We start from the raw sequence: 70,514 nt of genomic DNA on the forward strand, positions 1-70,514 counted from the left end.
ATTTCATCAGGATCAGCCAAGTATTGTGATGGGATTCTGTAGTTTCCTTTCTATCCCCTGAAGTCAGTTCTAGGGTCTGGTCCCTGCAGCTTCACCAACCACAAACACTGGAAAAACCAATGGATAAAAGCTCAGGTATGTTCACATCTGGATACATCTGTGGTCAGATTTCTCTCTCACCACCCTCCAGGCTGCCAAAGAGCCCGGCCTTTCCCTCCCTGCAGCCTCTCACCCTTCAGCTCCAAGTCCAGAGGATCCTGCAGGCCGTCGTGCTCCACGTGGCACGGATAGCGGCCCCTCTCTTTGGGGTCGATCTGGATGCTGAGCCAGTAGTGGTAGGTCCCATCCGCGTTGGGGGCAAGAAACCCACGGAAGGTGTCCTGCAGCCAGACCTCCCCGTCCCTCGTCCAGGAGGCATCGATCTCCCTGGGGTAGAAGCCGTGGACCCGGCAGACGTGTGTCTCCATCCCATCCTCCACCTCCGTCCTGCTGCTCATCGTCACCACTGGAGGCTCTGCGGAAACACCAGAATTGACTCTGAGCCCCTCCAGAGACTGAAAGGTGGGTGAGAAAATCAGGGGCAGGAAACTCTCCCCCTATTTCCCCCTCCACACCTGAAGCATCTCAAGGGGTTTTGGGAAATTCTCCGAATCTGGAAAACGCTCAACCACAAGAACTCCTGATTTTGAGTCCTTCCCAGGGACTCAGCCTGAAAAACCTCCGGCAGCAAATTGAGGGTCCAAGGAAATTCCTCTCTGTCTGCTTTGAACTCTGGCTGATCTTGGGCTGCTCCCTTCAGGGGAGGGAGAGTGGAGATGGTCTCTTAGGTTCCCTCTCAAAACAGCCACAACACAGAAGATTCTCTCTACTTTCTGCATCGTCTTCTGCTCCCCTGAATCTGAGGCTGCTCCAGGCCTCGTTCCAAGGGACACAACCCCAATTTTAAGGGGAAGAGAGATCAAAGGGAATCTCACACTGATCAATTTGGAAAAGAGATCTTGTCTCTGAAAAGGGGGGGGCAGGGAGAGAATGATGTCAATGGGAAGAGAGAGGGGATCCTCTTCCCCAAGCAGGGAGGGGCTGTTGGTGATAATCAGTGAGGGGGGGATTCCCCCCATTGATCCTAATCTCATGCAGCTGATCCTGGAGGGATCAAGGACCCCAGGGGGGAAGGGAGAGACCGAGGGGGGAGGGGTGTTCTAGATGGTAAATTAATTTTAAAATTGTAGGAAAAAATATAATGTGACCTCCCCTGTGGGGTGAGGGGTCCTTCCTAAAGTGGTGAGAGGGTTGCTTTGAGAAAGGCTGACTGAGAATTGTGGGAACCTGTTTGAGGCTTAAAAGAAAAACAGAAACTTTGTTCCCCACTGAACCCCCTGGAAACAAAAGAACCCCCCCATCCATGGCCCTTTTACCCCAGTTGGGACACGGATAATGTCTTCTTAATGGTAGAAGTGGAGCCCTCTAGTGGTGGGGATGGGAGGTGGACCATCAGGTGCAAGGCAGGGAGGGAGCCCCCTATGGGATGTGGGGAGAAGCAGAGTTAATGGGGGGGAATTAAGGCTGCCCACCACTCTTGACAACAGTTTGGCCAATGGGGGCTTCACTGAATGGCCCCAAATGGTTCCCTCCTTGTGGGCAGTGAAGAGGACACCCTCAAGGGCTTTTCCTGCCTGACCCACTCAGACACCTGCCAGGCAGAGGCTGCATTTCCTGGTCCACTGAATGGCTGCCTGGTAGTGAGAACCAATCAGGGCTTCCCGTGTCCTGGAGAGAGGCTGGAAGAGGGGGGAGGGAGATTCCCACGAGGGAGAAAACAGGCCATAGACCAGGGACTCAAAGGGGCTGAATGTGTCCAAGAGATCCGGCATTAAAGGAGGAAAGTCCAGTCTCCATTCAGATGCTCACCTGTCCTCAGCAGCGTCTCATTCCCATGCGACAGGTACTTCTTTATCCAGTCAAAACATTCCTTCTCCAGGTAGGCCTTCCAATACCGATTATATCCTGGATCAGCATCCCATTTCCTCTGGGTGATCTGGGCCAGGGGTTCTGGAGCCACCCAAGTGAGAGTCTCCTTGTCGAAGGTGATGAAGGTCCTCCCGTCATAGCCATACTGCATAAACCCTCCTTTGCTCACGTCTCTCCGGAGCTCACAGCCATACATCACCTGCCATGTGTGCAGGCCTAAAAGACAGACAGGAAGATGGTTTCCAGAGTCGTGAAGATAGACAGAGCTGCCCCCCTTCCTGCAGGGACTTTGACAGAGGCACTGACACCCCCATTTCCTCCCCAGAGTCCAAGGGAAAGAAAGCCCCCATCACTAACCTCCCTTCCCCCCTCCCTCCCCCTCCCTCCCTGCCTTCCCCTCCCCCCAGGACGGAGTCCCTGAACCTTCCCAGGAAAAGGGAATCTGGAAAAGGCAGCAGAGGATCCCAAGGGAGACGGAGAGAAGGAGGAGGGGAAAAGAAACAGAGGGACGGAGATCCTTCCATCTTTCTCTCTGCTGTTCCTCTGGGGGGAAAGGAAGGGATCCCAGAGAGGGAACAGGAGCCTGGATCTGCGGCTGCACAGAGGGACTGAGAATCTGTTGGTCTAAAAGAGGATCTGATTGATCTACACAAAAGCTTTCAGGGATCCCTGTGATAATAAATCTTGGTCCATGTTCACAAATAGCATCAAGTCACAAGAGCTGGTTCCCACTTTGGGCTAACCAGAAACAAACCATGGTTTAGGTAGGGGGAGGGAGGGGAGGAGGGAGGTTAGTGATGGGGGCTTTCTTTCCCTTGAATTCTGGGGAGGAAATGGGGGTGTCAGTGCCTCTGTCAAAGCCCCTTACTACCTCACCTCAATCCTACTTCAACTCAACCCATCCCAGTCCCCTTCCTGTACACAAATTCAACCTCAAATGTAAACTAATCAATGCAAGAAGTTTAATCAACAAGTTATCAGAATTCCTTCTTCTTCTTGACACCAACTCATTTGATATAATCTTTGTTTGTGAAACATGGCTGAATTGTTCCTATCCTGACTCCATCATCACACAAAATAACTACCTGGTTTTCCGGTCCGACCGCAAACCCCCGCAGAGGAGGTGGTGTAGCCATATTCTATAAAAGCTCACTCAATCTAAAAAACATTCAAGTTGCACATGATTTATTCCTTCCTGAAACCTTAATCTGCGATCTTTCTCTCAACACTACTCTCCACTTTTTACTGTGCTACAGAGCTCCAAACTACGACACTACCCATGCATCAAAACTAACCTCCCTACTTACATCGGCATCCTCCTGCCCCCATCCCTTTATCTTCCTAGGTGACCTCAACCTACCACACATCAACTGGACACTAAATGAATGCTCCACCGAACCTATACATACTGCCATTTACAACACCGTCACCAGCCTAGGACTGGAACAATTAGTCTCAAACAATACCAGACTCAACAACTGTCTCGACCTCATATTCTGTAATAGCAAAAGTGCTATTTATGGACTGCATATCATAGAACCCTTTTCCAACAGCGACCATAGTATGATCAACTTCAACCTCAACCTACGCCATCATAACACTCAACAGAACAACGCAGCACCCAAGTACAATTTCAGGAATGCCAACTACGAACTCATAGACGCCAACCTCTCATTTATTAATTGGCAATCCTTGTTCTCTAACTGCATCACAATTGATGACCTCTACAACACATTCTTACACCAAATTAATAAACTTATAGATCTACATGTTCCAATCACCTCTCCCAGAAGAAAACAAAAAAATAATGTGCCTGTCTCGATAAAGAAACTACAAACCAAAAAAAGATCCCTCTGGCGTAGAAACAAAAAAGGCCCAGTAACCAACTTCAAAAGCCGCTACTGAAGCGTATGCCAACAAATAAAAGCAGAATGTCTCAACTTTCACAGTGAACAAGAGGAAAACCTCCTACGCACCAAATCTAACCGTGCCTTCTACAACTTCGTCAACAACAAACTTTTTTTTTAAATAATTTTTATTGGTTTTATAAGTTTACATAAAACAAACATATAACAGTGCACAGTGCATGTGCCCGTCACCTAACAACACCCCCCCCATCACCCCCACCACCCCTACAGGAGGATTCAAATTTTTTTTACTTATATATCTATCTATTAATCCTTGGCTCTATCTTGAACAAATATTACTAAAAGAGTGATTGTAATTTATTTTTCATATTTACATCACAGATTCTACTTAACATATAGTCTTTTACCTTATTCCATCGCACCATCAGCTTCTCCAATTTATTCTCATCAAAATTATTTAATCTTATTTCCATAATTTCAAAATGTATGTGATCCACCATATACCAGTACCAATTTTGTACTGTCCATTTTGTAGAATCTTTCCATCCTAATGCTATCACCGCTTGAGCACTTTCCAATGCTGCGGTTTTAATTTCCTTAAATTCTCCTAGTTCCCTATATTTAATTAAAATTGCTATTTCTTTTGTAATAATCCAGTTAATGTTTAACATTTTATTAATTTCATTCTGGACTACATTCCAGAATTTCTGAATTTCTGCACACTCCCAGATCATATGCATAAAAATTCCTTTTTTTTGGCACCCGTGCCAACATTTGCCCTTCTCTTTCCCCTGGAAGTGTGCAATTTGTACAGGTGTATAATACCATTTATGTAAGATTTTTATTCTCATCTCTCTAACTCTCATATTTTTAATCTTGTATATATTTTCTATTGTTTCTTTCATTTCTCTTTCATCTATTTGTAAATCATCCTGCCAACATCTTGTTAAACTTTTTGATACTTCTTCTTCCATCTGCAATAGCATTCTGTATATATTGCCGGCTTGTGCTTTGCTCTCATTTATCTTTTCTCTTATTATTTTTTCTAGACTATTTTCTTCCCGTACGAAGGCTTCTTTATTCTCACTTTTATTTAAGTATGTACATATTGCATTAATCTGCAACCATTTCTGTTTACCAATCCACCATTCCAATCTAGTTCTACTAACTCTTCCATCTTTCTCATATAATTGTTCAATTCTCGTTATCCCTTTGCTATTTAATATTTTAATAATTCTACTTAGATTAACATCATCCCCTGTATTCAATACATGTAACGTTGATAGCCTGGATACCTTTATTCCACTTGTCCTCTGCCATTTAAGCCATGTTTCTAAACATGCTTTAAAAGGATCACTTAAGGTACTGGTTTCAATTCTACTCCAATTTTTAAATAATAGTTCTTTGTTATTTATATTATTAATTTCTTTTTCTAACTCTACCCATTTCTTTCCCCCCCATAACTGTAACTCCATTAACCTTTCCATTTGAAATGCATTTCTATATAATACTAGACATGGGCTGCCCCCCCCCCCTCTTTCTCTTGTGCAAACTGCCAATGCTTCCTTATTCTGGGTTTTTTATCTCCTTAAATCCAAAAATTTAGCCTATTATCCCATTCTCTTAATTTTGCCTCAGGGAAACTACCAGGTAGAACCTGAAACAAATACATCATTTTTGGTATTATCATCATCTTAAGGGCCCTAATCTTAGCCATTCTTCCTAACTTTTTACCCTTCCAATTTTTAATCTGCTTCTGGATTTTTTTCCATATTAGGTTATAATTAGCCGTTGCTATTTTTATTGGATTCTTGAATAACCAAATTCCCAAATATTTCATTTTTTTACAACCTAATTTCAGTCCTGAAGTTTTTTGAATCTCAATTTGTTCTTTAGGACCAGTATTTAAACATATTATCTCTGATTTGTCTATATTAACCTTAAGTCCAGATTGATCTTTAAATTCCTGAAGTAGTATCATTATTCTTTTCTTCATTTCAATTGGGGTTTCAGACATCACTATAGCATCATCTGCAAATAAGTTTAATTTCAATTCAAATTCCCCTATTTGATAACCTCTCCATTCCTTGTCCTTTCTAATTTTGTTTGCTAGGGTCTCAATTGCTAATGCAAATAACATTGGGGATAGTGGGCAACCCTGCTTAGTTCCGTTTTGAATTTTAACCATTTCTGTTCTATTGCCATTTACTCTGATTTGAGCCACATTATCCTTATATATTGCTTCTATAACTCTTCAAAATATATTTCCCATATTTAAGTCTTTACATAATTGAAATAGGTAGTCATGGTTAACTTTGTCAAAAGCCTTATAAACATCTAATTTTAAAATGCTTAATTTTCTTTTGGTACTGGTAGCATGGTGTAAAACATTGCCCCACTTCTTACTAGCACTGATGATGTTGCCTAGTTGGATAATGAAACGTCTGTGTGAAAAGAAAGCCATGAGGAGCCCTCCCAGAGGGGTTCCCAGAGGGCTGGTGGGGCAGGACGAGGCCCCCTCTGAATGGAAGATGCAGGGGGGGAGTGGGGACAGAGACTGAGTTTGGGGAAGCAATACAGGAACGAGCAGGTGAGTGAAAGCTCCAGATGCCCCAACAAGCTCTAGGAAGCTCCTGTGCAGAGACAGGATCCCAAGCAGGCATTGTGTGTTGCCTGGCAGCTGTGTCCTGTCTGGTGGCACCAGAGTGGGACAGGCCGAGATATCGCCCTGGTGTGGTTCTGCCGGAGTTTATCCGTGATTCTCTGCAGGGCCCATTTGCCCTCCTCCTGTTGGATCCTCCTTTCAGCTTCCGGCCACTGGACTGGCTGCTCTCACCACAGACCAAAGTCCCATGCAGCCAGTCTGCCCCCCACCCCAGCTCCCAAGGGGAAGAGCATCCGACACTTGGGACCCTCCGGGGCAGCATCCTGAGATGCCCAAAGGTCTTTCCCATCCCATGTGCACTAATCCTCCGATTTCTGGCGTCTTTCCATTTGTTTCCTGATGACTCAAACTAATGGAATGAAGGGAAGGGGCCTTAGAGGTCTTCTAGTCCAATCCTGTGGATCGAGGAGAAAAACCTTTCAGACAAATGGCTCAAAATTACTCGAAAGTAATGACTGGAAGAAAGAGTCCACTTTGGACGACACTCACATGAAACTGAGGAGCGCATGAGGATTATTACAACGTTTGTTGGCTCTTCTGGATTAATAAAAATAAACTGAATTGGTGGAGGATGGATTTTTAATCGAGCTTTAAGATGTTTGAGAAACAGTCAACTAGGAGTAAGGAGGAAAGTGTAGAGAAAGGATGAGGTTAGGTGCTCTGACTTCCCCCATCTGTAAAATGGGTACAATCATCACTCTTAAGTTATACTTAATAGTGACATGAGAAGTCTGAGAACATAGTGTCCTTCTAAGTGAGGCTTAGCAGTGCTGATTATGCCCATTTTACAGGTGAGACGTCAGAGAACATAACCTCATTCTAAGTGATGCTTAATATCTAGTATAATATTTATGCTTCCATCTAAAAAGAGAAAGCAATCAGAATTGTTCAGACTAATTAAGTTACTTACAATTGTAATTAATTTGCAATTAATTGATTTAATTAATTTGCGTGCACAGGTATTGCCTTGCAAAGGACAAAGGACAATTAGAAAAAAAATAGCAGCAGCGATTGGAAGGGAAAAAGCCGCAGAAAACACCCAGAGCGGATGCAAGACTCTTGGTCTCGAGCGCGGGGACTCGGCAACTCCTCCCACAGAAGGCACGTGATGCCCTGATGGGAACCAATGGGATCCGCCGACCGACAGTTGCCTTTTCTGAGAAATCAAGTGGTAAAAAAGAAGCGCCGTTCTCGCAGTGGCCACGGGAGGCGCTGCCGCACTACTAAAGCTTCCCACAGACAGGACGGGGGTGGAGCGAAGGTTGAGTGACGGTTTTGCTGCTGAAAGGGTCGTTTGAGGCAGATTTCTTTCCCTTGTTTAGAGGCCAAGTGTTAAGTGTCGGAGTTCCTCAGCCGGGAGCTGTGCTGGCAGGTTGGGCTGAGAGAGAGACGAACGGGATCAAAGTCTCCCGATATTTTCCATGCCTAAAGGAGCCCGCTGAAGGCCCCGGGACAAATGGCGGCCTCTCTCTCCCTCTGACGCCGCCCGCCTTCCTCCCTTCCCAGGCACTCGGCGCTTCCTTCGCAACAAGGGAAGAACCGACGTCTTGGCGGCCTTCACGTCTTTGCTCTCGGGTGGGACCAGACAGGAGTAACGGCTGACAGGACACAAGGGGGGGGGGGAGAACAGAGGGGCCAGAGAACGGGCGGGGGAGGGAGAGGGCGGAGGGGAGGGGGAGGAAGGAGAGGAGAACTATAGAGAAGGAGGGGAGAGCAAAGGAGGAGAGGGGGGAGGAGGGAATTGGGGAGAGAAAAGGAGGAGGTGAGGGGAAGGAAGAAGTGGAGAGTAGAACTAGGGAGGAGGAGGGGGAGAGGAAGAGTGGAGACAAAAGGAGAAGGGAAGAGGAGGAGGGAGAGTAGAGAGGAGGAGGGGAAATTATTACAGGACCATCTTCTGCCTCACACATCCCAGTGACTGATTAGATTGCACAAAGTCGGCCTTCTCCAGGTCCTGCCAGCCGAGCAATGTCCACTGGTGGGAATGCAGAGAAGGGCCTTCTCGGTGGCCGCTCTGATCCTCTGGAATCAACTCGCCCCAGAGATTTGCACTGCTCCCATCCTCCTGGCTTTTCAAAAGAGTTTAAAACCTTGGCTTTGCCCATTGAGCAGCAACACTGTGCTCCAGCCAGTAATATGAATGATAAATGGATGAATGTTTTTTTTTTAATATTGAGGTTTTAAACTCTGTATTTGGTTTTATTGTTGTACCTGCCTTGAGTCCTTCAGAAGAAGGTGGCTTATAAATCGAAATAAACAAATAAATGGAGGAGGGGATAGGGAGAGGAGATGAGAAGGGGAGAGGAAGAGGAAGACTAGAGATGAGGAGGAGAGGAGCAGAGAAGGGGAGGAGGGGAGAGAAGAGGAGAAGGAAAGGGGGAGGGGGAGGGGGAGGGAAGTGAGGAAAGAAAATGAGAGGAGTAAGAGGGGAGAAGGAAAATGGATGGAGAAGAGGAGAGATGCAGGGAGGGAAGAGGAGGAGGACTAGAGGAAGAGAGGGGGAGGAGGGGAGTGAAGAGGAAATGAGTGGGAGGAAGAGGAGTGGAGAGTGGAGGAGCAGAGAGAAAAGGAGGAGGAGAAGAGAAGGGGTTGAAGGGAGAAGGAAGAGGTATGGAGAAGAGAGAGATGGAGAGAGTGGGGAAGAGGAGAAGAGAAGGAGAGGGAGGGGAAAGGAAAGGAGGAGGTGGACTAGAGAGGAAGAAAGGAGGGGGAAGGAGGGGGAGAAGAGGGGGAAGGAGAGAGAGGAGAAAGAGGAGGAGGGAAGAGAAGGAAGAAGGGAAGTGGAGAGGAGGAGCAAAAGAGAAGAGGGGAGAGGAGGACCTGGAGGAGGGAAGAGCATAGCTATTGTCACAGAAAATAAAAAATTACAATGGGTTTTTAGGTCTCAATTTGGAAAAGGGAGCTAATCTGGTAGGGCAGAGTGACCAAAAGTGTGGCCCACACACACAGCCCATGGACTCATCCCTTATGGGTTCTAGAGAGACGGGGTGAGTTTTAGGAGGGGGGAGGGTTACAGGCCTTTGTAGAAGGAGAAGGGGGCTTGTCCAACTGCTTCCTGTTTTGGGAAGTTGGAAATAACAAAGGATTTTACCCTCCTTGTTGCTCAGAGACTCCAATTTCTCTGAGAATCTCCAGGGACATTTAAGAGATGTGGACTTCAGCTCCCAGAATTCCCAACTAACCATCCACTCTCCAGCAACTCAAACTCTCCATTAAATGGAGAGAGTGGAGGCAATATTGACGGCTGCGGAGGAAGAGAAGTTCTTTCTCTCTCTCTCTTTTGCATTACATTTATCTATAGATGCTGGGGATGCCACAATGGTCGTAGTGTGAAAAAACGGTCACAAATCACTTTTTTCAGTTCCATTGTAACTTTGAATGGTCGCTAAGTGAACTGTTGTAAGTCAAGGACTTCCTGTACAAGAAGAAACCGCTTCAAAACAAGAATGTGTGGCTGCCTTTGACACTTGTGCCTGCCAGTGCCTTCCTCTTGAATACAGGTAGTCCTTGATTTACACCCACCATTGAGCCCAAAATTTCCGCTGCTAAGCGAGACATTTGTTAAGAGAATTTTGCCCCATTTTACGACCTTTCTGGGCACCGCTGTTCAGTGAATCACTTCAACCATTAAATTAGTGGCATGGTCGTTAAGCGAATTTGGCTTCCCCATTGACTGCATGTCAGAAGGGCGCAAGAGGTGATCACGTGATCCCGGGATTCTACAACCGTCATAAATATGAACCAGTTGCCAAGCAAGTCTGAATTTGGTTGTGTGTCCATGCGGATGCTGCAACAGTCATAAGTGTGAAAAATGGTCATAAGTCATTTTTTCAGTGCGGTTGTAATATTAGTCATCAAAGAAAGGTTGTAAATCAAGGACTACCTGTAAACGTCACCTTTGCTTCGAGTACAGGTACACCTCTACTTACAACAGTTTTCTTACTGACTATTCAAAGTTGCAACAGCCCTAAAAAAAACGACATGAGCATTTTTCACCACTATGACTGTTGCTTTAATGACCATTGTTGCCGCATCCCCATGATCACGGTATCAAAATTCATAGGACTCGTATTTATGATGACTGCAGTGTCCTGGGATCTTGTGATCTGCTCTTGTGACCACCTGACAAGGAAAGTCCAGAGGAGCCGGGTGGCGCAGTGGTTAGAGTGCCGCACTACAGGCTACTTCAACTAACTGTTTCTGCTAACTGCTAGCTGTAGTTCAGCGGTTCAAATCTCACCACCGGCTCAAGGTTGACTCAGCCTTCCATCCTTTTCAGGTGGGTAAAATGAGGACCCAGATTGTTGGGGGCGAGAGGCTGATTCTGGAAACCGCTTAGAGTGGGCTGTAAAAGCACTGTGAAGCCGGTATATAAGTCTAAATGCTATTGCTATTCGCCTTACAACTGGGTTACTGACTTAACAACTGCAATGATTCATTTAACAACTCTGACAAAAAAAATTAGCCTTCTCCGGGTCCCGTCGACTAAGCAATGTCGTTTGACGGGACCCAGGAGAAGAGCCTTCTCTGTGGCAGCCCTGACCCTCTGGAACCAGCTCCCCCCAGATATCAGAGTTACCCCACCCTCCTTGCCTTTCGCAAGCTCCTTAAAACCCACCTCTGTTGTCAGGCATGGGGAATTGAAATTTCCCTTCCCCCTAGGCCTATACAATTTATGTATGTTATGTTTGTGTGTATGAGTGGTTCTTTAAAATGGGGTTTTTTAGATTATTTTTAATATTAGATTTGTTTACATTCTCTTTTTATATTGTTGTTAGCCGCCCCGAGTCTTCGGAGAGGGGCGGCATACAAATCTAATAAATGAATGAATGAATGAATACATAAATAAATAAATAAAGTTGTAAAATGGCACAACCTTGTTTAACAAGTATATCACTTAACAACATAAATGTTGGGCTCAATTGTGTTCATAATTCGAGGACTACCTGGTAATGAACCGTCTGCAGGAAAGCCACCAGGCTCAGAGAGCAACCAAGGACCCCACAGCTGTGACCCTGCTTAGCATCCAGAGGGCCCCAATAAAGGAGAATACGGGTCGTCCTGGAGAGTGTGTGTTTTTCAGAATTCACATTCCTCACTCTCACGTCCATTACACCCACACCTGGGTCCTATCTCCACATATGTGCCTTCCTCTCTCTCACACACACACACACACACACACCAGCCTCATCCGTACACACGGTCCATCCATCAACAAATGCACGGAGATAAATTTGTCATTCAAACAGGACTTTTAAGTCTTGCCCCAGAGCTTGGTGGTCAAAACCAAGTAGCCAGCTGTATTCCTCCCTTTGCAGATGCTCTCGTGTCTTAAAGTTGCTGCTCCTTCCTTTTCCTCCCACAGGAGGGGATGAGGCGGGACTTGAACTCACTCCTGGTTTCTAGCCTGGTACAGATATTCTTCGACTTGCAATCCGAATTAAGATTAACATTTGTTAAGTCCAATTTTTGTCCAGTGAGTTTTGCCCCGTTTTACAACTTTTCTTGCCATCATTGTTAAGTGAATCACTGAGATTGTTAAGTTAGTAACACAGTTGTTAAGTGAAGCTGGCTTCCCCATTGTCTATACTCGTCCAAAGGACACAGTAGGGGGTCACGTGATTCCGGGACATTGCAACCGTCATAAATCTAAACCAGTTGCTAAGCGTCCAAAGGTTGATCAGGTGACCACAGGAATGCTGCAATGGACATAAGTGTGAAAAATAGTCACGCTCATAAGCAGCGGTGGGCTACTAGCCGGAACGCTAAATTGGGATTGCGCAACCAGCGCAATATTGCTTCTGTACATGAGGAGGTAGCAGAATCGTGCACGGAGTCGCAGGTGCGCCCGTGTTTTGGCCTGCGCAGAAGCAAAAAAACCTGTGGCTCCGTGCGCGATTTTCCTACCTCCACAGGTGCAGAAGCAAAATCGTGCTGGCCCCACAAGCACCTACGAGCTGCAGCAGCGAGCCCAATTTAGCGTTCTGGCTAGTAACGGTCACTAAATGAACTGTTGTAAGTCAAGGACTCCCTGTACACTAAATTGAATGCATTTGTGGCTGACTGGTTTATCCTTGGTGCTCATGTTTCTTTTGTGCATTATATTTATCGTCTGTTGTTTTTGTATTGATATTTGTATTGTGTTGGCTGACCAGAGCCTCTTATTTTGTTTTCATTTATTTTATTAATTCTATTTCTAGGCTGCCCTCCTCTTGAGAGCTATCTGAGCTCATATATTCGAATTAAGAAATACATTTCTAAAACTTTTGAATCAGTAGAAAAGGCAAAAATAGACATTGAATTCTTTTAAAATTTTATTCATTTTATTAATATTTGGACATATGCTTTCAGGTTTACTTTTTAAGCTTTCAAAGATGGCTAGTCCAGAGGGAGGGGGAGGACAGACCTCCCCCTTTTCACTCCTCCTTCCCCCCAAAGCCTCCCCTGTAATATGGGGGACAGCTTTCCCATCAATTAGGGTTTCCCCCCCACTCTTGGGAATCAGATCCCCACATCATATGGGGCAGCTGAAGAGCCCAGACTGGATCTCTCAGAAGCAGGAGAAGCTGCTCTGGTTGGTCACTGAACTCCTGTCTCCCAAGGGCCCCTGGATGAGGCTCAGAGACCAGTCACTTGGCCAACAGCCTCAGGGGAAGGTGGATCTGAGGGGAAAGCAGCCTCTGTTGCTGCCACTACCAGGCTGAGACCAAGCAGCCATTTTACACAAAATCCCCTTCGTAATGGTAGAGAAACATCTGGACCCTGGAACAAAATGGCTGCCCCCTCCCCAAAGGAGCCCACAGGAAGTGCATCAGTTCCTGCTCCTCCCAGGTTTTGCCTTGGTTCCTCCCCTTCCTCCCACTCAAAATGAAATTGGAGTCGGGGTTTCTGATCAACAAGAAGAGTAAAATCCCTCCTAATTTCAACCTCCTCAGACATGCAACTCAAGTAAGAGGAAAAATCATTTATTTTTGGCAAACAATTTCGGAAAAATTACAATATATGCGGAGGTAGTAGCCTGACAGTGCAATTGATCTCATGTTCCATTATTCTAAACCATGAACATCCATAAATGGCAATCTATAAAAATATCAGTGTCAAATGCTACACTTGGTATATTGATATTTGATAATTATCAAATTAAAATTTATTTATTTTTTTGAAAATAATTTTTATTTACATATATATAAGACAACAACTACAGACGGTACATTTACATAAAGAAAAATAAAATAAAATACAAAAAAACCCAAGCAAGAGATATATTTAGTAGAGACTGTTGACAGCGTCCTCTCTTCGTTTTGTTCTTGAGTTTTCGGCGATGTTTAACCCAGCGATTTAAGTTATTTGTTTGTTGTAATTGGGTTTTTATGTATTTAAATTACTTCCTTGTCACGCAGCACTATAAAGGTGAGTTCTGTTATTTAGCCAAATATAAAATTCTTCCCATATTTGGTAGTATTTCGTTTTTTCTTTTCCTTTTAGCTCCATTGTTAATTTGTCTGGGCACAATCTAACATTTTTTTTATTAAATTCCGTTCATTTGGCATGTTTTCATTCTTCCAAAATTGTGCGATAGCTATTCTTGTTGAGGTTATTAAATGTTGTACTAGATAATAATGTTCCTTGTTCATCTGATTTTCAATAATGCCAAGCAAAAATATTTCAGGTTTCATTTCTAGTTCAATCTTGGTTATTTCCTTTATCCATTTCTGAAGTTTGTGCCAGATTTCTTTGACTTGTCTGCAGGTCCACCACATATGGAAGTATGAGCCTTGTTTCTCACTACACATCCAACAGTTAGGCTTGAGGTTAGTGTACATTTTTGCTAGTCTTTCGGGGGGCATATGCCACCTATAAAACATTTTTATTGCATTTTCTTTGTATGCGGTGGATTTTGTGATTTTGTAATTGGTGTGCCATATTTTTTCCCATTGGTCCAATTGTATTGTGTGACCTATATTCTTTGCCCAAGCGATCATATTCCCTTTAACTATTTCTTCTACGTTTTGGTGTTCTTGGAGTATTTTGTAAATGTTTGCAATTGATTTTTTGTGAGGGCCTAATAAGATTTTATCTAATGGAGTGTAATTTTTCTCTATTCCATATTTCTTTATATCTACCTGGAATCTAGATGATATTTGATAGTCGCACCACCAGTCCACTTTTATCCCTTCTTCATTCAACTGTGTTCGTGTTTTTAATTTTGAATCTTTATCTAATAATTGTGAGTATTTTAATAGTTTTTGTCAGTTTATAGTATTTGGGTAAATTATTGCTTCTATGCTTGAAAACCATAATGGTATTTTAAAGTAATGTTGCTTTCTTATTAAGTTCCAGTTGTCCATTAGTGATTTAATTTGATAATAAAAATAATTTATTAACTGTGCAACAATCAGTTAAAAATACATCAACTATTTTATTAATAAAACTTTCTAAAATACACACTTCAAGCAATAGTTTCACTGAAGATTACATAAAATAAATAAAACCAACAAGGAAAAAAGAAAAGTAACCTCCACCTTTATCTCCCAAAAGCATCATGCAAATTAACAACTTAAAAATTTCTCTTAAAATAGAACCAAGAAACTCTCCATCCTATTCCTCATCCCATTCTCTATAAATGCAGCTCTAAAACCTGATCTTCAACCTCCAATCTCTGTCCACTAATCAGCAAAAGCCCATTAAGGGGGTTACGCAATCTACGGCACCGACTATAAACTATTACGTACAAAATCCAATTTGAAATCTTTTGCTCCAACAATTAGTAACACATAATATAATCTTTTCTCCTCTGCTCTTCAATCATAAATTTAAAAGGTTACTGATTGAATGATGAAAGACCCCAAAATCTGCCCTGGTTCACCTAGGGTCACCTAAGAGTCCGGCCCAATTCAGAATAAGGCAGATCCATCTTCCTTCCTCTCTCTTTATGCTGGGAGTGTCCACTACGAAGAGGAAGGAGAAAGTATCCGAGGGTTAGTTGGATCCAGACAGTCACAGAGCCTGAGAGCTGCCAGAGGATCAGAGTTTGGGGGCAAGAAGACCCCTCCCCCGAGCCCCCTCCCCCAATTTCCCTCCATTCCAGTGTTTGAACAGGAGAGAGAAGAGGGACTTCCAAAGTATCTTCACCCTCACTTGGTCCTTGGACTCCAAAGCCCTCCCCTCCCTACCTTCCTCCCTCTCCCCCCTCATGCCCCCCCACTCCACTCACCTGCAAGGGGGGGGCTGCTAAATGGCCTGGTTGCTCCCTGGATTGGAGAGAAAGACACAGAATGAATCAATGTCTTTTCCTTTGAGGAGGACAAATCTCTCTTCACCATTAAACTTCTTCAGCTTCACAAACTTCTCAGAGGATGTAAAACTTTTTATTAATTAATTGAGCTTCCACCCCAAATATCTCATTAAGGTGACTCTACGCAGCTCACAGTAAAATTCAATAAACTGCCATGTAGAACATTTAAATCACTAAATAAAAACCAGATTCTCCCATCAGTTCATGATCCCTTTGGTCTGACAACAAGATCATGTCCCGTGTGTGATTGTGGTCTCGAATCAGACCCAGGACGATATGGGAGAGACCCACAGACACCAGGGAGGCCATGAACTCCTGGGCTGCTTCCGAGGCCAAACCCAGGGATGGCTGGTTGAAGTCTCCCAGGAGAATCATAATCCTGGGCAACTCCATGCCAACCCTGAGATGGTCCCCAGCAGCTGAGGCAGGGAGGTGGCCATGCATCAGAGAGGCTGGTTCAGTAGCAACAGGCCCAACTGGTCCTGTGAGCCCAAAGTCAGAAACAAAGAGTCACAACCAGAAACCTGGGAAGCAAAAGTATATAGAAACATAGAAACATAGCAACATAGAAGACTGACGGCAGAAAAAGACCTCATGGTCCATCTAGTCTGCCCTTATACTATTTTCTGTATTTTATCTTAGGATGGATATATGTTTATCCCAGGCATGTTTAAATTCAGTTACTGTGGATTTATCTACCACGTCTGCTGGAAGTTTGTTCCAAGGATCTACTACTCTTTCAGAAAAATAATATTTTCTCAGGTTGCTTTTGATCTTTCCCCCAACTAACTTCAGATTGTGTCCCCTTGTTCTTGTGTTCACTTTCCTATTAAAAACACTTCCCTCCTGGACCTTATTTAACCCTTTAATATATTTAAATGTTTCGATCATGTCCCCCCTTTTCCTTCTGTCCTCCAGACTTATACAGATTGAGTTCATTAAGTCTTTCCTGATACGTTTTATGCTTAAGGCCTTCCACCATTCTTGTAGCCCGTCTTTGGACCCGTTCAATTTTGTCAATATCTTTTTGTAGGTGAGGTCTCCAGAACTGAACACAGTATTCCAAATGTGGTCTCACCAGCATTCTATATAGCGGGATCATAATCTCCCTCTTCCTGCTTGTTATACCTCTAGCTATGCAGCCAAGCATCCTATTTGCTTTCCCTACCGCCTGAGTCATCGGCAAATAGGCAAACCTTCCCTATCAAACCTTCCCCTATGTCACTCACAAACATATTAAAAAGAATAGGACCCAGAACAGACCCTTGTGGCACACCGCTTGTAACCTGTCTCTGCTCAGAATACTCGCCATTAACAATAACTCTCTGATGTCTTCGCTTCAGCCAGCTGCAAATCCATTGAACTATCCAGGGATTAAGTCCAATCTTCACTAATTTATCTATCAGCTCTTTATGTGGAACAGTATCAAAGGCTTTGCTGAAGTCCAGGTAGGCAATATCCACGGCACCACCTTCATCCAACACCTTTGTGACATAGTCAAAGAAATCAATGAGATTAGTCTGACATGATTTGCCTTCAGTAAAGCCATGCTGATTTGGGTCCAATAAGTTATTGTTTTTTAGGTGCTGATTTATCCTCTTTTTGAGTAGAGTCTCCATCATTTTAACTACAACTGATGTCAAGCTAACTGGCCTGTAGTTACCAGCTCCTTCTCTACTGCCCTTCTTGTGAATAGGCACAACACTGGCCATTCTCCAATCCTCAGGAACATCTCCTGTTAACAGGGATTGGTTAAACAAATCAGTCAGGGGGGGTAGCAATGACAGATCTGAGTTCTTTAAGAACTCTGGGGTGGATGCCATCTGGACCCATTGCCTTATTTATCTTTAATCGTTCAAGTTCTTCTAAGACATCGGCTTCTAAGATCACTGGAGCTGAATCCGTACAGCTGGAAGCAATGCTATATCCCTCTAGTATTATTTTGTAAGGTGTCTTTTGAGAAAACTGAACAGAAGTAGCTATTGAAATGGTCAGCGATCTCCTTATTCCCATTAATGCATGTGTTATTCCCGGTACTAAGCTTCGTGATGCCGCAGATTTTCTTCTTCTTATCACTAATATATCTGAAGAAGGTTTTATCCCCCTTCTTTACAGATTTGGCAATTTCTTCCTCTTTTGAGGCTTTAGCAGCATATATTATCCCTGGTGTCTGTGGGTCTCTCCCATATCGTCCTGGGTCTGATTCGAGACCACAATCACACACGGGACATGATCTTGTTGTCAGACCAAAGGGATCATGAACTGATGGGGGAATCTGGTTTTTATATAGACAGAAGGGAAAGGGGGGACATGATCGAAACATTTAAATTTGTGAAAGGGTTAAATAAGGTCCAGGAGGGAAGTGTTTTTAATAGGAAAGTGAACACAAGAACAAGGGGAAAGATCAGAAGCAATGTGAGAAAAAAATATTTTACTGAAAGAGTAGTAGATGCTTGGAACAATCTTCCAGCAGACATGGTTGGTAAATCCACAGTAACTGAATTTACACATGCCTGGGATAAACATATATCCATCGTAAGATAAAATACAGGAAATAGTATAAAGGCAGGGTAGATGGACCATGAGGTCTTTTTCTGCTGTCAATCTATGTTTCAAAAGCCCGAGTGCCAAAAGAGATTCTCAGATGACCACTGCACCCCACTTCCTCTGCCCTGGACTCTCAGTTGTGGCCAAACATTAAACCCAGGTGAGGACATCTCTGAGAGAAGGACACCCACCCCCTCCAGAGTCAGCCAGGTCTCAGCTCTGCCACCAGAAGAATCTCTAACCACTAGGGATCGTGGCATTGCCAGTAGTTTCCCTATTTCCCCTCAAAGACTTGAAGGCTTTTTCCTCCAAAGGGGGCCAAGGCTCCACCATGCAGACTCCGGGCTGCCTCAATTCCCCTGCCTGAACCCAACAGGGAGAGTTTCCCTTTTTCTCTGCAGAATGAACCAGTACAAAGAGAGAGGATTTTGTGACACCCAGCTGGCTTTCACGCCTAAGGCAGGACTAGAACTCATGCCCTGATCTGGTGCCCTCACCACTAAGCCAAAGTGGCTCCAATTATTATTCCACCAGAAACAGACTCAGAGGGCCCCCAGGGAGGATGAATTGGGGGAGAGGCTTTAAAAAGTGGGGGCCTTTCCCTCTTTCCATCCCCCCACCCACCCAAAGTCTTGCAAAGAGACAGAATGGCTGAGGCAGCAGCAGGAGTCGCTCCCTCCCACTTACCCTGGTCTGAACTGCTGGATCCTTTGTCATTTGCTGGAAAAGAAGGAAAGAAAAAGAGGGTGAGAAAGTTGCTTTCTTGTCTTAGAGGTGGAGAAGCTCAGCTCTTTCTGACCCCAGCTCCCTCCCTCCCTTTCTCTCTACCTCCCTTTCTCCCTCCCTCCTTTTCCCTCTCCCTCCCTTTCTCCCTCCCTCCTTTTCCCTCTCCCTCCCTTTCTCCCTCCCTTTCTCTCTCTCACAGACAATCAAAGACTCACAAATACATGGAGAGAGTTTGGACCAAATTTCTTTGGCTAAAAGTCGACAAAAATAATTCTTAAAATTTGTATGTATATCACACTAAGCCAGAAGGCAGAGCTGACCTAAAAAGATACAGATGGATCCTTATTTTTGTAACCAGTCTTAGAGAGCCTTTGGGATGGGAGACCAAGAGGAGATCCAGCTGGCATCCCTGAAAACTCCTTTCCCCTCAATATGACCCCTTTTGAGGCCTAATTTTATGGAGCTTCTGACTCTCATTTGGCCAAGCCTTTCTCCCTACTTGGGAAACAGAGCATGTTCTCAGTCAGAGGGACCTTCCACCAGCTGGATCTTCTCACCTTCTTGAAGGTTCCTTCTCCCAGATGGTTCTCCTTGAGGACTCCACTTCCAAGAAGAGCCTGGCTGTAATGAAAAGGGGGCCCATCTTCCCCAGCCTGGTTCTTAGGAGGAAGAGGAAGACAGCCCATGCAAGCACACACATTCTCTCTCTCTCTCACACACACACACACACACTCAACTGATGGTTTCCCTGCTCTAAGTTGGAGTGTCAGGCCAAAAGTTATTATGTGAAGTCAGAGGTTGGCCTGACATATAGTTAGCAGTGATCGAGAAACGGGAGGGGTGAGTGAGAGAGAGAGTGTGAGAGAGAGAGATTATAGTACCACACATTCTTTTATGCAGAGTCCAAGATTACTGAATTAGGAAGGAAATAGGGGTCCCTGCACTGGATTGGTCCACATGGTTGCACTTGTGGGAGTGGGGATATGATATGAACTTTAACCTGGAATTCAACGAAACAGTGGAAGTGATGTGCCAGTGCCTGGAGGCTGTTGGGGTCTGGATGGGTGTCAACAAACTCAAACTCAACCCAGACAAGACGGAGTGGTTGTGGGTCCTGCCTCCCAAGGACAATTCTATCTGTCCATCCATTATCCTGGGGGGGGGGGACTACTGACCCCCTCAGAGAGGGTTCGCAACTTGGGCGTCCTCTTTGATCCACAGCTGACATTGGAACATCATCTTTCGGCTGTGGCGAGGGGGCCGTTTGCCCAGTTCGCCTGGTGCACCAGTTGCGGCCCTATTTGGACGGAGTCATTGCTCACAGTCACTCATGCCCTCATCACCTCAAGGTTCGATTACTGCACTGCTCTCTACATGGGGCTACCTTTGAAAAGTGTTCGGGAACTTCAGATCATGCAGAATGCAGCCGTGAGAGCCATCGTGAGGCTTCCAAGATTCGCCCACGTTTCTTCAACACTCCGTGGCTTGCATTGGCTGCTGATCAGTTTCCGGTCACAATTCAAAGTGTTGGTCATGACCTTTAAAGCCCTACATGGCAATTGACCAGATTACCTCCGGAACCACCTGCTACCGCACGAATCCCAGTGACCGATAAGGTCCCACAGAGTTGGCCTTCTCCGGGTCCCGTTGACTAAACAATGTCGTTTGGCAGGCCCCAGGGGAAGAGCCTTCTCTGTGGTGGCCCCCGGCCCTCTGGAACCAACTCCCGCCGGAGATTAGAACTGCCTCCACCCTCCCTGTCTTTCGTAAACTACTCAAGACTCATTTATACCGCCAGGCATGGGGGAGTTGAGATATTCCTTCCCCCTAGGCCATTACAAGTTATGCATGGTATGTTTGTGTGTATGTTTGGTTTTATAATAGGGGTTTTTAGTTGTTTCTTATTATTGGATTGTACGTGTTGTGTTTATTATTGTTGTTAGCCGCCCCAAAAGGGGCGGCATACAAATACAATAAATTATTATTAATTATTATTATAAGGGAATCTTAAGAGTTGGAATGATCAAGCTGAAATCCAGAAATGGCTTTGTTAATAAATCAACCCCTGCGTGAAAGCTCAGGTGTGGAATTTGATTTATTTCTCAGGTGCTATTTGGTTCCCTGACATTACATGTAAAGAGGACAAATCACTCACTTGATGCAGCTTTGTAGCCATCCTGATGTTTCTCTGCAAGGACAAAAATTAGTGAAAGCTCAAAAGGATCCACCAGAGATCATCCAAACTCCTCAGTAGGAGGAAGAACCCCAGGAGATATTTCACAGTCGCTTTGTACCATCAATAAAGACAGAAAGATCTTCAAAAATACAGATGTGTCTCCTGATTTGCCCAAAGAGAGACCTGCTGCCTCTGAGATGGATGGAGGGGAATTGGGGGAAGCAGCTGGGAGGGGAGGGAGGTTCCCATGGAAACCCTTCTCTGCAGCTCTTTGATCAAAGCCTTTGAGGGGGACAGAGGAACTGGGAGGCCTCTTCCCAACTCAGAAGAACCTCAGACTGCCTGAATCTCAGACTCAGCTGAACCGAGACTGGAGTCCCAGCAAGAGGCTGAGATCTCAGAGGCTCCCCAAGAGGGATGGGACAACAGGACAGAAGGAGGCCCAGAAGGACCTCCCCAAAGGGAAAGACTTGGGGGAATCTCCCCATCTTCCTTCCATCATCCCCCCCAAAAAAAGATACTTACTGATGAATACCACAATCCCAGCAATCACACCCACAACGACCAGAGCAGCCACAACACAGCCGATGATGAGCCCAAGGTTGGATTTTGAATCGGTGGGTTCTGAATTGGGAGAAAGAGCAATTAAATTTGATTATTTCCTGCATCATGGTGACAATCATCAATTTAAAAAATGTAATTTCAATTTGAGTTTTGTAACTTTGGAAATCCGGTGTACATTAGAAAAACATCTGAGCATATGCAGAGTTCTTTGAGAAACAGCTTTTTTCCTTGGGTTTTATGATGAGCCTCAGGAATTCACATATCATAAAATAATGTGCAAATTCTTTCTTAGAGAAGCAACACAGGGGTTTTTATGATTATTATTGTTGTTATTATTATTATTATTTATTAGATTTGTATGCCACCCCTCTCTGTAGACTCGGGGCGGCTCACAACAATAATAAAAACAGTGTACAATAACAAATTTAATATTTAAAAATATCTAAAAACCCATTATTTAAAAAACATACACACAAGCATACCATACATAAAACTATATTTGGACCACATTTGGAATACTGTGTTCAGTTCTGGAGACCTCACCTACAAAAAGATATTGACAAAATTGAATGGGTCCAAAGACGGGCTACAAGAATGATGGAAGGTCTTAAGCATAAAACGTATCAGGAAAGACTTAATGAACTCAATCTGTACATTCTGGAGGACAGAAGGAAAAGGGTTAAATAAGTTTCAGGAGGGAAGTGTTTTCAATAGGAAAGTGAACACAAGAACAAGGGGGCACAATCTGAACTTAGTTGGGGGGGAAGATCAAAAGCAAAATGAGAAAATATAATTTTACTGAAAGAGTAATAGATGCTTAGAATAAACTTCCATTAGACGTGCTAGATAAATCCACAGTAACTGAATTTAAACATGGAGGAACAACCGACCAGAGGGGAGGGGAAAGGAAAGCGAAAGTTCTGTCAGGAAATCCCCCTCTTGGGGGGAGGGACGGAACTGCGAGGCTGGAAAAGGCGGGAGGGGGATCCCTGTGGGCCTGGGGGGAGGGGAGACCCCGCACAGCCCCTCCCAAGCGGCCATCAGGTGGAGCTGCCAAAAACGTCAACACAGTCTTGGCCTCCATCAACCGAGGGAGAACATCAAGAGAACCCGGAAGTGATCATCCATGTTTATCCTGCACTAGTGAGCCTCCCCCCCTTGGGATGCTGGTCTAATTGTGGTCTCCTGGATTCAAAAAAAGATGCTGAGGTCCTGCAAAGACTGCAGAGAGGAGCAACATAGATGATAACAGGCCAAATGGTATGGTGAACCATTGAGAGAACTTAGGATGCCCAACCTATCCAACGGAAGAATTTGGGAGACATGTGAACTGTGTTCCAGCACTTGAGGGGCTTCCCCAGAGAAGAAGGGATGGACCTCTTCTCCAAAGCACAAGGCAGCAGGACACGAAGCAACGGGTGGAAGCTTATAAAAGAGAGATCCAACCTAGAAGGAGGAATTTTCTAACAGTGAGAACAATTATTAATTAATTAATTAATTAGATTTGTATGCCGCCCCTCTCCATAAACCCAGGGCGGCTCACAGCATACAATAAAACAATTCATGACAAATCTAATAGATTTTAAAAACATTTAAAAACCCCATTATTAAACCAGACATACCATACGTAAATTGTATAGGCCCGGGGAGGGGGGGGGAAATGCCTCAATTCCCCCATGCCTGATGGCAGAGGTGAGTTTTAAGGAGTTTACGCAAGGCAAGGAGGGTGGGGGCAGTTCTAATCTCCGGGGAGAGCTGGTTCCAGAGAGTCGGGGCCACCACAGAGAAGGCTCTTCCCCATGCCTCTGGATGATCTCACCCAACGGTTTCATGTAGATATTAAATAGCAGGGGGGAGAGGACCGACCCCTGAGGTACCCCACAAGGGAGTAACCTTGAAGTCGACCTCTGACCCCCCCCCCCCACTAGTGGAATAACTAACATCCAGGACTTGTGAGAGCTCCATCAAAAACAGACTGGAGACCTGTTAGACTGGGATGGTATTAGGTCTCCTGCCTGGATCTGAGGGTTGGACTAGATGACCTCTGAGGTCCTTTCCAGCCCTGTGAGTCTGTGTTTTACCTCAGACACCCCAAATGATTTTCGCTCTGGATAAAAATGATCAAAGGCTTTTTTTGGTGGCATTTTCAAAGCGAAGATATTTATTTCTATGGGAAAATGTCAGGGGTATCAAATACAGTACAGTACTGTATATACATTCCCTATTTCCTTTTATTTTCTGGTGTAATGAATCTTTAGGAAGCTTCAAGCTCTTCTCTTTTCCCGCCAGAAACTAAGAGGGCTGCTCTCTCCTTTGCCGGTTCTTCTGGAGACTCCTTGGACTTTTGCCTCATGCATCCCAGCAGCCGGTTAGGTCCCCCAGAGTCGGCCTTCTCCCGGTCCTGTCGGCCAGAGGAGAGGATAGCTTAATAGCTCAAGAATATAAAACATAGAACATAAAAGAATATAAATCTTTGAAAACCTTTCAAAAGGGGAGAGAGTTCCAGCAAGGCCCTAAGCAAAGGCAGCCACTCGTTAACTTATTCCTCACCTCATTAGCTAAAAACATTTCACTAAAATCTGTTCATCAGCAGGAGCTCATTAAAGATCATCAGAAATAACAACATAGTTGCTACAAGTTATATTACAGATCTATTACAAGGCAGTCTGGTCTAGTGGTTAAGGCACCAAGTTAGAAAGCAACTGTGAATTCAAGTTATGCATCAGCCCTGAAAGCCAGCTGGGTGACCTTGGGCCACTCATTTCCTCTCAACCGAGCTCACCTCACAGGGTTGTTGTTGTTGGGAATATAGGAGGAGGAAGGTAGGTGTTGGACATGTTCTTTTTATTTTTTAAATAATTTTTTCTGGAAATTTAGAAAGACTGTACAAAAACACAGAAAACCCCCCAAAAAACCAAAACATATAAACAAAAACATTAAAAAAACAATACAAAAATACAGCTGTACAGCACAAACATATGGAAGGTGGTTGCATAAAACAAGATTATCTTCTTATTTTATGTTTATGGTAATTCGAAATGAATACAAATATCTGTGCTTCTGTGTCCAACAACTATATCATCAGCTATTTTCATTAAATTTATTATTCACAATTTACCAACTGTTTCAGTTTGTTTGTTTGTTTGTTTGTATTATCTCTTCTGATTTCTAGTCGCTTGTAAAAAATTTCCCATATGTAAAAAAAAGTCTCTCTCTTGTTTGTTTCATAATTCATATGTAAGCCTGGTCATTTCAGCATGATCCATTAATTTATTGATTATTATGTTATCTGATGGGAGAGTTTTATCCTTCCAATTCTGTGCGTATGCTAATCTTGCAGCAGTTAGTATATGAATAATAAAGTAGTGATTTGGTTTAGTATAATATTCTCTAATAATCCCTAATAAATAAATCTCAGCTCTTAATTCTATGTCATAGTGTCATTTCCTTTAACCATGTCTTAATTTTCGTCCAATAATTTCGTGCCATTGGACATGACCACCATAGGTGGTAGTATGTTCCATATTCTTTTTTACATTTCCAGCATAGGGGATCTATGTTGGGGGTAGATTGTAGCGAATCTAATGGGAGCGAAATGCTATCGGTAAAATATCCTATTTAGATTTTCTTTATAGGGAATCGATAATGTTAGTTTATAATTTCCTTTCCGGGGGCGCTATGTTGAAGCAGAGCTGGAAATTGAGCCGCTGCTCTCTCAGCACAAGTTTTTCTGTTCTGAATTAGTAAGACCAAGTGCAAACCTTGGAGGAGTGAGCACTACGGGTGGGGTAAGGCTGTACCGGACAGATGGACTGCAATCACCTGTCGGTTTAGGCATTTAAAATCAGACAGAAAAGAGGCTAGCATTAGTTAGCCCGAAGACATCGAGGAGGAAAAGAAATAAGACCGGGAGATATCAGTGTTCCCCTGACAACGCCAACATCTCGGAGTCTTCTTGGAACCTGTTCAACAAGCTGAGAGATTTGAAAGATAGAGAAGCTCCAACAAGGATGTAAGCGGCGACACAGAGGGATTGAGCCACATTATAAAGCAATGAGGGTGAGTCAGCGAAAGAAGAGCGACGGGTAGACTTTGTGAGTCCTCGGAGAGAAGCGGCATACAAATCTAATATATTATTATTATTATTATTATTATTATTATTATTATTATTATTATTATTGGTGAGACAGAAAGACTGGAAAGAGTTAAAGTTTGAGAATGACTGCTGGGAATGTTTAGACTTCTAAGACACATCTAGATTTTAACACGTTTTTCGCTGATAAAATCACTCGGATCCGGGCGGACCTCGACTCTAATTGGATAACAGTCGACTGACAATGAGTCAGTCGAGGTGATTGGGGCCCGTACTTGTCCACCTGTCTGGGAAGAGTTTGATCTGGTGACACATGATGAAGTGGACAAGGCCATTGGAGTTGTGAGTTCCGCCACCTGCTTACTGGATCCGTGTCCCTCCTGGCTGGTTTTGGCCAGCAGGGAGGGGACACGGAGCTGGGACCAGGAGATTGTCAACGCTTCCTTGGGGAGGGGGTCCTTTCCAACACCCTATAAGAAGGTGCTTGTGCGCCCCCTCCTCAAGAAGCCTTCCCTGGACCCAGCCGTACTTAATAACTATCGTCCAGTCTCCAACCTTCCCTTTATGGGGAAGGTTGTTAAGAAGGTGGTGGCGCTCCAGCTCCAGCGGTCCTTGGAAGAAGCCGATTATCTAGGTCCCCAGCAGTCGGGTTTCAGGCCCGGTTACAGCACAGAAACTGCTTTGATCGCGTTGATGGATGATCTCTGGCAGGCCCGGGACAGGGGTTTGTCCTCTGTCCTGGTGCTTCTTGACCTCTCAGCGGCTTTCGATACCATCGACCATGGTATCCTTCTGCGCCGGCTGGAGGGGTTGGGAGTGGGAGGCACTGTTCTTACAGTGGTTCTCCTCTTACCTCTCCAGTCGGTCGCAGTCGGTGTTAGTGGGGGGTCAGAAGTCCTCTCCCCCCTGCTATTCAACATCTACATGAAACCGCTGGGTGAGATCATCCAAGGGCATGGGGTGAGGTATCATCAGTACGCTGATGATACCCAGCTTTACATCTCCACCCCATTTCCAATCAACGAAGCAGTGGAAGTGATGTGCCGGTGTCTGGGGGGAAAAAAAGAAAGAAAAAAATTCAAAATGTTTCTACTGGTTCTGCGTACCTGAACGTACCTGTAGGAGCCCATGGCTGTGTACAGTTGACCTCTCCCCTTTTCTAAGACATCTGTAAGAAACGTGCATAAGCGCACCATTGTGCCTATCGTCTCTGTCCTACTGTCTTCTTTTATAATAATAATAATAATAATTTATTAGATTTGTATGCCGCCCCTCTCCACAGACTTTATCATTACTTTCTATGTTATGTTTATATAAACTACTATTCTATACAGTATTTGATTGACAAATAAATAAAATTAAGCAATAGAACAATTCTTCTCCTGGAGTTGTGGCTGCTCCATCCCTGGAGGGTTTAAAAAACAAACCAGGATGGGATATAATCTCTCCCAACTTAAGCTGGAAGTTGGACTAGAAGACCTCTGAGGTCCTCCCGGCCCTATGATTCTGTTGCAGGTCCGAGTGACCACCCTCGGGATGAAAAGGCTCAAAAGCTCTTGTGGCCAGTCAGAGGGGTATCTAATAAATAGAACATTTCTCATTGTTTTATTCAGAAGAAGGGGCTCAAATACGGATTGAATTCTCACTAAATGCTTTAAAGCCTCTCCAACCTTTTGGCTTCCTTGGGCAGCATTGAATGAAAAGGAATTGTCTTGGGCTGCCTATGAATCATATATAGTTAATGTACACTTTTATTTTTTTATATTATTTATTATAAGATTAAAAGTTTTGTGGGACTGCATTATTAGCTGGCCAAAGCTGAATGTGGCTCTCGTGTTGCAGGTTGGAGGCATCCGCTTTAAATCTCCCACTTTTTATGCTGTGAAGCCCAAAAGGAATTGGGGTAAAAGACCCTCCCACCCCCTTTTCACCCCTCCTTGAACAGAAAGCATTCACTTTTCAGGTAGTCCTCGATTTACAACAGTTCATTTAGTGACCATGAAAAGCTACAACAGCACTGAAAAAAAAGACACATGACAATTTTTCACAATTATGACCCTTTCAGCTTCCTCATGCTCAGGTGATTTATATTTCGTTGCTTGGCAACTGACTCATATTTATGACCTTTGCAGAGTCTAGCGGTCAAGGGTCCTCTTTTGCAACCTTCTGACCAGTAAAGTCAAGGGGGAAACCAGATTCACTTAACAACCGTGTTACTGATTTAACAACTGCAGTGAACCACTTAACAGCTGTGGCATGAATGCTCATAAAATGGGCCGAAAGTCACTTAATACATTTTTCATTTAGCAACATAAAATTGTGGTCGTAAGTTGAGGACCATCTGTAATATGGGGGACATCTTTCCCATCAATCAGGGGTCTCCCCACTCTTGGGCCACTGCATCAGATGGGGCAACTGAGGAGCCCAGAGAGGATCTCTCAGAAGCAGGAGAAGCTGCCCTTCTGCAAGGGGACCAGGACGGCTCTGGCCGGGCCTTGAACTCCTGTCTCCCGAAGGGGCCCTGGATGAGGCTCAGAGACCAGGAGGATTGGAGGGAAAAGCAGCCTCTGTTCCTGCCATCAATAAGCCAAGACCAAAAGCAGCCATTTTACAGAAGATCAGCTGGTGATGCTGGAGAAACAGACACAGAAACAAAATGGCCACCTCCAGGAGCAGATAGGAGTTCCCCTCCCCCACCCAGTTTTTGCCTTGGTTCCAACTCTTCTCCCCCCTCAGAGTGAAATGGAGTCTCTGAGCAACAGAGGGGGAAATCCTTGTTCTTCCCAACTTCCAATAAGACTCAGCAGCTCAGGTGAGTAGAAGCAGCAACTCAGGTGAGTAGAAATGGAAAAAAAACATTTATTTTCAGTAAACAATTTTGGTCTTCTTACAGTGTGTGTGAAATGGTTAGTGGGGAAGCAGCCAGGCCCAACTCTGGATCTCCTGATCCATTTTTTCTTAGAATTAACCTTTTAAATTTATTTCAAAGATTAAAATCCCAAATAAAAAAATTAAAAGATTAAACAGAGACAGAACAAAACTAAACAAAAACATGGAAAAAAACAATTTTAAAAAGAGAAAATGACATATTATGCCTCCCAGTTGAACCCTGAGTAATCTGTTGCAACAATAATAGCTTCCTCCTTTGCAAAAGAGGCCCAGAATTTATAATCTTCTACATCTATTTGCAACCTGACCTGGCATAGATTACATATGTGAAAGACAAAATAGTTAATAATAGATTGAAAAACAGCAAAGTTAAAATTTAAAGCACTCTGCTAATAGTCTGTTATTATAATTTATTCATAGAAAGTCTACACAATTTCTTATTGGCCACAAATCACTTTTATCATTATATCTGAATGCAGGTCAAACAATCTGTGTCTAATTTTAAATAGTAAAACCTTCCATTAGATTTTCAATTAAGAACTTTATCAACAATTATATCTCATTTCCAAAGTTCAGAAGTCTCTGTTCTAAATATCTTATTCATGTTGAATAATCTCAGAGTTCTTTTCAATTTTTTTCTGAAAAACCAAATACTTGTCCACATCTGAGAGTGACAAATGGAATTCCAATTCCTCACACTGGAAATCAGGTACAACTTATTTCCTGCTTTTGGATACCACATTGATTTTGCAAACCCTTTCTTCACCTATCAATGTTTTTCTTTATATTGTCACATAAAACTGTAAATTGGAGAGCATTCTTCTTTCTTTTTTTAAAAAAACTAACTTTATTAGATTTTTAAAAGCCATACAAACACGTAAAAGACGTTAACAAATCATTCAAAAAAGGTTAGAAAGAGCCAGATTACAATATAATACCATGTAAAGGTAAATGTAACATCCACCACAAATTCCTTACAGTTAAAAACAATAATTTTGAATTTAATGAGCAAAAAAAATGTTCTAAAAGTCAAATAGAGGCATTGTAAAATAGGTCTAAAGTCAAATAATTATGAATCGAGTGATTGTAAAAGTTCAAGAAGTGCAGTTAAAACCCAGATGTATTAAGAAAACTGAGCAGCTGAAGGCAAAGGATGGCAAGAGGTTAGACCTTCTGATCACTCAATAATAAAAATTGCAGGCATCCAGCCCCCTCTCTTCTCTGTCTGTGCATGGTTGTCCGAAGATCATCTTGGGTCATTTCTAGTCTCCCCTTTAAAAAACAGGGAGCAAAACCACCAAATAACCAGCTTTGGTGACAAAATCAGCTGTTTGTTGGCAGTAGAAAAAACTATCTCTCTTCAGCACTTGATGATGGAGGAAGGTTCCTGTCTAGAAGCTATATTAAAAATGCTACTATGAGCCATACAAAGCAGTTTGGGCAACTCTAGGAGGCCAGGCCAGAGCACAGGACCTTCTGTGGCCGTGGGTTGGTGGGCATAGATACTTCAAAATCTCCATTCCCACCTGACTCTGAGACCAGCCAGGGATGGTATTTGCCGGTTCTCCAAACTACTCAAAATTTATGCTACTGGTTCTCCAGAACCTGTCAGAAGCTGCTGAATTTCACCCCTGGCCCATAACTCTGGAAGCAAGCAGAGGTCCTCCCAGAGTCTGAAAACTGCCAGGCGGGAGTAAAGCCAGTGGAAGAAGGTGCCCTTACTGAGGGGAGCAGTGGAGTCCCCCAAACCCTTTCTGGTCCAAAAACAGCCAGGTGGGGCGGGAGTCTTGCTAGGAGACTCGTTTTACACCAGGACCCAGCAGAGCCGGATTGAATTTCTGCCTGGGAAATGGGGAAACCTGGGATGCTGTAGCTGGAGGGTCAGGATGGGCTGCTCTGTGGAAGACTTGCTGGATGCCTGGGACGGAAGGAGACTGCCTGTCCAGGTGGGCATGAAGATTGCATGAAGAGTGGACTGTGCTGAAGAACGAAGCTGGAAAACCAACTAGGCTAAATAAAGGTATTTAAAAGAAAAGGGAAATATTTATAAATAGGAACGTTGGGGTTTTTGTTTGTTTGTTTGTTTCTCTTCCTCTCTGTCACTTGTGAACCGAACCAGATGGATATTTCTCCCAACGCCCTGAGGACACTCAAATCTCCTCTTTGCAGGTCTCTGAGACTCCTGATCCCAGACAGTCTGAGCCTGGGAGGGGCCCCAGTCTGGCCTTGCAGAATAAGAATTTGGGGGCAGACAGACCTCTCCCCAAAGCCCATTTGAATCTCCCTCAAATTCCTCACTTTGTAACGTCTGAGTAGATTAGGAGAGAACAAGGATTTCCCAAAGAATCTTCACCATTAGTTGTTCCTGGGACCTCAAAGCCCTCAACCTCCATTCCTTCCCCAACTCCATACAGCCCCCATTGGGGTCACTCACCTGCGAGGGGGCTGCTAAATGGCCTGGTTCCTCCCTGCATTGGAGAGAGACACACAGAGTGAGAGGACAGAAAGGGAATGGACACAGGAACAGGAATGCTTTGTCCCGGTCCTCTTCTCTCTCTTCACCATTAAACCTCTGCAGCCTCATGAATTTCTCAGAGGAGACCAGCCTGTTTGTTTATTTTATGACTTAACTTCTATGACATCCATCTCTCCAAGGTGACTCCAGGAAGCTTGCAATAAAATTCAACAAATGCCATATAAAATATTTAAAACATTACATTATGACCTAGATTCCCCCACAAGATCACATTGCCATTGCTCTGAAAACAAGATCATATCTGGTGTGTGACCACTATCCCGAGTTGGGCCCAAGATGATCTGGAAAAGGCCCATGTCCACCATGGTGAACATGAACTTCTGGGCCGCTTCTGAGACCAAACCCAGGGATGGCAGATTGAAGACTCCCAGGACCAGAATCCTGGGCAATTACATGCCAACCCTGAGATGGTCTCCAGCACTCAGGCAGGGAAGTGGCCATGCATCAAGGAGGCTGGTACAGTATTAACAAGCCCAACTGATCTCATGAGCCCAGATTCAGAAACAGGGAATCACAACCAGAAACCTGGGGACCAAGGCCCTTAAAGGCCAAAAGAGACTCTCAGAGGACCACTGCCATCCCACCTGCCCTTGGCCCTGGAGACCGGCTGGTGCCAAACCCTCAACCCAGCTGGACGCATCTCTGAGAGGAGAATCTCCCCACTTCCAGAATCAGCCAGGTCTCAGCTATGCCACCTGAAGAGTCTCTAACCATTGGGGATCACAGCATTGCCAGTGGTTTTCCTCTTTCCCACCAAGGAATGAAGGGCTCTTTCCCTCAAAGGGGCCCAGGCTCCACCATGCAGACTGTGGGCTGCCTTCCCTGCCTGGATGAAAGGGCCTGGAAATCCAACAGGGAGAGTTCCCCTTCTCCTCCGCAGGAACAAACCAGTGCAAGGAAAGTGGATTCTGCAAGTTCCTACTACTTGGAAACCAGAGCAGCTTCTCACTCAGAGCAAACCTTTCACCCAGGTGGATCTTCTCATCCTCTGGGGGGTTTCTTGTCCTGGATCTTCACTCCCAATATCAGCCTGGCTCTTATGGAAAGGGGGCCTCCTTCCCCAGCTTAGTTCTTAGGAGGAAATAGCACAACTATGCAGCTTCATGAGTTGCTTTAGTGCTTAAACACACACACAAACACACAATCCTCAAGTAATGGGGCCTCTGAAGTTGAAGATTACATGGAAGGAGGAATATTCACTCACTTGGGACTGCATTGTAGTCTTCTTGACCTCTGTCTGCAAGGAGAAAAATCAATTAAAGCTCAAAAAATCCACCAGAGATCGTTCAATCTCTCCCTCAGTAAGAGGAAGAACCCCAGGAGATATTTCAGTCGCTTTGTCCCATGTATAAAGACAGAAAGATCTTCAAAATACAAATGTATCTCCTGATTTGCCCCAAGAGAGACCTGCTGCCTCCGAGATGGGTGGAGGGGAATTGGGGGAAGCAGCTGGGAGGGGAGGGAGGTTCCCATGGAAACCCTTCTCTGCTGCTCTTTGATCAAAGCCTTTGAGGGGGACAAAGGAACTGGGAGGCCTCTTCCCAACTCAGAAGAACCTCAGACTGCCTGAATCTCAGACTCAGCTGAACCGAGACTGGAGTCCCAGCAAGAGGCTGAGATCTCAGATGCTCCCCAAGAGGGCTGGGACAACAGGACAGAAGGAAGCTCCCCAAAGGGAAAGACGGGTGGAATCTCCCCTTCTTCCTTCCATCACCCCACCACCACCAAAAAATACTTACTGATGAATACCACAATCCCAGCAATCACAATCACAACCACAACCAGAGCAGCCACAACAAAGCCGATGATGAGCCCAAGATTGGATTTTGAATCAGTAGGTTCTGAATTGGGAGAAAGAGCAATTAAATTTGATTATTTCCTGTATCATGATGACAATCATCAATAAAAAAATTGCATTTCAATTTGAGTTTTGGAACTTTGGGAATCCAATGTACGATAGGGAAACTTCTGAGCATATGCAGAGTTCTTTGAGAGGGGGCTTTTTTTCTTGGGTTTTATGCTGAGCCTCAGGAATTCACATATCATAAAATAAGGTGCAACCTCTTTCTTAGAGAAGCAACACAGAGTGACCTTTTGACCTTTATAGCAGGAAACCCTGTCAGTCTCTGATGGGAAAAAGCTCAGACTTGGGAGCCTCTTTTCTGACTCCTGATGTCCATCAGTCCAGCCAAAATTTGCCTTCAGAAAAGGGGCTACCAGACTCCTCCTGATTCTTCTACTTTAGGAATTGTAAACAAAAGCAAATCTATTTCTGGTGCTCAGTGTAACTGCTGCTTTTCTGCTGGGAGGAAGAACCAGGGGAGGCCTAAGAGAGGATCTAAGGGCATTTCATCAGGATCGGCCAAGTATTGTGATGGGATTCTGTAGTTTCCTTTCTATCCCCTGAAGTCAGTTCTAGGGTCTGGTCCCTGCAGCTTCACCAACCTCAAACAATGGAAAAACCAATGTATTAAAGCTCAGGTATGTTCACATCTGGACACACCTGGGGTCAGATTTCTCTCCCACCCCCCTCCAGGCTGCCCAAGAGCCCGGCCTTTCCCTCCCTGCAGCCTCTCACCCTTCAGCTCCAAGTCCAGAGGATCCTGCAGGCCGTCGTGCTCCACGTGACACCGATAGCGGCCCCTCTCTTTGGGGTCGATCTGGATGCTGAGCCAGTAGTGGTAGGTCCCATCCGCATTGGGGGCCAGAAACCCATGGAAAGTGTCCTGCAGCCAGACCTCCCTGTCCCTCGTCCAGGAGGCATCGATGTCCCTGGGGTAGAAGCCGTGGACCCGGCAGACGTGCGTCTCCATCCCATCCTCCACCTCCGTCCTGCTGCTCATCGTCACCACTGGAGTCTCTGCGGAAACACCGGGATTGACTCTGAGCCCCTCCAGAGACTGAAAGGTGGGTGAGAAAATCAGGGGCAGGAAACTCTCCCCCTATTTCCCCCTCCACACCTGAAGCATCTCAAGGGGTTTTGGGAAATGCTCCGAATCTGGAAAACGTTCAACCACAAGAACTCCTGATTTTGAGTCCTTCCCAGGGACTCAGCCTGAAAAACCTCCAGCAGCAAATTGAGGGTCCAAGGAAATTCCTCTCTGTCTGCTTTGACCTCTGGCTGATCTTGGGCTGCTCCCTTCAGGGGAGGGAGAGTGGAGATGGTCTCTTAGGTTCCCTCTCAAAACAGCCACAAAACAGAAGATTCTCTCTACTTTCTGCATCCTCTTCTGCTCCCCTGAATCTGAGGCTGCTCCAGGCCTCTTTCCAAGGGACACACCCCCAATTTTAAGGGGAAGAGAGATCAAAGGGAATCTCACACTGGTCAATTTGGAAAAGAGATTCTGCCTCTGAAAAGGGGGGGGACAGAGAGAGAATGATATCAATGGAAGAGAGAGGGGGTCCTCTTCCCCAGGCAGGGAGGGGCTGTTGGTGATAATCAGTGAAATTTTGCTCCACCCTGAACCCCCCTCCCCCACCCCCCACCCCGGAAAGAAATGAACCCCTCATCCATGGCCCTTTTGCCCAGCTGGGATCACTGATAATGTGTTTTTAATGGTAGAAGTGGAGCCCCCTAGTGGTGGGGGTAGGAGGTACACTCAGGTGTAAGGCAGGAATGGAGCCCCCTATGGGATGTGGGGTGAAGCAGAGTTAATGGAGGGGGGGGGGAATTAAGGGTGCCCACCACTCTCAACTACAGTTTGGCTAATGGGAGTTTCACTGAATGGCCCCAAATGGTTCCCTCCTTGTGGGCAGTGAAGAGGACACCCTCAAGGGCTTTCCCTGCCTGACCCACCCAGACACCTGCCAGGCAGAGGCTGCATTTCCTGGTCCACTGAATGGCTGCCTGGGAGTGAGAACCAATCAGGGCTTCCCGTGTCCTGGAGAGAGGCTGGAAGGGGGGGAGGGGATTCCCACCAGGGAGAAAACAGGCTGCAGATCAGGGACTCAAAGGGGCTGAATGTGTCCAAGAGATCCGGCCATAAAGGAGGAAAGTCCAGTCTCCATTCAGATGCTCACCTGTCCTCAGCAGCGTCTCATTCCCATAGGACAGGTGCTTCTCCAGCCACTCAATGCATTCCTTCTCCAGGTAGGCCTTCTTTCTCTGATTGAATCCTAGATCAGTATCCCATTTCCTCTGGGTGATCTGGGCCTGGGGGTCGGGAGCCACCCAAGTGAGGGTCTCCTTGTCGAAGGTGAGGAAGGTCCTCCCATCATAGCCATCCTGATAAAACCCTCCTTTACTTCCGTCCCTCCGGAGCTCACAGCCATACATCCTCTGGATGGTATGAAACCCTATAAGACAGACAGAAGGATGGTTTCCGTAGTCCTGAAGATAGACAGAGCTGCCCCCCTTCCTGCAGGGACTTTGACAGAGGCACTGACACCCCCATTTCCTCCCTAGAGTTCAAGAGAGAAAGCCCCCATCACTAACCTCCCTTCCCCCCTCCCTCCCCCTCCCTCCCTGCATTCCCCTCCCCCCAGGACGGAGTCCCTGAACCTTCCCAGGAAAAGGGAATCTGGAAAAGGCAGCAGAGGATCCCAAGGGAGATGGAGAGAAGGAGGAGGGGGAAAGAAACAGAGGGAGGGAGATCCTTCCATCTTTCTCTCTGCTCTTCCTCTGGGGGGAAAGGAAGGGATCCCAGAGAGGGAACAGGAGCCTGGATCTGCGGCTGCAAAGAGGGACTGAGAATCTGGTGGTCTCCAAGAGGATCTGGTTGATCTACATAAAAGCTTGCAGGGATCCCTGTGACCATAAATCTTGGTCCATGTTCACAAATAGCAGCAAGTCACAAGAGCTCGTTCCTACTTTGGGCTAACCAGAAACAAGCCATGGTTTAATGCAATGTGGGAATGAAGCCTCGAAGGGCCACAAAGAAATATTTTCCTCAGCAACAGCAGCAAGTGGCCCAGTCTGATCTGGACACCTGAAGGGTTATTGGCCTTTGAAATGAGCTTGAAGTCCACAGTCTTTGCAAGGCCCTGGAGAAGATACTTAGACTTCAAGTGACCAGATTCTTGGATTTAAAATAAAACTGAATCTTTGAAAAAACCAAAAGTAAATCCTGAAATGTTTCTAGTCCTGTTTGGGCTTGAGAGGGAGGAAGGACGCCAGGAACTCTCAAATCTAAGGGAAAAACCACCTGGAAGGACAGTTGAACTAAACTGACCAGTGTTTTCCCTCCCTTTCCCCACCCAGGAATGTCGGGGGAGGGGATCCTTTCTCTGCATCTTCTGCTCAGCCAGAGATCTTCCCTTTGGAGGAAGAGGAAGATCCTCCTGAGCTCCAGCCTGATCCTTCCCTCGAGAGGAGATTCCCTGATCTCCCCATGGGGAAAATGGACTTTTATTTATTTTTCTTTGATTAGTTTCCTTTTGCTCCTTTACTTTATGTTTGTATCTTTTGTTCAAAAGGTTTAATGCAAATTATCTTAAAAGGTTTAAGAGGCAAAGAAGGTATCATTAAAATAGTATGGAGAACCCAAGAGAGGCTGATGTCCCAAAGCCTTTACATGAATCAAGGCAGAGCAACCACATCTGGAATACTGGGAGCAGTTGTGGCCCAAAGACCCCCAAAAGGAGAGGAGGGGGCTGGAGAAGGTCCAGAGGAGGCGACTCAGGTGAGGGGAGGGGGGAAGCAGCCCCCCTTTGAGGGAAGGTGGGGACATTTGGGGCTCTTTAGCCTGGAAAGGAGGCTCCCACTAGACACACAGGTGCTTTCAGCCCCTGCCCCCAAACAAGGTTCCTTGAAGGTGAATCTTGTCCCCCAAAGATGGCAGAAGGGGGGGGGGCTGCTGAAGAAGGCCTCCCCCCTCCAGGGCAGCCCCACCAAGAGGGCAGGGCAGGAGTTCAGCCTGAGGGACCAAGGATGGGAAGCCACGAAGGCTCTGAGAGACTCTGGAAGGGCCCCAAATGGAGGATCCTCTCTTCTCTGTCTTTCCCTCTCAGGATTGGGAGGATCCTGGCCCTGTGCCCCCCCCCAAGAGCCCCCACCCCATTTGGGTCTTCCTGGCCCCTCCTTCCAACTGGAGGGTGAACAGAAGCTCCCGGCATTTGGGGGGCCCTTGTCCCTCCAAAAAGGGGGTGAAGGAAAGAGGGATCTGGTCATCCCGGGTGGATCTGCACTTGATCCCTTATTTCTCTGGGGTGGAAACAGAGAGAAGGAGGAGGCCCTGCTTGACCCAGAATTCAATTAGGATCCACTGCCTTTTTTTTTGGAGGGGGGAGACCTCTGATTCCCTTCCTCCCCCACAGCAGAAGATCCACCAAGGTCAGACCCTCCAACTTTCATGGGGGGGGGGAGACTTTGGTCTCTTTTTATCTCAGTTTATATCAATATCAACATTCAGAAAGACAGAGGGATAAATTTAAACTAGTTTTCCATTAATTGCAATTGGAAGAACATGTCAGCTATGGAGGCAAGGATGATCTTATATGGACTTTTAAAAAAGAATAAATATATTAAAAAGACTGTTTTAAGAGGTGTGGAAGCAGCCTTTCCCTTTGAAGGGACCCCCCAATTCTCAACCCCCCTCTGGTTCCTGGGGAGGGGAATATGGGGCCGGAAGAGCCACCCGACCCATCACTCACCTTCACTCTGATTGTAGCGATTCCTCAGAGTCTCCAGGCCTGCTCTGAATATCTGCTCATGGACACGTAATATCCGGGTGTTTCTGTCCCAGTATTGGGGATCCTCCTTCCCCACCTTCTCCATCCAGGAGACTCGAGGCTGCAGCTTCCAGCTGTTGCTGTCGTAGTAGCTGAAGAGTTGATCATCCACATAACCCACAGCGACAAAGTGGGGCAGCCCCTGACTGGGCTCCGAGATGCCGGTGTAGAAACACTTCATGGAGTGGGAGGAGGCACCTGGAAGGGACCCAGAGGGGCAGAGTTAGGGGGCTTCAGCCAAGGACCCTGATGCTCTATGGGGCACAGAAGGCCCCATTCCCAGGTCTGGAAAGAAGGAAGAAGAAGAAGAAGAAGAGGAGAAAATGAAGGGGGAGATAATGGGAGAGAGGTTGGGGGGGCAGAGAGGTTGAGGGGGCAGAGAGGTTGAGGGGGCAGAGAGGTTGGGGGGGCAGAGAGGTTGGGGGGCAGAGAGGTTGAGGGGGCAGAGAGGTTGGGGGGGCAGAGAGGTTGAGGAGGCAGAGAGGTTGAGGAGGCAGAGAGGTTGAGGGGGCAGAGAGGTTGAGGGGGCAGAGAGGTTGAGGAGGCAGAGAGGTTGGGGGGGCAGAGAGGTTGAGGGGGCAGAGAGGTTGAGGGGGCAGAGAGGTTGAGGGGCAGAGAGGTTGGGGGGGCAGAGAGGTTGAGGGGGCAGAGAGGTTTGGGGGGCAGAGAGGTTGGGGGGGCAGAGAGGTTGGGGCAGAGAGGTTGGGGGGGCAGAAAGGTTGAGGGGGCAGAGAGGTTGAGGGGGCAGAGAGGTTGGGGGGGCAGAGAAGTTGGGGGGCAGAGGTTGGGGGTAGAGAGGTTGGGGGGGCAGAGAGGTTGGGGGCAGAGGTTGGGGGGCAGAGAGGTTGAGGGGGCAGAGGGGTTGGGGGGGCAGAGAGGTTGGGGCAGAAAGGTTGGGGGGGCAGAAAGGTTGAGGGGGCAGAGAGGTTGAGGGGGCAGAGAGGTTGGGGCAGAGAGGTTGGGGGGTAGAGAGGTTGAGGGGGCAGAGAGGTTGGTGGGGCAGAGAGGTTGGGGCAGAGAGGTTGGGGGGGCAGAGAGTTTGGGGCAGAGAGGTTGGGGGGTAGAGAGGTTGGGGGGGCAGAGGTTGGGGGGCAGAGAGGTTGAGGGGGCAGAGGGGTTGGGGGGGCAGAGAGGTTGGGGCAGAGAGGTTGGGGGGGCAGAAAGGTTGAGGGGCAGAGAGGTTGAGGGGGCAGAGAGGTTGGGGGGCAGAAAGGTTGAGGGGGCAGAGAGGTTGAGGGGGCAGAGAGGTTGGGGCAGAGAGGTTGGGGGGTAGAGAGGTTGAGGGGGCAGAGAGGTTGGTGGGGCAGAGAGGTTGGGGCAGAGAGGTTGGGGCAGAGAGGTTGGGGGGGCAGAGAGGTTGAGGGGGAGAGAGGCTGGGGGGGCAGAGAGGAAAGGAAGGGAAAGCAGAGACAAAGAGAGCAGGACCCACAACCTTTATGTGCTTCTCTCCAATTGTTTCCCCACTTCCAGCAAGGCCTCCCTCCACCCCCTCCCCCTTCTGCATTGCTCAGTCTCTGCCCCATGGAGGCTACAGGGGCCCCACAAGAAGAAGGGGGGCTCCCTCCTCAGAAGCTGAAAACGCAGCAGGAACCCCCACCTGGTCCCCCCAAGAGGAAAAAAAACATTCTGACTTCACTGAGGCCCAACATAGATTGTGAATAGGTGCAGATTTGGGGTGTGTGTGTGTTATAAAATAGGGAGGGGGAGGAGGGATTTCGGGTGAGACCAGAGGCCGTGGGATCCTTACAGGAAACCCAAACTGCTTCCCTGGGAGTTATGGGGAAACAAAGTGGGGAGTGAAGGGATCAGTAATGATGCCATGTAGCCCCCCTAGATCTTCGTCCTCACCCACCCACCCTGATTGGGAAATTCCCCCTCCCGTCACAGAGTTCAGGCAGCCGGACAGGAATTGACTTTGAACCCAGGACTCAGTGGGGCTCAACCCCACACCTTCGGAACTGTCTTCTGCCACACGAATCCCAGCGGCCGATAAGGTCCCACAGAATTGGCCTTCTCTGGGTCCCGTCGACTAAACAATGTCATCTGGTGGGCTCCAGGGGAAGAGCCTTCTCTGTGGCGGCCCCAACCCTCTGGAATCAACTCCCCCCAAAGATCAGAACTGCGCCCACCCTCCTTGTCTTTCGCAAATTACTTAAGACCCACCTGTATCGCCAGGCATGAGGGAATTGAGACAAGTCCCCCAGGCTTTTATAGTTTTATGTATGGTGTGCGTGTGTTGCATGGTTTTTAAATGATGGGTTTTTTAGATGCTTTTTTAATATCAGATTTGTTTACATTGTCACACTGTTCTTGTTATTATTGTTGTGAGCCACCCCGAGTCTTTGGAGAGGGGCAGCATACAAATCTAATTAATAATAATAATAATTATTATTATTATTATTATTATTATTATTATTATTATTATTATTATTATTATTACCTTGAGCCATGGAGGCCCAGTGGATAGAATGCAGCATTGCAGGCTAATTTTAGGCTTCGAGTGGGCCTGAAACCATTGTGAAGTGGTATACAGGTAGTCCTCCACTTGTTGCAACAGTTCATTTAGTGACTGTTTGAAGTTACATCATCACTGAAAAAAGTAACTTATGCTCATTTTTCACACTTACGACCATTGTAGCATCCCCATGTTCTTCACATGATCAAAATTCAAACACTTGTGACGACTGCAGTGTCCCGGGGTCATTTGATCTCGGTTTGCAAACCTCTCACAACCAAAGTCAATGGGGAAGCAGATTCACTTAAAAACCATGTCACTAGTTAACAAGTGCAAGTGATTTGCTTAACAAATGTGGCACGGAAAGTGGCAAATTGAGGCAAAACTCACACATTTGTCACCCATAAATTCTGAGCTCAATTGTGTTCGCAAGTCGAGGACTAGCAATATAAGTCTAAGCGCTGGTGTTATTGCTATGCCGCAGAAAATCTGTGACTATCCATCCCAAGAGAGAATAAAGGAATAATTTCAGCCACCCAATTAGGGTCTGAAAACATAATTCCCAGGTGCTGCCCATTCCCTCCAGTATGGTCTCCCAGTCCTTCCCAGTTCAAGGCAAAGGCCTGGGCCTCCTCCTTCCTGCTCCTCCCCACAATCCCAGAGGCTGCTCAGAGCTTTTGGGGATCCCCAGATCCACTTCCTGCTCTGGGGAGATTTCAGAATCCAAATGGATTGGATCCTCCGTGATCCAGAACCCGCTTCTTCCCCTTGTGGGGCTGAGCAATGAGCAAGGCTGAAGTCTGCCTGAGAGGAGAAACGTGTGAATGTAACTCACAATCCTGAATCCTCCTCAAGTCAGAAATGACAGGTGTGACTGTAACACAGGTTTGCATAGGTTTGGCATCCTGACAATCGTGAATGTGCCTCCAGTCAGGAAGGGCTGGTGAGTCTGGGCCTGTCTGTGTCCAAGCAAATGGCTCATTTCATGGTCCCCACCCAGAGGTCTTCTCTCCTTTTACCTCCAAGCAGCTTATTTAATAGTTAAATTTCTGTCAAGCTTTTTTAATGTCTTTTGAAAAGTTACTGTATTGACAATTTCTCAGAGCAAACAGCCAGGAACACCCCACGTTCCCCATTACCAAAGAATAAATAATACATTGTAAACATTTTTTTACTTTTGCAAACTGTTCCATGTTGGGAGCTTCTGAAATGGGAGAAGGAACCACTTGGGAGGCAAATCTCTGCCTGCCCCATCCCCAAAAAAGCTCTGGTGATACTGGGGTTCATTTTAGGACCAAGTGGTGGTGGTGGGATCAGGAGAAAGTGACAATCAGGAAGGAGGGATCTTGAGGAAGATTGAGGAGGGATCTTAAGAAGCCCTTCTCTCCAGACTCTTGCACTAGCACCAGAAGCCCCAAAGCCCCTCCCAAGGCAGGAAAGGGGACCCAGGCGGAGGGCTTGGGCGAAGGCAGCCAGGAAGTTCTTCATCTCACCTGATCACCTGCAAACGCCGCTTTCCGACAACCTCCACTTTGGGGGAGGGAAAGAACTGCACTTGGGGCGCCCAGATTGACTGACACCCGGGGGGTTGACCCTCGTGCTGTCCCCAGAGGGGCTCTCCTGGGGGAGGGGCAGCAGAGTCCCATCAACGCTTTGGGACCTAATCAAACGGTGGACAGAGGGGGAGGGGGAGCGGACTCGAAAGAGGACCGAATCGGGTTTCTATTTCCGGGATTAAACTTTATGGGGACGAGCCAGAGAGGAAGATTCCCTGGAAGAAAAAGGGACCGGAGCCCCCAAAGGACTCACCAAGGCAGCTCCCCCGTAGCAGAGACACCGCCACCATCACCGGGAGCCAGAGGGGCGCAGGGCGCAGAGTCATCCTGGCCGCCACCCTCAAGCGCCGCTCCGCTCTCCTGAAGTCGCAGGCGGAGGAAGAGGCGCCCCGCGTGATCAACGGCGCAACAATCCAGGAAAAGACGGCGATTGGGCAAGCTCAACCAATAGGAAAAAGGTATCCCCGTGTCGTCACTGTTGCTAGGCAGACGTGGAGGCGCAACCGGCCAGAGGGGAGGGAAAAGGAAAGCGAAAGTTCTGTCAGGAAATCCCCTTCCAGGCCTTCCGCCTCTTGGTGGGAAGGGGCGGAACTGCGAGGCTGGAAAAGGCGGGAGGGGGGATCCCTGTGGGCCTGGGGGGAGGGGAGCTGCCAAAAACGTCAACGCAGTCTTGGCCTCCATCAACCGAGGGAGAAAATCAAAAGAACCCGGAATTGATCATCCTGGTTTATCCTGCACTAGCGAGGCCCCCCACTTGGGATGCTGGTCTAATTGTGGTCTCCACGATTCAAAAAAGATGCTGAGACCCTGGAAAGACTGGAAAGAGGACCCACAAGGATGATGAAGGAAGGTTGAAAGGGATGGAGAACCATTGAGAAAACTAGGGAGGCCCAGCCTATCCAACAGAATAATTTGTGGCGGTGGATGTATGTGTCATAATAACATTGAAACATAGAAGATTGACGGCAGAAAAAGACCTCATGGTCCATCTAGTCTGACCTTATACTGTTTCCTGTATTTTATCTTAGGATGGCTATATGTTTATCCCAGGTATGTTTAAATTCAGTTACTGTGGATTTACCAAACAAGTCTGCTGGAAGTTTCTTCCAAGGATCTACTATTCTTTCAGTAAAATAGCATTTTCTCATGTTGCTTTTGATCTTTCCCCCAACTAACCTCAGATTGTGTCCCCTTGTTCTTGTGTTCACTTTCCTGTTAAGAACACTTCCCTCCTGAACCTTTTTAACCCTTTAACATATTTAAATGTTTCGATCATGTCCCCCTTTCCCTTTTGTCCTGCAGACTATGCAGATTGAGTTCATTAAGTCTTTCCTGATACTTTTATGCTTAAGACCTTCCACCTGTCTTCCAGCACTTGAGGGGCTTCCCCAGAGAAGAAGGGATGGACCTCTTCTCCAAAGCACAAGGCAGCAGGACGCGAAGCAACGGGTGGAAGCTTGTAAAAGAGAGATCCAACCCAGAAGGAAGGAGAAATTTTCTAACAGTGAGAACAATTAATCAGTGAAGTAACTGACATCCAGGAATTGTGAGAGCTCCATCAAAAACAGGCTGGAGATCTGTTAGACTGGGATGGTATTAGGTCTCCTGCCTGGATCTGAGGGTTGGACTAGGTGACCTCTGAGGTCCTTTCCAGTCCTTGTGTCTGTGTTTTACCTCAAACAGTCACATGATCAATATTCAGAAATCCCTTGTGTTTATGACAATTGGCGAGTCCTGGGGTCACATGGATCAGCTTTTGTGACCTTCTGAGCAGCAAAGTCAAGGGAGAAGCTAGAAGAGCACTTAACAACTGGGTTGCAAACTTAATAAATGCAACAATTCACTTATCCACTCAGACAAAAAAAAATGTCATAAGACCTTGAACAAATGCAGAGGGAGCCTTGGGGAGGAGGGGCAGGATTCCTCGTGTCAACTCTGGGCTACAATATGAAATGAATAGAAACAGAGAACAAGCCCCACTTCTTACTAGCACTGATGATGTTACCTAGTTGGGTAATGAAACGTTTGTGTGAAACGAAAGCAATGAGGAGCCCTCCCAGAGGGGTTCCCAGAGGGCTGGTGGGGCAGGACGAGGCCCCCTCTGAATGGAAGATGCAGAGGGGTGGGGGGCAGAGACTGAGTTTGGGGAAGCAATACAGGAACGAGCAGGTGAGTGAAAGCTCCGGATGCCCCGACAAGCTCTAGGAAGCTCCTGTGCAGAGACAGGATCCCAAGCAGGCATTATGTGTTGCCTGGCAGTTGTGTCCTGTCTGGTGGCACCGGGGTAGGACGGGCCGAGATATCGCCCTGCTGTGGTTCTGCCGGAGTTTATTCGTGATTCTCTGCAGGGCCCGTTTGCCCTCCTCCTGTTGGATCCTCCTTTCAGCTTCCGGCCACTGGACTGGCTGCTCTCACCACAGATCAAAGCCCCATGCAGCCAATCTGCCCCCCACCCCAGCTCCCAAGGAGAAGAGCATCCGACACTTGGGACTCTCCGGGGCAGCATCCTGAGATGCCCAAAGGTCTTTCCCATCCCATGTGCACTAATCCTCCGATTTCTGGCCTCTTTCCATTTGTTTCCTGATGACTCAAACTAATGGAATGAAGGGAAGGGACCTTAGAGATCTTCTAGTCCAATCCTGTGGCTGGAGAAAACCCTTTCAGACAAATGGCTCAAAATTACTCAAAAGTAATGACTTGAAGTAAGAGTCCGCTTTGGACGACACTCACATGAAACTGAGGAGCGCATGAGGATTATTACAACGTTTGTTGGCTCTTCTGTATTAATAAAAATAAACTGAATTGGTGGAGGATGGATTTTTAATTGAGCTTTAAGATGTTTGAGAAGCTGTCACCTAGGAGTAAGGAGGAAAGTGTAGAGAAAGGATGAGGTTAGGTGCTCTGACTTCCCCCATCTGTAGAATGGGTATAATCATCACTCTTAAGTTATACATGAGAAGTCTGAGAACATCGTGTCCTTCTAAGTGATGCTTAGCAGTGCTGATTATGCCCATTTTACAGGTGAGACCTCAGAGAACAAGATCTCATTCTAAGTGATGCTTAATATCTAGTATAATATTTATGCTTCCATCGAAAAAGAGAAAACAATCAGAATTGTTCAGGCTGTAATTAACTAATTTACAATTGTAATTAATTTTTAATTAATTGATTTAATTAAATTGCAATTAATTGATTTAATTAAATTGCAATTAATTGATTTAATCAATTTGAGATTTATTAATTAATTAAATTGCAATTATTAAACCCACTGATTTGGCAGCAAACTCCACTGAACTTCGGAAGGCTTAGTCGGAAGGAGGCGTGCACAGGTATTGCCTTGCAAAGGACAATTAGAAAAAAAAAGCAGCAGCGCTTCGAAGGGAAAAAGCCGCAGGAAACACCCAGAGCGGATGCAAGACTCTTGGTCTCGAGCGCGGAGACTCGACAACTCCTCCCACAGAGAGCACGTGATGCCCTGATGGGAGCCAATGGGATCCGCCGACCGACAGTTGCCTTTTCTGAGAAATCAAGTGGTAAAAAAGAAGCGCCGTTCTCGCAGTGGCCACGGGAGGCGCTGCCGCACTAGTAAAGCTTCCCACAGACGGGGGTGGAGCGAAGGTTGAGTGACGGTTTGGCTGCTGAAAGGGTCGTTTGAGGTAGATTTCTTTCCCTTGTTTAGAGGCCAACGGTTAAGTCTCGGAATTCCTCAGCCGGGAGCTGTGCTGGCAGGTTGGGCTGAGAGAGAGACGAACGGGATCAAAGTCTCCCTTCCGATATTTTCCATGCCTAAAGGAGCCCGCTGAAGGCCCGGGGACAAATGGCGGCCTCTCTCTCCCTGTGACGCCACCCGCTTTCCTCCCTTCCCAGGCACTCGGCGCTTCCTTCGCAACAAGGGAGGAAGCGACGTCTTGGCGGCCTTCACGTCTTTGCTCTCGGGTGGGACCAGACAGGAGTAACGGCTGACAGGACGCAAGGGGGGGGGGGGGACAGATGGGCCGGAGAACCGGCAGGGGAGGGGGAGGGCGGAGGGGAGGGGAAGGAAGGAGAGGAGAACTAGGGAGGAAGAGGGGGAGAGGCAGAGTGGAGACAAGGAGAAGTGGAGAGGAGGAGGGGATGGAGGGGAGATTATTTAAGGGACTATCTTCTGCCTCACACAGAGTAGGAATGACTACAGACCAGTTGCTCTAACATCTGTAGTTATGAAAACCTTTGAAAGGCTAGTGATGTTCCATTTGAAAACCATCACGGATCCACTGTTAGACCCCCTGCAATTTGCATACCGAGCAAATAGATCAACAGATGATGCTGTTAATATGGCTCTACACTACATCCTTCAACATCTTGAATCTCCAATGACCTACGCCAGGGTCCTCTTTGTGGACTTCAGTTCAGCATTCAATACCATCGTACCGGACATTCTCTTAACCAAACTAAATCAGCTAGCGGTACTTGAACACACTTGTAAGTGGATCACAAGCTTCCTAACAGACAGGAAGCAGCAGGTGAAGCTAGGAAAAATCACATCAGATATATGTACAATTAGCACAGGTGCCCCACAAGGCTGTGTACTCTCACCACTTCTCTTCTCTCTATACACTAATGACTGCATCTCATACGATCCATCTGTTAAACTACTGAAGTTTGCAGATGATACAACAGTGATTGGACTCATTCGAGACAATGATGAATCCGCATACAGACGGGAAGTTGAACAACTATCCTTGTGGTGTGACCAGAACAATCTAGAACTGAGCACACTCAAAACCGTAGAAATGGTGGTAGACTTTAAGAGAAACCCTTCCACCCTTCCACCTCTCACAATACTAGACAACACAGTATCAACAGTAGAGACCTTCAAATTTCTAGGTTCTATCATATCTCAAGACCTAAAATGGTCACCTAACATCAAAAACATCATCAAAAAAGCACAACAAAGAATGTTCTTTCTGCACCAGCTCAGGAAGCTCAAACTGCCCAAGGAGCTGCTGATTCAGTTCTACAGAGGAATCATTGAGTCTGTCTTCTGCACCTCTATAACTGTCTGGTTTGGTGCTGCAACCCAACAGGACCGACACAGACTTCAGAGGAGAATCAGAATTGCAGAAAAAACAATTGCTGCCAATCTGCCTTCCATTGAGGACCTGTATACTGCACGAGTCAAAAAGAGGGCGGGTAAAATATTTACTGACCCCTCACATCCTGGACACAAATTGTTTCAACTCCTACCCTCAAAACGTCGCTACAGAGCACTGCACACCAAGACAACTAGACACAAGAACAGTTTTTTCCTGAACGCCATCACTGTACTAAACAAATAATTCCCTCAACACTGTCAGACTTTCTACTAAATCTGCACTTCTATTCTACTAGTTTTTCTCATCATTCCTATCACCCATTTCCTCCCATGTTGACTGTATGACTGTAACTTGTTGCGTATATCCTAAGATTTTTATTAATATTGCTGCTTCATTGCTTATTTGACCCCTATGACAATCATTAAGTGTTGTACCACATGATTCTTGACAAATGTATATTTTATTTTATGTACGTTGAGAGCATATGCACCAAGACAAATTCCTTGTGTGTCCAGTCACACTTGGCCAATAAAAATTCTATTCTATTCTAAATGGATGAATGTTTTTTTTAATATTGAGGTTTTAAACTTTGTACTTGCTTTTATAGTTGTACACTGCCTTGAGTCCATCAGAAGAGGCTGGCTTATAAATCAAAATAAATAAATAAACAAATAAATAAATGGAGAAGACAGGGAGAGGAGAAGTGGAGAGAAGGAAGACTAGAGTGGAGGTGGAGAGGAGCAGAGAAGGGGAGGAGGGGAGAGAAGAGGGAGGGGAGGAGGAGTGAAGAAAGCAGAGGGGAGGAGAGGAGAAAGAAAATGGATGAAGAGGAGGAGAGATGCAGGGAGGGGAGAGGAGGAGAAGAGAAGGGGTTGAAGGGAGAGGGGAGAAGGAAGTGGTATGGAGAGGAGGAGAGAGATGCAGGGAGTGGGGAAGAGGAAAAGAGAAGGGGAGGGAGGGGAGAGGAAAAGAGGAGGAGGAGGACTAGAGAGGAAGAAAGGAGGGGGAAGGAGTGGAGAGCAAAGGAGTGGGAGAAGAGGGGGAAGGAGAGAGGAGAAAGTAGGAGGGAGGGGAGGGGAGGAGCATAGAGAAGAGGAGGAGGGAAGAGAAGGAAGAAGGGAATTGGAGAGGAGGAGGAAGAGGGGAGAGGAAGACCTGGAGGAGGGGAGAGCATAGCTATTGCAACAGAAAATAAAAAATTAGAATGGGGTTTTAGGTCTCAATTTGGAAAAGGGAGCTAATCTGGTAGGACCAAAAGTGTGGCCCACACACAGCCCATGGACTCATCCCTTATGGGTTCTAGAGAGACTGGGTGAGTTTTAGGAGGGGGGGAGGGTTACAGGCCATTTTAGAAGGAGATGAGGGCTTGTCCAACTGCTTCCTGTTTTGGGAAGTTGGAAATAACAGGATTTCACCCTCCTTGTTGCTCAGAGACTTCAATTTCTCTGAGAATCTCCAGGGACATTTAAGAGGTGTGGACTTCAGCTCCCAGAATTCCCCACTAACTATCCAGTCACCAGAAACTCAAACTCTCTGTTAAATGGAGGGAGCGGAGGCCATATTGATTGCTCTGGAGGAAGAGAAGTTCTTTCTCTCTCTCTCTCTTCTGTATTACTTTTATCTATAGATGCTGGGGATGCCACAATGGTTGTAGTGTGAAAAAAGGTCACAAATCACTTTTTTCAGTGATGATGTAACTTTGAACGGTCGCTAAGTGAACTGTTGTAAGTCAAGGACTTCCTGTACAAGATGAAACCGCTTCAAAACAAGAATGTGTGGCTCCCTTTTACACTTGTGCCTGTAAGTGCCTTCCTCTTGAATACAGGCAGTCCTCAACTTACGGCCACCATTGAGCCCAAAATGTCCATTGCTAAGCAAGACATTTGTTAAGAGAATTTTGCCCCATTTTATGACCTTTCTGGGCACCACAGTTAAGTGAATCACTCCAACCATTAAATTAGTAGCATGGTCATTAAGCGAATTTGGCTTCCCCGTTGACTGCGTGCCACAAGGTCGCAAGAGGTGACCACGTGATCCCAGGATTCTACAACCGTCATAAATATGAACCAGTTGCCAAGCAACTCTGAATTTTGCTTGTGCGTCCATGTGGATGCTGCAACAGTCATAAATGTGAGAAATGGTCATGTCATTTTTTCAATGCGGTTGTAATATTAGTCACCAAAGAAAGGTTGTAAATCAAGGACGACCTGTAAATGTCACATTTGCTTCGAATACAGGTACTCCTCTACTTACAACAGTTCACTTACTGACTATTCAAAGTTACAACGGCCCTGAAAAAATGACATTTTTCACCATTATGACAGTTGCTTATGACTGTTTCACCCTTATGACCATTGTTGCCACATCCCCATGGTCACGCTGTCAAAATTCAGACGACTCACATTTATGATGATTGCCATGTCCTGGGGTCACATGATCCGCTTTTGGACCCACATAACAAGCAAAGTCCAGAGCGAAGCCACATTCGCCTAACAATTGGGTCACTAACTTAACAAAGGCAACGATTCACTTAACAATTCAGACGACTTTTCTTGCTAGAGTTGTTAAGAGAATCGTTGCCTTTGTTTAGTAACACGGTTGTTAATGGGATCCGGATTCCCCATTGATTTTGTCAGAGGGTCACAAAAGCGGATCACGTCTGCCCAGGATACTCCAACCGTCATAAATATGAACCACGTGCCGAGCATCCGAATTTTGATCACATAACCATGGGGATGCTTCCGTGGTCGTAAGTGTGAAAAACGGTCGCAAATCACTTTTTTCAGTGCCCTTGTAAACTCTGAATGATCACTAAATGAAACTGTGGTCAGTTATACTAAATAGTGATGATTATGCCCATTTTACAGATGGGGAAGTCGGAGAACATAACATTCTAAACGATGTTTACTAGTGTAATATTTATGCTTCTGTCTAAAAAGAGCCAGGGTGGCGCAGCAGGTAGAGTGCTGTACTGCAGGCCACTGAAGCTGACTGTAGATCTGAAGGTCAGCGTTTCAAATCTCATCACCGGCTCAAGGTGGACTCAGCCTTCCATCCAGGTGGGTAAAATGAGGACCCGGATTGTGGGGGCAATAGGCTGATTCTCTGTTAAAAAGTGCTATTGCTAACATGTTGTAAGCCGCCCTGAGTCTAAGGAGAAGGGCGGCATAAAAATTGAATGAATGAATGAATGAATGAATGAATGAATGAATAATAAATAAATAAATAAATAAAAAGACAAAGCAATCGGAATTTACTTACTGACTGACTATTGATTGATTGATTGATTGATTGATTGATTGGACTTTTATGCTGCCCCTCTCCGTGGAATCGTGGCGGTTCACAACATATAAAAAACAACAATATGTAATAATGCATCTGAAATCCAATTAACATAATTAACTAATCTAAAACCATTCTAAAAAGGCTAAAGCATTAAAAATCATTCATTCAGATTCAAACCACAAACATACCACACACTCGTTGGCCAGAGACTTGGATCTGATGACCCCAAGCCTGGCAGCATAAACAGGTTTTCAGATTCTTGTGGAAGAAGAGGGTGGGGGCAGTGCGAATCTCTGGGGGGAGCTGATTCCAGAGGGCTGGGGGCTCATAGAGAACACTCTTCCCCTAGGTCCCGCCAAGCGACATTGTCTAGTTGATGGGACTTGGAGAAGGCCGACTCTGTGGGACTTAATAGGATGCTGGGATTCATGCGGCAGGAGGTGGTCTCGCAAGTAATCTGGTCTGATGCCATGTAGGGCTTTATAGGCCATAACCAAAACTTTGAATCGGCTGGAAACCAATTGGCAGCCAATGGAGTCCGGGGAGTGCTGAAGAAACATGGCCACACCTTGGGAGGCCCATGACTGCTCACGCAGCTGCATCCTGCACAATTTGTAGTTTCCGAACGCTCTTCAGAGGGAGCCCCATGTAGAGAGCATTGGAGTAGTCGAACCTCATGGTGATAAGGGCCTGAGTGACTGTGAGTAGAGACTCCCTGACCAGATAGGGCTGCAACTGGTGCACCAGGCGAACCTGGGCAAACGCCCCCCTCGCCACAGCCGAAAGATGATGGTCCAAGTGTCAGCTGTGGATCGAGGAGGATGCCCAAGTTGCGGACCTCTCTGAAGGGGTCAGAAGTCCCCCCCCAGGGTAATGGACAGACAGATGGACAACCCACAGCCACTCCGTCTTATCGGGGTTGAGTTTGAGCCTGTTAGGAATTGTTCAGTCTGCAATTGTTTACCTGTTAATTTGGCAGTAAATGCCCCTGAACTTTGGAAGGCTTCCTCTGCAGTAGACATGCACAAGCATTGCCTTGCAAAGGACAATTAGAAAAAGAAGAAGCAGCGTTTGGAACAGAAAGAGCCGCAGGAAACACCCATGACGGCTACAGGACTCTTGGACTCAAATGAAGGGACTTTCCAGCTCCTCCCTCAGGTAGCATGTGATTTGAACTCACTCCTGATTTCGAGCTGAGTACAGATAATCCTCGATTTACGATCCGAATTAAGCACAACATTTCTCTTAAGTGAAATTTTTGTTCAGTGAGTTTTGCCCCATTTTACGACTTTTCTTGTCACGGTTTTTAAGTGAATCACTGAGATTGTTGAGTTAGTAACAGGGTTGTTAAGTGAAGCTGGCTCCTTCATGGACTTTGCTCGTCAAAAGGACACAGGAGAGGGTCACGTGACACTAGGACACTGCAACCGTCATAAATATGAACCAGTTGCCCAGCATCCAAAATTTGATCACATGACCACAGAAAGGCTGCAACGGGCCTAAGGGTGAAAAACTGTCAGACCATTTTTTTCTTTGTTTCTTTTTCTTTTCTTTTTCTTTTTTATCTTTATTTATTTACAAATATAATTAAAAACAAAGAAAGGGATTGGGGGGAAGGGGGACAGAATGAAGGGTTGGGGGTGGGGTAGAGTGGGAAAGGGAGGGAGTATTCAAAAACAAAACATTTATGATAAAATTGTAATACATGTGAGTTGTAATACACAGGTGTCTTAAAGGTAATGTAATAACTCTTACTTTCCTAATCTTAATATTTATATATGTTTATAACTCAAATGTCGTATTTCTTAGTATATATAGGCATTAAAGTTCTAGCGGTGAAAAAGAGGAGAAAAGGAAAAAAAAAAAGGAAAGGGAGAGAAAGAAGAATCTGCATTTAGTGCAGACGTTTTTATGGACGACTTTTGTTTAGTTGTAGTGTGGGGAGTATATAGGTGATATAATGGGTGTATATAAAGATTAGTTATTCTAAAGGTAGTTAATACGTTTATAGTGTGTATTGGGTTAGTTAGAAGACAGATAAAAAGAGATTTAATATATTTTCTTGTTGCAAATTTAATTAGTTTTTGGTGCTTCTTTTCTAATTTATTTTAATATTAATTTGAGTGTTGAAGGTACTTTTGGGTGTGATAGAGTATGAATTTTACAATAAAAGTTTTTTGTATTTTTTCTGAGAAACCCATTTATGCCAATTTTCCCATACTTCGTAGTATTCTGAATCTTTTTTGTTTTGTGCTTCCATTGCTATTTTAGACATTTTGGCACATTCATTAATTTTCGTAATTATTGTAAAGAAAGAGGGTACTTGATCAGATTTCCAAAGGGAGGCATATGATATTCTGGCTGCAGTTATAATTTGTAGTATAAGATATCTTTGTGTCTTGGTAAGGTTTTGTCTAAATATACCTAAAAGATAAAGCTCGGGTTTGAGTGGTAATTTGATTGACATGACTTGGTCGATTAGGGATTGAATTGTTGTCCAATATTTTTGTGCAATTGGGCATGTCCACCATGTGTGGTAGTAAGTTCCAGGTTTGGTCTTGCACTTCCAGCAGATTGGTGAGAAGTTGGGAAACATTTTGGATATTCTTGCTGGGGGCAAATGCCAACGATAAAACATTTTAATTTGGTTCTCCTTGTAAGACATTGCCGTTGTCATTTTATAATTTGATGTCCATGTTTTCTCCCACTCAATTAGGTTAATCGTATATCCAAAATTCTGAGCCCAAGCTATCATACAACATTTCACTTGCTCTTCGGGATTTTCTTGGATTAGTAAGTAGTTGTACAATTTTGAGATCATTTTTGTAGAGGGGCCGAAAAGAATCGTGTCTATTACATTATTATTTTGAAATCCAAATTGTTTTTTGTGTTGTTCGTATTTTAATTTAATTTGTAAATATGTTAACCAGTCTATATTAATCCCTTGATTGTTCAGTTGTTGTTTAGGGATAAGAGCATCTGATTCGTCGAGTAGTTGTTGGTATCTCAGAATTTTAGAGTGCGAGAAAAGATTGGGAAAGGTTAGTATTTCATTGGGGGATATCCATTTTGGTATTGAGGTGTAATAATTTTTTTTAATAGTAAACCAGATTGTTATTAGTGTTTTGCGTAGGTAATGATTTTTGAAGTATTTAGGTATTTTGTGGTAGTCTGCTGTCAAGAAAGTATGCCACCCAGCAAGAAGATCGAATCCTTCCAAAGTTAGAAGTCTTGTATTTTGGAGCGTAATCCAATTTTTAATCATGGTTAAAATGGTAACTTGATAATACATATAAAAATCTGGAAGTCCAAGTCCACCCCTGGATCTAAGGTCTTGAAGGTTTTTCAATTTTATTCTGGCCTTCTTCTTGGTCCAAATAAACTTCTTTACTTGTTTGTGAAGAGTATTGAAAAAAGTTTTATTCAAATTTATTGGAGCAACTTGAAATAGATAAAGAAACCTTGGAAGAATGTTTGATTTTATGGCAGCTATTTTCCCCAATCCTGCTGTAAGTTCAAACAGTCGCTAAATGAACTGTTGTAATTCGAGGACTCCCTGTAGACTAAACTGAATGAATTTGTGGCTGACTGGTTTATCCTTGGTGCTCATTTTTCTTTCATGCATTTTATTTATTGTCTTTTATTTATTATTTTATTTATTTATTTATTTATTGGATTTATATGTTACCCAGTGGTGGGCCACCATTCCCGGCGCTACCAGAACGCATGCGTAGAAGCCCAATCTCACACAGAAGCACAAAAACCCACAGAAACCGGCAGGTAAGTAGACAGCTGCCACTCATCCCGTCTGCTCGCCTGCTTCACCTCACTGCTCATCCCATCGGGTAGTCCTCTTGTCTCCCATCAGCTCCATTGTGCCACTGCCTTACCTTGAGTGCACTGCTCTCCTGCTGAGAAGATGGGCCACCATGCAGGGTCCAAGCTCCAGCTGCATGGCCTGGTTTATTCTCCCACAGTGGCGCGGGAAAGCAGTAGGCAGGCCACGCAGAAAAACCACGCCGGAATCGCCAGAATCACACCGGTTGCACGTGCATGGTGCATGGATGCCTGGTGGCAATGGAGGGAGGCTACACGCTCCATTTCTGCCACTGGAACAGTGGTTCCATCATTCTGGGGTGTGGCCCATCCCTGATGCCCCCCCTCTCTGAGGATTTTGGTTCTTGTATTGATATTTTTATTACGTTGGCTGACCAGAGCCTCTTATGTGAGCTGGGCAGTCATACATTCTACTTAAGACATAAATTTCTAAAACTTTTGAATCAGTAGAAGACGCAAAAATATGCACTGAATTCTTTCAAATTCAATTCAATTCAATTCAATTCAATTTATTAGATTTGTATGCCACCCTTCTCCGAAAACTCAGGGGGGCTCACAGAATAAGTGCTTTCAAGTTTACCTTTTATGCTTTCAAAGATGGCTAGTCGAAGGGGAGGGAGAGGGAAGACCCCCACCCTTTTCATTCCTCCGTGCCCCCAAAGCATCCCCTGTAATATGGGGGACAACTTTCCCATCAATCAGGGTTCCCCCACCACATCATATTAGGCAGCTGAGGAGCCCAGAGATGACCTCCCAGAAGCAGGAGAAGCTGCCCTTCTGCAAGGGGACCAGGACACCTATGGCTGGTCACTGAACCCCCTGTCTCCTGAAGAGCCCCTGGATGAGGCTCAAAGACCAGCCACTTGACCAACAGCCTGAGCCAAGGGTGGATTTGAGGGAAAAGCAGCCTCTGTTGTTGCCACCACAAAGCCAAGAGCAAGCAGACATTTTACAGATGACCTTGGGGATTGTAGAGAAACATCCAGACACAGGAACAAAATGGCTGCCTCCTCCCCAAAGGAGCACACAGGAGCCCCCCCCCCTCCAAGTTCTCACTCCTTCCAACTTTTGCCTTAGTTTCTCCCTTTCCTCCCACTCAAAGTGAAATTGGAATTGGAGTCTCTGATCAACAAAGTAGAGTAAAATGCTTTCTAATTTCAACCTCCTCAAACATGCAACTCAGGTAAGAGTAGAAGAAATCATTTATTTTCAGAAAACAATTTTGGCAAAATTACAATATATGCGGAGGTAGCAGCCTGACAGTGCAATTGATCTCACCTTCCATTTTTCTAAATCATGAAAATCCATAAATGGCAATCGATAAAAAATAAGTGTCAAACGCTACACTCTGTATACTGATTATTTGTCAAATTTTGTGTTACCCTATAACTCAATTAACTCTGCAATAATCGCTTAAAAGTACATTAATTATTTTAGTGACAAAAATCTCAGAAAGCACACAGCTAGTAATAGTTTAATGGGAGATTACGTTAAACATAAAACACACACAAGGAAAAAAGATAGAAACCTCCACCTTTATCCCCCACAAGCATCATGAAATTAACAACTTATAAATCTCTCTTAAAGTAAAACCAAGAAACTCTTCATCCTCTTCCTCACCCCATTCTCTATAAACCCATTTCTAAAATCTCATCTTTAACCTCTAATCTTTCTCCACTAAGAATAATCAGCAGAAGCCCATTAAGGGGGTTATGCAATCCACAGTATCTATTATAAACTATTATCTACAAAATCCAATTTCAAATATTTTAATCCAACAATTAGTAACATAATATATTCTTTTCTTCTCTGCTCCTCAATCATAAATTTAAAAGGTTACTGATTGAATGATAAAAGCAATGATCAAAGACCCAAAATCTCTCCTGGTTCCAGCATGCAGGAAGGGTCACCTAAGAGTCCGGCCCAATTCAGAATAAGGCAGATCCATCTTCCTTCCTCTCTCTTTATGCTGGGAGTGTCCACTACAAAGAGGAAGGAGAAAGTATCCAAGGGTTAGTTGGATCCAGACAGTCACAGAGCCTGAGAGCTGCCAGAGGATCAGAGTTTGGGGGCAAGAAGACCCCTCCCCCGAGCCCCCTCCCCTAAATCCCTTCCCTTCCAGTGTTTGTGAATAGGAGAGAGAAGAGGCACTTCCAAAGTATCTTCACCCCCACTTGGTCCTTGGACTCCAAAGCCCTTTTCCCCTCCCCCCCCACATGGCCCCCACCACACCACTCACCTGCAAGGGGGGGGGCTGCTAAACGGCCTGGTTGCTCCCTGGATTGGAGATAAAGACACAGAATGAATCAATGTCTTTTCCTTTGAGGAGGACAAATCTCTCTCTTCACCATTAAACTTCTTCAGCTTCACAAACTTCTCAGAGGATGTAAAACTTTTTATTAATTAATTAAGCTTCCACCCCAAATATCTCATTAAGGTGACTCTAGGCAGCTCACAGAAAAATTCAATAAACTGCCATGTAGAACATTTAAATCAATAAATAAAAACCAGATTCCCCCATCAGATCAATGTTGCCTTTGGTCTGACAACAAGATCATGTCCCGTGTGTGATTGTGGTCTCGAATCAGACCCAGGACGATATGGGAGAGACCCACAGACACCAGGGAGGCCATGAACTCCTGGGCTGCTTCCGAGGCCAAACCCAGGGATGGCCGGTTGAAGTCTCCCAGGAGAACCATAATCCTGGGCAACTCCATGCCAACCCTGAGATGGTCCCCAGCAGCTGAGGCAGGGAGGTGGCCATGCATCAGAGAGGCTGGTACAGTAGCAACAGGCCCAACTGGTCCTGTGAGCCCAAAGTCAGAAACAAAGAGTCACAACCAGAAACCTGGGAAGCGAAAGTAGAGTCTGGAGGACAGAAGGGAAAGGGGGGACATGATTGAAACATTTAAATATGTTAAAGGGTTAAAGAAGGTTCAGGTGGGAAGTGTTTTTAATAGGAAAGTGAACACAAGAACAAGGGGGCACAATCTGAGGTTATTTGGAAGAAAGATCAGAAGCAACGTGAGAAAATATTATTTTACTGGAAGAGTAGTAGATGCTTGGAACAAACTTCCAGCAGACGTGGTTGGTAAATCCACAGTAACTGAATTTAAACATGCCTGGGATAAACATATCCATCCTAAGATAAAATACAGGTAATAGTATAAGGGCAGACTAGATGGACCATGAGGTCTTTTTCTGCTGTCAATCTTCTACGTTTCTATGTTTCAAAAGCCCAAGTGCCAAAAGAGATTATCAGATGACCACTGAACCCCACTTCCTCTGCCCTGGACTCTCAGTTGGGGCCAAACATTAAATCCAGATGAGGACATCTCTGAGAGAAGGACACCCACCCCCTCCAGAGTCAGCCAGGTCTCAGCTCTGCCACCAGAAGAATCTCTAACCACTAGGGATCATGGCATTGCCAGTAATTTCCCTGTTTCCCCTCAAAGACTTGAGGGCTTTTTCCTCCAATGGGGGTCAAGGCTCCACCATACAGACTCTGGGCTGCCTGAATTCCCCTGCCTGAATCCAATCCAATCCTGAATCCCCATCCCCCCAAAGTCTTGCAAAGAGACCGAATGGCTGAGGCAGCAGCAGGAGTCGCTCCCTCCCACTTACCCTGCTCTGAACTGCTGGATCCTTTGTCACTTGCTGGAAAAGAAGGAAAGAAAAAGAAGGTGAGAAAGTCTCTCTCTTGGCTTAGAGGTGGAGAAGCTCAGCTCTTTCTGACCCCAGCCCCCTCCCTCCTTTTCCCTCCCCCTCCCTTTCTCTCTCCCTCCCTTTCCCTCCCCCTCCCTTTCTCTCTCCCTCCTTTTCCCTCCCCCTCCCTTTCTCTCTCCCTCCTTTTCCCTCTCCCTCCCTTTCTCCCTCCCTCCCTTTCCCTCCCCCTCCCTTTCTCTCTCCCTCCCTTTCCCTCCCCCTCCCTTTCTCTCTCCCTCCTTTTCCCTCCCCCTCCCTTTCTCTCTCCCTCCTTTTCCCTCCCCCTCCCTTTCTCTCTCCCTCCTTTTCCCTCTCCCTCCCTTTCTCTCTCCCTCCTTTTCCCTCTCCCTCCCTTTCTCTCTCCCTCCCTTTCCCTCCCCCTCCCTTTCTCTCTCCCTCCTTTTCCCTCCCCCTCCCTTTCTCTCTCCCTCCTTTTCCCTCCCCCTCCCTTTCTCTCTCCCTCCTTTTCCCTCTCCCTCCCTTTCTCCCTTCCTCCCTTTCTCCTCCCTCCCTTTCTCCCTTCCTCCCTTTCTCCTCCCTCCCTCCCTTTCTCTCTCTCACACACAATCAAAGACTCACAAATACATGGGGAGAGTTTGGACCAAATTGTTTTGGCTAAAATGTTTTGGCATCGAAAATAATTCTTAAAATTTGTATATATATCACACTAAGCCAGAAGGCAGAGCTGACCTAAAAAGATACAGATGGATCCAAAGTTCTTTTTTTAACCATTTCTTACTTAAACAGCCTTTGTGATGGGAGACCAAGAGGAGATCCAGCTGACATCCCCCAAAGCTCCTTTTCCCTCAATATGACCCCTTTTGACACCTAATTTTATGGAGCTTCTGACTCTCATTTGGCCAAGCCTTTCCCTTCTGCCTACTTGGGAAACAGAGCATGTTCTCAGTCAGAGGGACCTTCCACCATCTGGATCTGCTCACCTTCTTGAAGGTTCCTTCTCCCAGATGTTTCTCCTTGAGGGCTCCACTTCCAAGAAGAGCCTGGCTGTAATGAAAAGGGGGCCTATCTTCCCCAGCCTGGTTCTTAGGAGGAAGAGGAAGATAGCACATACAACACTCTCTCTCTCTCTCTCTCTCTCTCACACACACACACACACACACACACTCAACTGATGGTTTCCCTGCTCTAAGTTGGAGTGTCAGGCCAAAAGTTATTATGTGAAGTCAGAGGTTGGCCTGACATACAATTAGCAGTGATAGAGAAACGGGAGGGGTGTGTGTGTGTGTGTGAGAGAGAGAGAGATTATAATACCACACATTACGCAGAGTCCAAGGTTACTGAACTAGGAAGGAAATAGGGGTCCCTGCACTGGATGGGTCCACAGGATTGCACTTGTGGGAGTGGGGATATGATATGAACTTTAACCTAGATGTAATCATAAGGGAATCTTAAGAGTTGCAATGATCAAGCTGAAATCCAGAAATGGCTTTGTTAATAAATCAACCCCTGCGTGAAAGCTCAGGCGTGGACTTTGATTTATTTCTCAGGTGCTATTTGGTTCGCTGACATTACAAGGAAAGAGGACAAATCACTCACTTGATGCTGCTTTGTAGCCATCCTGATGTTTCTCTGCAAGGACAAAAATCAGTGAAAGCTCAAAAGGATCCACCAGAGATCATCCAAACTCTCCCTCCGTAGGTGGAAGAACCCCAGGAGATATTTCACAGTCACTTTGTCCCATCAATAAAGACAGAAAGATCTTCAAAATACAGATGTATCTCCTGATTCGCCCCAAGAGAGACCTGCTGCCTCCGAGATGGAGGGAGGGGAATTGGGGGAAGCAGCTGGTAGGGGAGGGAGGTTCCCATGGAAACCCTTCTCTGCTGCTCTTTGGTCAAAGCCTTTGAGGGGGACAGAGGAACTGGGAGGCCTCTTCCCAACTCAGAAGAACCTCAGACTGCCTGAATCTCAGACTCAGCTGAACCGAGACTGGAGTCCCAGCAAGAGGCTGAGATCTCAGATGCTCCCCAAGAGGGCTGGGACAACAGGACAGAAGGAGGCCCAGAAGGAGCTCCCCAAAGGGAAAGACTTGGGGGGAATCTCCCCATCTTCCTTCCATCATCCCCCCCCCCAAAAAAGATACTTACTGAAGAACACCAGGAACCCAGCAATCCCAGCAATCACACCCACCACAACCAGAGCAGCCACAACGCAGCCGATAATGATGAGCCAAAGGTTGGATTTTGAATCGGTGGGTTCTGAATTGGGAGAAAGAGCAATTAAATTTGATTATTTCCTGCATCGTGACAATCATCAATTTAAAAAATGGAGTTTCAATTTGAATTTTGAAACTTTGGAAATCTGGTGTAGGTTTGGGACACTTCTGAGCATATGCAGAGTTCTTTGAGAGGGGGCTTTTCCCCTTGGGTGCTGAGCCTCAGGAATTCTCATATCAAAATAATGTGCAAGTTCTTTCTTAGAGAAGCAACACAGGGTTTTAAATTATTGTTGTTGTTATTATTATTATTATTATTATTATTATTATTTATTACACTTGTATGCCGCACTTCTCCCAAGACGGGGCGGCTCACAGAATACAAATAAAAAAATATGTGTACAAATGTAATAGTTAAAAACTATAAACTAAGATCCCATTGCATTAAAAAACTGTCAAAACCATTATTTAAAAAACATACAAGCATACCATACATAAAACTATATTTGGACCACATTTGGAATACTGTGTTTAGTTCTGGAGACCTCACCTACAAAAAGATATTGACAAAATTGAACAGGTCCAAAGACGGGCTACAAGAATGGTGGAAGGTCTTAAGCATAAAACGTATCAGGAAAGACTTCATGAACTCAATCTGTATAGTCTGGAGGACAGAAGGAAAAGGGGGGACATGATCGAAACATTTAAATATGTTAAAGGGTTAAATAAGGTCCAGGAGGGAAGAACAAGGGGACACATTCTGAAGTTAGTTGGGGGAAAGATCAAAAGCAAAATGAGAAAATATTATTTTACTGAAAGAGTAGTAGATCCTTGGAACAAACTTCCAGCAGACGTGGCTGATAAATCCACAGTAACTGAATTTAAACATGCCTGGGATAAACATATATCCATCCTAAGATAAAATACAGAAAATAGGGCAGACTAGATGGATCATGAGGTCTTTTTCTGCCGTCAGTCTTCTATGTTTCTATGTTTCTATATAGGCCTGGGGAGATGTTTTATGCTGAGCCTGAGGAATTCACATATTGTATTATAAAATAATGTGCAAGTTCTTTCTTAGAGAAGCAACACAGTGACCTTTTGACCTTTATAGCAGGAAACCCTGTTAGTCTCTGATGGGAAAAAGCTCAGACTTGGGAGCCTCTTTTCTGAGTCCTGATGTCCATCTGTCCAGCCAAAATTTGCCTTCAGAAAAGGGGCTACCAGATTCCTCCTGATTCTTCCACTTTATTTATTTATTTATTTATTAGATTTGTATGCCGCCCCTCTCCATAAACTCGGGGCGGCTAACAACAGTAGTAAACAGCATATAACAAATCTAATGTTTAAAATAATTTAAAAACCCTTATTTAAAACCAAACATACAAACAAACATACCATGCATAAATTGTATAGGCCTAGGGGGAAAAGGGTAGTTCAGTTCCCCCAAGCCTGATGACAGAGGTGGGTTTTAAGGAGCTTACGAAAGGCAAGGAGGGTGGGGGCAATTCTGATCTCTGAGGAGAGCTGGTTCCAGAGGGTCGGGGCCGCCACAGAGAAGGCTCTTCCCCTGGGTCCCGCCAGATGACATTGTTTAGTCGACGGGACCCAGAGAAGACCGACTCTACGCCGTTGCGACCTCTCCGTGGCGTTAGACCCCGTAGAGCCCCATGATTCAACGAGGAGCTCCGGGAGTTGAAACGCCAGAAGAGACGTCTAGAGAAGCGATGGAGGAAGAGTAAGTCTGAATCCGATCAAACACTTGTAAGAGCTCATATTAAGACTTACAAAGTGGCGCTCAAGGCGGCAAGATGCGCGTATCATGCCGCCTTGATTGCATCAGCGGAATCCCGCCCGGCCGCTCTGTTTAGGGTGACCCACTCCCTTCTTAATCAGAGGGGAGTTGGGGAGCCCTTGCAGAGTAGTGCCGAGGATTTTAACACGATTTTCGCTGATAAAATCGCTCGGATCCGGGTGGACCTCGACTCCAATTGGGAAACAGAGTCGAGTGACAATGAGTCAGTCGAGGTGACTGGGGCTAAACGTCTTTGTCCATCTGTCTGGGCGGAGTTTGACTTGGTGACACCTGATGAAGTGGACAAGGCCATTGGAGCTGTGAGTTCCGCCACCTGTTTACTGGATTCGTGTCCCTCTTGGTTGGTTTTGGCCAGTCGAGAGGTGACACGGAGCTGGGTCCAGGAGATTGTCAATGCCTTCTTGGGGAGGGGGTCCTTTCTGGCCCTTTATAAGGAGGCACTCTTGTGCCCCCTCCTCAAGAAGCCTTCTCTGGACCCAGCCGTGCTTAATAACTACCGCCCAGTCTCCAACCTTTCCTTTATGGGGAAGGTTGTTGAGAAGGTGGTGGCACTTCAACTCCAGCGATCCTTGGAAGAAGCCGATTATCTAGGTCCTCAGCATTCTGGATTCAGGCCCGGCTACAGCACGGAAACTGCTTTGGTCGCTCTGATGGATGATCTCTGGTGGGCCCGGGACAGGGGTTCATCCTCTGTCCTGGTGCTCCTTGACCTCTCAGTGGCTTTCGATACCATCGACCATGGTATCCTTCTGCGCCGGCTGGAGGGGTTGGGAGTGGGAGGCACTGTTCTTCAGTGGTTCTCCTGCTACCTCTCTGGTCGGTCGCAGTCGGTGTTAGTGGGGGGTCAGAGGTAGACCTCTAGGTTGCTCCCTTGTGGGGTGCCTCAGGGGTCGGTCCTCTCCCCCCTGCTATTTAATATCTACATGAAACCACTGGGTGAGATCATCCAAGGGCATGGGGTGAGGTATCATCAATATGCAGATGATACCCAGCTTTACATCTCCACCCCTTGTCCAGTCAATGAAGCAGTGGAAGTGATGTGCCGGTGTCTGGAGGCTGTTGGGGTCTGGATGGGTGTCAACAGACTCAAACTCAACCCTGATAACCCTGGCTGTGGGTTTTGCCTCCCAAGGACAATTCCATCTGTCCATCCATTATCCTGGGGGGGGGAATTACTAACCCCCTCAGAGAGGGTCCGCAACTTGGGCGTCCTCCTCAATCCACAGCTCACATTAGAGAAACATCTTTCAGCTGTGGTGAAGGGGGGGGGTTCCCAGGTTCGCCTGGTGCACCAGTTGCGGCCCTATTTGGATCGGGAGTCACCGCTCACAGTCACTCATACCCTCATCACCTCGAGGCTCGACTACTGTAACGCTCTCTACATGGGGCTACCTTTAAAAAGTGTTCGGAAACTTCAGATCGTACAGAATGCAGCTGCGAGAGCAATCATGGGCTTCCCTAAATATGCCCATGTCACACCAACACTCCGCAGTCTGCATTGGTTGCCGATCAGTTTCTGGTCACAATTCAAAGTGTTGGTTATGACCTATAAAGCCCTTCATGGCACCGGGCCAGGTTATATCCGGGACCGCCTTCTGCCGCACGAATCCCAGCGACCAATTAGGTCCCACAGAGTTGGCCTTCTCCAGGTCCCGTCAACTAAACAATGTCGTTTGGCAGGACCCAGGGGAAGAGCCTTCTCTGTGGCGGCCCTGGCCCTCTGGAACCAACTTTCCCCAGAGATTAGAATAGCCCCCACCTTTCTTGCCTTTCGAAAGTTGCTTAAAACCCACCTCTGTCGTCAGGCATGGGGGAATTAACATATTCTTTCCCCCTAGGCTTCCACAATTTATGTATGATACGTTCGTATGTATGATTGGTTTTAAAATAAGGGTTTTTAGCTCCTTTAGTATTGGATTGTCGCATGTTGTTTTTACTACTGTTGTTAGCCGCCCCGAGTCTACGGAGAGGGGCGGCATACAAATCCAATAAAATGATAAAAATGATAAAATGATAATGACCTAACCGGTCGCTGGGATTCGTGCGGCAGAAGGCGGTCCCGGATGTATTCTGGTCCGATGCCATGAAGGGCTTTATAGGTCATAACCAACACTTGGAATTGTGACCGGAAACTGAGCGGCAACCAATGCAGACTGCGGAGTGTTGGTGTGACATAGACTAATACTGGGGAAGACCATGATTGCTCTCACAGCTGCATTCTGCACGATCTGAAGTTTCCGAACACTTTTCAAAGGTAGCCCCATGTAGAAAGCATTACAGTAGTCGAGCCTTGAGGTGATGTGGGCAGGTGATGATGGCAATTGTAAACAAAAGCAAATCTATTTCTGGTGCTCAACGTAACTGCTGCTTTTCTGCTGGGAGGAAGAACCAGGGGAGGCCTAAGAGAGGATCTAAGGGCCTTTCATCAGGATCGGCCAAGTATTGTGATGGGATTCTGTAGTTTCCTTTCTATCCCCTGAAGTCAGTTCTAGGGTCTGGTCCCTGTAGCTTCACCAACCTCAAACAATGGAAAAACCAATGGATTAAAGCTCAGGCATGTTCATATCTGGACACACCTGGGGTCAGATTTCTCTCCCACCCCCTCCAGGCTGCCAAAGAGCCCGGCCTTTCCCTCCCTGCAGCCTCTCACCCTTCAGCTCCAAGTCCAGAGGATCCTGCAGGCCGTCATGCTCCACACGGCACTGATAGCGGCCCCTCTCTTTGGGGTCGACCCGGATGCTGATCCAGTAGTGGTAGGTCCCATCCGCATTGGGGGCCAGAAACCCATGGAAGGTGTCCTGCAGCCAGACCTCCCCGTCCCTCATCCAGGAGGCATCGATCTCCCTGGGGTAGAAGCCGTGGACCCGGCAGACGTGCGTCTCCATCCCATCCTCCACCTCCGTCCTGCTGCTCATCGTCACCACTGGAGGCTCTGCGGAAACACCGGAATTGACTCTGAGCCCCTCCAGAGACTGAAAGGTGGGTGAGAAAATCAGGGGCAGGAAACTCTCCCCCTATTTCCCCCTCCACACCTGAAGCATCTCAAGGGGTTTTGGGAAATGCTCCGAATCTGGAAAACGCTCAACCACAAGAACTCCTGATTTTGAGTCCTTCCCAGAGACTCAGCCTGAAAAACCTCCAGCAGCAAATTGAGGGTCCAAGGAAATTCCTCTCTGTCTGCTTTGACCTCTGGCTGATCTTGGGCTGCTCCCTTCAGGGGAGGGAGAGTGGAGATGGTCTCTTAGGTTCCCTCTCAAAACAGCCACAACACAGAAGATTCTCTCTACTTTCTGCATCCTCTTCTGCTCCCCTGAATCTGAGGCTGCTCCAGGCCTCTTTCCAAGGGACAAAACCACTGTCTTGTGTAAGTAGCGCGCGCGCGCTAGCGCACACCCCAAAATACCCCCCCCCCCACACACACACCATTTCCCAAGGGCGCGCAAGGAGCCAGACGTTGGAGTTGGTGGCGGGGAGCGACAAAAGTGTGGAGGCGCCGTGCGCGCTCCCCATCCCCCTGCCAGCCCGCAGTAGACATGGGTGGAAGGAAAGGGAGCCGCGGCCGCTCCTGCCTCCCCATGGTGCCTCTGGCCCCCTTGCGCCCCTGGCCTCTCCCCGCTGCCTCCCACCCGCCTGATTTGCCCCCTCTCCGGCTTTCTCCACCTCCCGCCTTGGGGCGCGACTTCTCCCACGGTGGTGGCGGCTGTGACTTCTCCTCCTCCTCATCCGCGCTCCTAGCCAGGGGGCTGCAAGAGGGTTTTCTCCTCACGCTTCGTGAATGCCTGCCCCGCCCCTCTTGCAGCCCCTTCGCTGGGAGTGCTTTCGTCCCGAGCTTTCAGCAAGGGGGCTGCAGTAGAGGCAGGCAGGCGTTCCCGAAGCACTTGGAGAAAGCGCTCTCGCAGCCCCCTCGCTGACAGAGAGAGAGAGAGAGAGCAACAGACAGAGCGAGATGGAAAGAGAAGGAGAGAGAAAGTAAGTGAGAAAGAGAGAGAGAGAAAAAGAGGGGGAGGGAGAGAGATAGCAAGAGAGAGCACAAGAGAGAGAAAGAAAGCAAGAGAGAGAAAGAAAGAGTGAGAGAAAGAAAGCAATAGAGAGAAAAAGAAAACAAGAGAGAAAGAGTGAGGGAGTGAGGGAGAGAGAGACAGCAACAGACAGAGCGAGGTGTAGAGAGAGAGAGAGAGAGAAAGTGAGAAAAAGAGAGAGAGAGCAAGAGGGGGAGAGAGAAAGAGAGAGAAATGACTCTTGATTTAAAGCATATGGTAAAAAGCACCCAAATAAAACAGAGAAAAAAAAACAGCCGTGTGTGTGTGTGTGTGTGTGTGTGTGTGTGTGTGTGAACTCTTGAACCATTTCCAATAGCCTTCACCTGTTATTGGAAATGGTCCAAGAGTTCACACACACACACACACACACACACACACACCACACACACAAGGGGGGAGGAGACAGGGATGGAAAAAGAGGAGAAGATAGTAATAATAGTAATAGATTTTGCTTTTGTTTTATTATTAATTTCTTTTAATAAAAAAGAAGGGAATTTCTTTGTTTATTTATTTATTTATTTATTTATTCATACATACATACATACATACATACATACATACATACATACATACATACATACATACTTCTATGCCGCCCAGTCCCAAAGGGACTGCGGCTCAGAAATTGGACACAACCCCAACTTTGAGGGGAATAGAGATCAAATGGAATCTCACACTGATCAATTTGGAAAAGAGATTTTGTCTCTGAAAAGGGGGGGGGCAGAGAGAGATTGAGGCCAATGGAAGAGAGAGAGGGTCCTCTTCCCCAGGCAGGGAGGGGCTGTTGGTGATGATAAGTGGGGGGGGGGGAATTCCCCAATTGATCCTAATCTCATGGAGCTGATCCTGGAGGGATCAAGGGCCCCAGGGGGGAAGGGAGAGACCGAGGGGTGAGGGATGTTCTAGATGGTGAATTAATAAAAAATCCTAGGGAAAGATTATAATGTGAGTCCCCCTGTGTGGGGAGGGGGGGGGTTCCTGAAGGGAGTTAAGAGGAAAGGCTGAGTGAGAATTGTGGGAACCTGTTTGAGGCTTAAAAGAAAGATTGACATAAATTTTGCTCCACCCTGAACCCCCCCCCCCCCCCCAGAAAGAAAATAACCCCTCATCCATGGCCTTTTTGCCCAGGTGAGTTAATTGGGATGGGGGGGAATTAAGGGCACCCACCACTCTCGACTCAGTTTGGCTAATGGGGGCTTCACTGAATGGCCCCAAATGGTTCCCTCCTTGTGGGCAGTGAACTGGACACCCTCAAGGGCTTTTCCTGCCTGACCCACCCAGACACCTGCCAGGCAGAGGCTGCATTTCCTGGTCCACTGAATGGCTGCCTGGTAGTGAGAACCAATCAGGGCTTCCCGTGTCCTGGAGAGAGGCTGGAGGGGGGGGGGGGATTCCCACCAGGGAGAAAACAGGCTGCAGACCAGGGACTCGAAGGGGCTGAATGTGTCCAAGAGATCCGGCCATAAAGGAGGAAAGTCCAGTCTCCATTCAGATGCTCACCTGTCCTCAGCAGCGTCTCATTCCCATAGGACAGGTGCTTCTCCAGCCACTCAATGCAGATTTCCTCCAGGTAGGCCTTATATCTCTGATTCCATCCTGGTAAACCATCCCATTTCCTCTGGGTGATCTGGGCCTGGGGGTCGGGAGCCACCCAAGTGAGGGTCTCCTTGTCGAAGGTGATGAAGGTCCTCCCTTCGTAGCCATACTGCTCAAACCCTCCTTTGCTCCTGTCTCCCCGGAGCTCACAGCCATACATCCTCTGCAATGTGTGAAGGCCTGAAAGACAAGAGAGGAGGATGGTTTCTGGAGTCCTGAAGATAGACAGAGCTGCCCCCCTTCCTGCAAGGACTTTGACAGAGGCACTGACACCCCCATTTCCTCCCCAGAGTCCAAGGGAAAGGAAGCCCCCATCACTAACCTCCCTCCCCCCCTCCCTCCCCCTCCCTCCCTGCATTCCCCTCCCCCCAGGACGGAGTCCCTGAACCTTCCCAGGAAAAGGGAATCTGGAAAAGGCAGCAGAGGATCCCAAGGGAGACGGAGAGAAGGAGGAGTGGAAAAGAAACAGAGGGACGGAGATCCTTCCATCTTTCTCTCTGCTGTTCCTCTGGGGGGAAAGGAAGGGATCCCAGAGAGGGAACAGGAGCCTGGATCTGCGGCTGCAAAGAGGGACTGAGAATCTGGTGGTCTCAAAGAGGATCTGATAGATCTACATAAAAGCTTGCATGGATCCCTGTGACCATAAATCTTAGACTATGTTCACAAATAGCAGCAACTCAAAGGGTCTGGCTTCCACTTTGATCTAACCAGAAACAAACCATGGTTTAGTGCAATGTGGGAATGAAGCCTTGAAGGGCCACAAAGGAATATTTTCCTCAGCAACAGCAGCAAGTGGCTCAGTCTGATCTGGACACTCGAAAAGTTATTGGCCTTTGAAATGAGCTTGAAGTCCACAGTCTTTGCAAGGCCCTGGAGAAGATATTGAGACTTCAAGTGACCAGATTCTTGGATTTAAAAGAAAACTGAATGTTTGAAAAAACCAAAAGGAAATCCTGAAATGGTTCCACTCCTGTTTGGGCTTGAGAGGGAGGAAGGACGCCAGGAACTCTCAAATCTAAAGGAAAAACTACCTGGAAGGACAGTTGAACTAAACTGACCAGTGTTTTCCCTCCCTTCCCCCACCCAGGAATGTCGGGGGAGGGGATCCTTTCTCTGCATCTTCTGCTCAGCCAGAGATCTTCCCTTTGGAGGAAGAGGAAGATCCTCCTGAGCTCCAGCCTGATCCTTCCCTCGAGAGGAGATTCCCTGATCTCCCCATGGGGAAAATGGACTTTTATTTATTTTTCTTTTATTAGTTTCCTTTTGCTCCTTTACTCTATGTTACCTTCTATTAGCTTTTATCTTTTGTTCAAAAGGTTTAATGCAAATTATTTTTAAAAGTTTAAGAGGCAAACAAGGTATCATTAAAATTGTATGGAGAACCCAAGAGAGGCTGATGTCCCAAAGCCTTTACATGAATCAAGGCAGAGCAACCACATCTGGAATACTGGGAGCAGTTGTGGCCCAAAGACCCCCAAAAGGAGAGGAGGGAGCTGGAGAAGGTCCAGAGGAGGCGACTCAGGCGAGGGGAGGGGGGAAGCAGCCCCCCTTTGAGGAAAGGTTGGGACATTTGGGGCTCTTTAGCCTGGAAAGGAGGCTCCCACTGGACACACAGGTGCTTTCAGCCCCTGCCCCCAAATAAGGTTCCTTGAAGGTGAATCTTGTCCCCCAAAGATGGCAGAAGGGGGGGGGCTGCTGAAGAAGGCCTCCCCCCCTCCAGGGCAGCCCCACCAAGAGGGCAGGGCAGGAGTTCAGCCTGAGGGACCAAGGATGGGAAGCCACGAAGGCTCTGAGAGATTCTGGAAGGGCCCCAAATGGAGGATCCTTTCTTCTCTGTCTTTCCCTCTCAGGATTGGGAGGATCCTGGCCCTGTGCCCCCCCTAAGAGCCCCCACCCCATTGGGTCTTCCTGGCCCCTCCTTCCAACTGGAGGGTGAACAGAAGCTCCCGGAATTTTGGGGCCCCTCTCGTCCCTCCAAATAGGGGGTGAAGGAAAGAGGGATCTGGTCATCCCAGGTGGATCTGCACTTGATCCCTTATTTCTCTGGGGTGGAAACAGAAGGATGAGGACCTGCTTGCCCCAGACTTTAATTAGGATCCACTGCCTTTTTTGGGGGGGAGACCTATGATTCCCTTCCTCCCCCACAGCAGGAGATCCACCAAGATCATTAAGTGCAATTGGCAGAACATGGCAGCTATGGAGACAAGGACAATCTTATATGGATTTGAGAAAAAGAATAAATATATTAAAAAATACTTTTTAAAAGGTGTGGAAGCAGCCTTTCCCTTTGAATAGACCCCCCTCTGGTTCCTGGGGAGGGGAATATGGGGCCAGAGTAATCACCAGACCCATCACTCACCTTCGCTCTGATTGTAGCGATTCCTCAGAGTCTCCAGGTTTTCTCTGAACAGCTCCTCATTGGAACGAGATATCTGGGTCTCTGTCTCCCAATATTTTGGATCGTCCTTCCCCACCTTCTCCATCCAGGAGACTCGAGGCTGTTTCTTCTGGCTATGGCTGTCATAGTGAATGAAGAGTTGATCATCCACATAACCCACAGTGACAAAGTGGGGCAGCCCCTGACTGGGCTCCGAGACTGCGGTGTAGAAAAACTTCATGGAGTGGGAGGAGGCGCCTGGAAGGGACCCAGAGGGGCAAAGTTAGGGGGCTTCAGTCAAGGACCCTGATGCTCTATGGGGCACAGAAGGCCCCATTCCCAGGTCTGGAAAGAAGGAAGAATAGAAAATGAAGGTTCAGGAGGGAAGTGTTTTCAATAGGAAAGTGAACACAAGAACAAGGGGGCACAATCTGAGGTTAGTTGGGGGAAAGATCAAAAGCAACTTGAGAAAATATTATTTTACTGAAAGAGTAGTAGATGCTTGAAACAAACTTCCAGCAGACGTGGTCTGTAAATCCACAGTAACTGAATTTAAACATGCCTGGGATAAACATATATCCATCCTAAGATAAAATACAGGAA

General features: G+C 46.3%; 2 protein-coding genes and 1 long non-coding RNA gene across 6 annotated transcripts in view; 1 reads left to right on the forward strand and 2 right to left on the reverse strand.

Annotated features, from left to right (window-relative positions):
• Window positions 1-13,447: 13,447 nt before the first annotated feature.
• Window positions 13,448-42,421, reverse strand: LOC139159738 (major histocompatibility complex class I-related gene protein-like). Of its 4 annotated transcripts, XM_070737102.1 has the most exons (9): window positions 42,258-42,408; window positions 37,916-38,191; window positions 35,345-35,620; window positions 33,903-34,184; window positions 21,768-21,866; window positions 21,222-21,254; window positions 19,028-19,060; window positions 15,713-15,749; window positions 13,448-15,446 (listed from the first exon to the last, which is right to left on the reverse strand). In XM_070737102.1, exons 1-8 carry the CDS (start codon window positions 42,328-42,330, stop codon window positions 15,730-15,732), a joined length of 1,092 nt encoding a protein of 363 aa, XP_070593203.1. In that variant the 5' UTR covers window positions 42,331-42,408; the 3' UTR covers window positions 13,448-15,446; window positions 15,713-15,729. The 4 variants fall into 4 exon arrangements, with proteins under 4 accessions (XP_070593203.1, XP_070593201.1, XP_070593200.1 ...); XM_070737100.1 differs by lacking the exons at window positions 13,448-15,446; window positions 15,713-15,749; window positions 19,028-19,060; window positions 21,222-21,254; window positions 21,768-21,866 and adding exons at window positions 24,036-24,207; window positions 31,223-31,256; window positions 32,529-32,561; window positions 33,064-33,165 and having other exon boundaries at window positions 42,258-42,421; XM_070737101.1 differs by lacking the exons at window positions 13,448-15,446; window positions 15,713-15,749; window positions 19,028-19,060; window positions 21,222-21,254; window positions 21,768-21,866 and adding exons at window positions 29,612-30,798; window positions 31,223-31,256; window positions 32,529-32,561; window positions 33,064-33,165.
• Window positions 42,422-54,056: 11,635 nt separating this feature from the next.
• Window positions 54,057-59,636, forward strand: LOC139159754 (uncharacterized). The gene is made up of 2 exons (XR_011557845.1): window positions 54,057-54,144; window positions 59,415-59,636. It is a non-coding gene; the product is annotated as an uncharacterized lncRNA (long non-coding RNA).
• LOC139159728 (patr class I histocompatibility antigen, B-2 alpha chain-like) overlaps window positions 55,386-70,514 on the reverse strand; it is an 18,498-nt gene continuing 3,369 nt past the window's right edge. The window contains exons 2-9 of the mRNA XM_070737086.1: window positions 69,894-70,169; window positions 67,439-67,714; window positions 64,549-64,830; window positions 60,015-60,125; window positions 59,464-59,496; window positions 57,826-57,858; window positions 56,441-56,478; window positions 55,386-56,183 (exon numbers count right to left, since the gene is read on the reverse strand). Of these exons, the coding sequence (XP_070593187.1) occupies window positions 56,459-56,478; window positions 57,826-57,858; window positions 59,464-59,496; window positions 60,015-60,125; window positions 64,549-64,830; window positions 67,439-67,714; window positions 69,894-70,169 (1,031 nt within the window). The 3' untranslated portion in view covers window positions 55,386-56,183; window positions 56,441-56,458. The remainder of the gene's footprint in view (window positions 56,184-56,440; window positions 56,479-57,825; window positions 57,859-59,463; window positions 59,497-60,014; window positions 60,126-64,548; window positions 64,831-67,438; window positions 67,715-69,893; window positions 70,170-70,514) is intronic.

This window comes from Erythrolamprus reginae, chromosome 2, assembly GCF_031021105.1.
Source record: "Erythrolamprus reginae isolate rEryReg1 chromosome 2, rEryReg1.hap1, whole genome shotgun sequence".
Classification (NCBI taxonomy): Eukaryota; Metazoa; Chordata; class Lepidosauria; order Squamata; family Dipsadidae; genus Erythrolamprus; species Erythrolamprus reginae.

What these genes read in the sequence shown, in the direction of transcription:
- LOC139159738 (XM_070737102.1), bottom strand. Translation starts at nt 42,330, where the DNA reads ATGACTCTGCGCCCTGCGCCCCTCTGGCTCCCGGTGATGGTGGCGGTG. An exon ending in TCTGGACTTGGAGCTGAAGG is followed by an intron (nt 21,867 to 33,902) that starts GTGAGAGGCTGC and finishes CTCCCAATTCAG; the next exon opens with AACCCACCGATTCAAAATCC. An exon ending in TGGCTACAAAGCTGCATCAA is followed by an intron (nt 19,061 to 21,221) that starts GTGAGTGATTTG and finishes CTTCTTTTCCAG; the next exon opens with CAAATGACAAAGGATCCAGC.